Source organism: Siphateles boraxobius, unplaced genomic scaffold (assembly GCF_051911475.1).
Source record: "Siphateles boraxobius isolate OS27281-9 unplaced genomic scaffold, OSU_SipBor_1 65, whole genome shotgun sequence".
NCBI lineage: Eukaryota > Metazoa > Chordata > Actinopteri > Cypriniformes > Leuciscidae > Siphateles > Siphateles boraxobius.
This window is the reverse complement of record NW_027509192.1, coordinates 16358187-16430275: the sequence shown is the minus strand read 5'-3', so window position 1 is coordinate 16430275 and position 72089 is coordinate 16358187. Positions and strand designations below refer to the sequence as shown.

Here is a 72089-nt window from a genome sequence, read left to right as displayed (position 1 = left end):
CGAGCGCGCACTGGGGTACCGAACCCGAGACTACCTGGAGGAGGTGGTCTGAGTCCGGTTGCTCCCGAACCGTGCTGCGGTTCGCGTGTATGTGAAACACGGACTCGGGTGCGCACTTGCTCAGGAAGAAAAGTATCCTGCGCATGCGTTTTAGCCAATTATAATGTATTTAGTGAAATAAAACACATGTAAGGCAGGGGTTCTCAAACTTTTTGGGACTAGGGACCCCTTAGAGCGGTGAAAAATTTCCAAGGACCCCCTCATAACTGTCTGTGATTAATGTGTTTAAACTATTTGTACTCTTAAATGCCATTGGAATTAATTGCATTGTAATCTTTTTCACCCTAAAAACTTAAGACCTGTTTTATAGAACAGAAACACATGTCAGTTTAAATCATGTTAATACCACTTATATACTTGTAAACAGTGGGTCTTTTATTCAAATTGCATTTGGACTCAATAGCATTTACACTAGTAATTAATATAGTAATAAAGTAATTTATCTTAAAAGCTTTCATAAAATAAATCAACAGCAAGACAGCAAGCACAGGCTTGTTCTAATAAAACCTAACATTACAATTCCCTAGATTAAAATTAAAACATTAACATTTTAGTTCACCAAAAATGAAAATCTGTCATCATTTACTCACCCTCAAGTTTTTCCAAACTTGAATGAGTTTCTTTCTCCTGCTGAACACAAAAGAAGATATTTTGAAGAATGTCAATAGCCAAACAGTTGATGGACCCCATTGACTTCCATATGTTTTTTTAAAAAAGTACCAGAAACTGCTTGGTTACCCACATTCTTCAAAATATCTTCTTTTGTGTTCAGCATGAGAAAGAATCTCATTCAAGTTTGGAACAACTTTAGGGTGAGCAAATGATGACATACTTTTCATTTTTTTGGGTGAACCATCCATTTAAAATAACATTTAAATTATGTAATGTTACTTTACGTGCATCAACTTTAAAATAATGAACTCATTGCACCTTATATCAATGGCACAACAATCAACGAATCATAATATAATTAACACTTGTAGTGGAAATTTTAATAGTCATTGATCCCAAACAGGTATCATAAGAGAAAGAACCTGTTCAATGTATAAAAGTATATGTGTGTACGTGCTTGTGCGTGACGTTTCAGGAACATATGGGACAGGACCTCTGACCTTAGGGACGGTCAGTTTGGCCAGTTTATGTCAGTACCAGTTTGTGTCTTTTAGTAGAAACTGAACAGCAGTAAGGACCTTATCTGGGTGGGTGAAAGGTACAGCGGGTGAGGAGGAACCTTGAAAACAGTATAAAGGCTGTCTCATATCTTCCTGTTGTGTGTCACTCTCTTGCACAGCGTAACTTCTGTGTACTAGACTGAACCTATTCTTGCAAGAATAAATACTTATCTTTTTATTAATTTGACTCTGAGTGTCTCTTACGCCGTGATGATGTTCAACAGAATTTTTGCCACAACACACTGTTGCAGAACACATCCTAGTAATTAAGTTAAACCAAACTTTATTTGGCGAGTTGTAGTGAATAAAAGTTTTGTATTGTTATTATTTATGTAGGCTCAGGGGCGAAATGTTTTTAGTAAAGCCCCGAATATTTTGCAACCTTTTCTTTCTCATAGAGCAAAACAATTAATCAGAAAAACAAATGTGAATAAGATTTCAGCTGCCGTGATTACCTAATCATGAAAAGTGCATATTACAGTTCTCTTACGAGAGGTTCTCTCGTATTGCGTAAGTTTAGCTTACGCTACGGGAAAGATTCATCTTCTCGAGATATTAAAGCCAAAAAATTATCCTTAATTTTGTACTAATTGTCAACGCAGTGCAGCAGCTAGCAGACCTAGAGCAGGCCATCTTGCGTGCTCATTGGCTGCCCTGCGGGCAACTGCTGCAGCCTACCAGTGAGCCCGGCGTGACGTCACGCCCAATGAAGGGCGCCCGCGCCTTCATAGCGTCACAGCCCGCTAGAATGGGCGTGGCTTAGCGTATAAAAGTAGGGGCTGTAGGCTGACTTCCCTGATTTTTCGTCTCTTCAGTGAGCTCTTCGCATCGCAATTTTTAGTATTAACTCTTCGGGGTCGCCGATCACGCCGGCGTGATCAAGTTACATGACCAGTTTAAGACGTCGAAGCATAAAAACAAAGTCACGTTGAGCGCTGCCGTCCACTTCTGTCGAAAGTGCTGGCTTGAAATTATATTTTACTTTTTGTTTTGTGTTGATAGACCAAGTAAAAACGGAGATATGATCATTTAAACTTTATATAAAAAAATACTGACGCGTTCGTAAAAGAACGCAAGATGGGATGCGACAGGCGTTGCATTTATTCTAATAACTTCGTCGGTTTTTGTCATAAAACAAAACGGAGAAAAATGTGTGAATCTGCTGACTCTGCTCTTCAGGCTGCACATTTTAGGGAATGGAGGAGGAGCCAACTGAGCTAAGACGCAAAATTGAAAGGCAGAGGATTTACGGAGTTGATAAAGAGAGACATATATACGTTATGCATAGAGAGAGAGATTATTGCTAGTTTTTGGAAGAGTTTGAGTAGATTTTGAGAGTAGTTTAGGAGTAGTGTAGATAGTTTAGGTAGTTTAGGAGTAGTTTAGGTAGTTTAGGAGTAGATTTAGATAAACTGTTTTGAGGAGAGGCACAGATAAAAAATAAAAATAAAAAAAACCTGATATTTGTTGTAAATAGTTGTATGTATAATTTGATTTTGTGTTAATTTTACCTTTTGTATGGTATATTTGCACTATTGAGGAACCCCTCTTACTCAAGGAATGAAATCCCTGTAATGTAGCTATCTGTGTAATTGTACATGAAGTGTTTTGTAGAGTTTCTAAGCAAAAAAGAAAAGAAAAAACGCCTATTGCCACACCTGCTTTTTGCTGCATTTAGTTTAATTTTATCTCAATTTTACATTTTTTTATGTTGTTTTTGCACTATTTGCGAACCCTCATACTCTGGGAATGCAAGGCCTTAAATATAGCTCTCCGAATAATTGTGTGCACAACATTTTTTTAAAAAGTGGCTGAGCTAATAAGAAAGAAAAAAAGCCTATGGCTACACCCGCTTTTTTTTGTAAATCATATTTTTTTTGTATATAGGTTGATTATATCTGAATTGTACCTGTATATGTTGACATTTAAAACTTGTGTTTACATTTTAAACCTTTTAAAATGCTTCATTGAGCATGTTTGTGTTTTTTGTAGTAGAAAAGCTATAATTTTTCTATTCGGATTTTGTGTTTTTTGTGTGATTTTGGGTCCAGTATGTTGATAGAGTACATCAAAGTGAAAAACTAATTGTCTGATCATATAGGTGATGTTGTGCTGAAAAAAATTATACCAAACATTGGTATGGTAAACATTTGTTTATGTTGCAAAATTAAAAAAAAATAAAAGTACTCAAAAACGGCCAAAATAGCCCAAGACTCCGAAGGGTTAAGACTAGTATTAATGGACCTTGACTGCTTGAAATCAAGATATCTGAAGTGTACGTGCTTTCCTGCTGCCAGTTCCACTCCGAGTGATCATCACCGAATCAACACTTGCACCCACTGAATACTCACCTTGCACTCTCGTCACCTTTAATAAAACTGTTTCGATTCACTTTCCTCTGTCTCCTTGCCTATATCCTGACACTAAGGTTTTTGACCATTGGCACACAGAGATCTTGAAAGATTCTCACCTTTTTCAGTCTTGTTTGCCAACTTCAGCTGAATATCAGTCAGCCTGACTTGGATATTGTGGTCCTGGCTTTTCAGGTTTGACTTCTGAGCAACGAGATGAGTTTTTTCATTAGCGAGAGCCTGGTTTTGTGCAGGTTTAGCTTGAAAAATGGATTTAAGAATGTGTCCAACAAATGGTACAATGACAGCCAGGAAACTGAAACCAAACATTCTTCTACAAGCAAATCTTGAATGACACCGGTTTATCTTTGACTCAATTTGTATGATTTCCTCTAAGGTTTTCCTCAGGTTCATTTGAAGATCTCTCACCACCTTCTCTAGAGCCTCTATCTCCTTAGTAGTTTGTGCAACTTTTTTTTCTGTCTCAGTCTTTTCAACAATCACATCACTGGTGCAGGAAGCCACACTGCGGTTGTGTTTCTCATATCTGATGATGACAGATTTCAGATAAACCATCCGTTCAACCATAGTAAACTTTGTTCTGTATGGGTTCATATATCACAATGCTTTTGACATGTAACACTTAAGCCCTATTCGGACAGGATTAGTTTAACATAGAGAGGTGGGGTAAAGTGATTATTACCAGAGTTTCACAGTGATTTTAGTCCCGTCCGAAAGTGGCATCTATACAATCCTTACAGAAAATGTCAGTAAAGATTACGGTGACTTTTACCTTCTGGAAAAATGTCTGGAAGAATTACCTCAGATAATACTAATCCCATTCAAATAGACCAGCTGTAAATATGTACGTAAATAGTCTATTATTTCCTGTTTAAAAGTAGTTTTTCACGTTTTTTCAAGTAATCAAATGTTTTCTGCTGACCATTCAGATAAAAAAGGTCGAAAGCACTTGTCAGAGGCACAAAACTTCTTTTTGGTTTAGGTAAGTGCCTATTATCAACAGAATCCAATCAGAATTTAATTAATTTAATTAATAAAACGTTCGACCAGACCTAACTGTTTTATATAGGTCATATATATTGTTTATATGTGTTTGCGCACATGATATCAGGAAGCACCGTAATACGCACATGACGACAGGAAGATGACAAGAAGTGCGTAAATCGAGTTACCCCTCCCACTTCTGCTAGTTTTACTGAGATTTCTTATCCAGTGCAATAGGCCATTAATATTACATATGTCCTGTGGTAAAATTCCATTACTCAATTTACCCTTGTAAAACTAATCCTGTCCAAATAGGGCTTTAGAAACACTTCCTAAAATGTTACCTGTCTACCATCTCTTCCATTCTGTTGACAATTTCTCCGATCCATTCTTTTGATTTTTCCAAAGACATCGTAGCCTGAATGTTTCATTATTTTCAACAGCGAGTTTTAGTTGAGGGAACACTGAGGAAACCATTTGGTTACTTGTGTCCATACACTAAAAGACAGCAAGAATTTTTACATGTTATGTCTTTGCATGTGCCCCCTTAGATTTTTGAGCGAACTTAAATAATTTTATATTAAATAATTAAGTTCCATGTTTATTGTAGGTACAACATTAATAGTGCCCCAAAGTCATGACCTTTTGGTGAATTCTGCCATTTGAAGCCAAAATATGCGGGTGGATGGGGGAATCCATCCAAATTTTAACCTGTAAGGCTGCAACCCCTCTTCTGAAAAATCCCCAGAAATGGCATACCCAAACTAAAACAGATACAGTTCATGAACCCTTTGCACTAAAAGCACAAGTATGGTCCCATTTGAAAGCTGACACTTGGCAGTTTATTGTAAATTTAGAATTAATTATTGTCATAATTAAAACTTTTTTATAAAAAGCTTCAAAGTTTTGTAAAGTTATTAGAAATGTATTTTTATGAAATATCTTCCTAAACATAATACTGAAGTAGGCATTGTATCAATGTAGAAATACACTGCTGCTAAAGCCACATGTCTGACCATGTTATATTTAAAATCTGAAGATGAGTCTAAAACTCTGAATTTAATTAAATGTTTTTAAAAAATCATGTAATATGACTTTATTTTGATTAGACTCTAAAATTCAAACTGATGTTTATTGTCATCTTCTAAGGATCCATTCAGTCTATTGTCTCTATTGTTTTGTGGTGCAAACGAGCCCCATTCAGTCTCAGTCTCCGAATGGGAGACTGATCTCTGCACACATTCACACCTCTCCGGCCTGTTTATGGCTTCATTATAATTACTAACGACTGGCTATTCACGCTGTTTCAATCCCTAATTTATTTTTTCAAAGTTCTCACTTCACATTTAAAACTGTATCAAATGCCCTTCTTGAAAAAATAAACATTTCATTAAGCATTCCTATTTAAAAATTTTCATAAAAATTACAGCTAGGTGGCAGGTGCATCTGAGGGCTAGGTAGCATGTTAGCGAAGCACATCAATACAAGATAATTGGTGAAATTAAAACCATGTTTTTGCTCCAAACTTACTTTATAACACAAGTCGAGTGTTTTAGATAACCTACTGTGATCTGATTTGGCTTCGGATAAAAAAATCTGACAGAAAATATATTATTTTATAGTATTCTGCACAATGATAAAGTCTACATCGCATTACATTATAAATATATGTTATTATTATGAAAACACCTGACATGACTCGAAGAACACAGATGTAGACCGTGTTGACAGTTGCCATGGTTACGGCTATGACGTGATCACGTCAAGGGGCGGGGGAAAAATGGAAGTTGGACGTTACCAGAGTCAGTGTTGTGTATAAGTTGTGTGTGTGCTAAGCTACAATAAAGGCTAGTGTTCTCAACTCGGAGATTGTTATTTTAACACGTGCACATCTACATGGTGTCAGAATGGCTCAAGGACTCCCCCGGATCGACCCGCTCGTTTTCAATGAGGATATCGCTCACAACTGGGAGAAGTTCAAGCGGGAATGGCGCGTTTACAGCAACGCCGGACTATCAACAGCTACAAAAAATGTGAAGGCCTATACGTTTCTCAACCTTGCCGGCCCGGAGGCGCTGGATAAATTCGACACGTTTGACTTCGACGAGGACGAAGACCGAGAGGACCCTGACGTCCTCGTACAGAAGTTTGAACAGCTATGCCTGCCAGTAAAAAACGTAATTATGGACAGACATGCATTTAACACGACCAACCAGAAACAACATGAGTCAGTCCAGTCTTATGTTTCCACACTGAAAATAATGGTTAGAAATGTGAGTTTGGGGCACTAAATGATGAACTGATCCGAGACCGTCTGGTCTGTGGGATCCACAGTGACCCTGTCCGTGCACAGCTTTTAAAGGAGAAGAAGCTGACATTAAATTCTGCCATTGAACTCTGCATGTTACATGAACAGTCTGAGAAGGGCAACAGAGAGTTAAAGAAGGAAGCAGAGGTGTGCACAGTGCAATTCAACGCATGCTCAAACTGCGGTGGGCAACATGCACCTGACCGCAGCAGATGTCCAGCTTTCAACAAGCGCTGCAACACCTGTGGGAAGCTCAACCACTTCTCAAGATGCTGCAGATCAGGAAGACCATCCACCGCCACCAGGCCAGCACAACTCCCGCCCCCCACTGCATGTAGGGGCAGATACGCACACGTGAGTGAACTGGACATGCAACCAACACAAGAACCGACTAATGTGTTTCACTGTGAAAGCATATAAATTTTCTACTGTGAAAGCATAGACCAACCACAGGATGTGCGTGAGCGAGATGAAAGGTTTGCTCAACTATCTGCATGCAACACTGGCAGACAACTGCTTGTGAAAATTGACACTGGGGCCAAATGCAACGTAATATCTAGGGCGTTGCTACAGAACTCTGATCCTACTGCTCACATTAATCTCAGCAAGAAAGCAAACCTCGTCGCCTATGGGGGTCACATCATCCAGACTCTTGGTGCAGCAGACGTGATCTTTACGTGTGGTTTGCTGCAATTCCAAGTCGTGGATAGGAACGTTAAACCGCTGCTGGGTCTCAGAGACAGTGTCAGACTTGGTTATGTAACTTTCGCTCCAGAAGTGCATGCCGTCATCCAGCATGAAATGCCTGAGCTGGTAGAATACAAGGACCTGTTCGACAACAGCACCATTGGCAGGCTACCTGTGGTCTACCACATGCGCCTGGATGATACTGTGCCCCCCACCATATGCGCTCCAAGACGAGTGCCGCTGGCCATGAGGGATAAGATCATGGCAGAGCTCCACAGAATGACCAAGTTGGGAGTTATCACACCGATCCAGGAGCCTACTGAGTGGATATCAGCCATGGTGGCCGCGAAAAAAAGAGACGGCAGCATCAGACTATGCATCGACCCTGTCAACCTCAACAAAGCCCTCCTCAGGCCCCGTCACCCCCTGAAGACCGTGGAGGAGGTGATCGCCGACATGCCGGATGCCAAAATGTTCAGCATTCTGGATGCCAAGTGTGGCTTCTGGCAAGTGCCGCTCAGCGAAGACTCCTCAAAACTCACCACCTTCATAACTCCCGTGGGCCGCTATGCCTTCCTCCGAATGCCCTATGGCATCACCACAGGGAGTGAGGTTTTTCAGAGGTGCATGGAGCAGCTTTAAGAGGGGCAGCCATGTGCAATTGTGATCGACGACATCTTGGTGTGGGGCCGCTCAAGAGAGGAGCATGATCTGCGCCTTCGCCAAGTCATGGACAGAATACGGGCTGTCAGCCTCAAATTGAACCCTGACAAGTGCCGGTTCAGGGTCACCGAAGTCCCCTATGTCGGTCACCTACTCACCGACCAGGGTGTTAAACCTGATCCTGCCAAGACAGCTGCTGTCCGCCTGATTCCCCCCCCCAAAGGAAAAGCACAGCCTCCAGAGGTTCCTAGGTATGACCAACTACCTGGCCAAGTTCATACCAGGTTACAGTGAGCTCACTGCACCCCTGCGTGAACTCTTGTGTCAGGATGCAGACTGGTGCTGGCTGGAGCCCCACACGGCGGCATTCACCAAACTAAAAGAGGTCATCGCCAGCCCCCCGGTGCTGAAATACTTTGATGTTCACCAACCTGTGGTACTGTCAGCTGACGCCTCGCAGCATGGACTGGGTGCTGTCTGCCTCCAAAACAGCAGGCCAGTGGCTTTTGCTTCAAGGGCCCTCACAGAGACTGAATCGCACTACGCTCAAATTGAAAAAGAGCTCCTGGCCCTTGTCTATGCCTGCACCAAATTCCATCATTACATATGTGACCCGTCACAGAAACCAGGGACACAAGTCGGCAGCACAACTTTCGAGCAAAATGAGAAAGAAGAGGTTTTTTTCAAAATTGGTGATTTTCAATTTTTTGGAGAATCTGTTAATTGAAATCACGAAGAAGCCTCTCCATGTTTGAGATAGCAGTATTGGTATATTTAAAAGCTTACATTTTGAGGTTGAAATCGGCTTGTTTTCGGAGATTCTAGCATGCAGTAGGGGCGTGGCGTGTCATTGTCTGTGTGTATTTCCATACTGAATAACCCGGCGCTTTTGCCCCCGCCCTCCAAGTCAACCACATGGCTACTTATTATGCTGTGCTTTGGCCGGCTCTCTCTGATATCAAAATTCAATGAAGATGGATGCCGCAAAGATTGTCGCAGACGAGATGAACCGTCTGGCAGTTACACCGAAAATGTTTTCGCCGCACTTCGTGGGCTCGGGAAACTGAACCGGAGGTATGGGCGCAGCGCGCGCGCCCTCAGTGCTTCAATACGGCGGCTCGGCTCGCTGACAGCGGTGGCTGGCTGTTTCATATGTGACGGAGAATCGAAATAGAGGATGCAGTTAAGACCTTTGCTGCTGCGATGAAGGCCTGCCGTGCGTGTTTCTGAAATGTAAGTTAAGCTTCATTTGCTCTTTAGTCGTTATTTAAGATGCTGAACCTGGTGATGATATAATGTGCTTGCGGACATTTCATTTGTGTGTGTATACGCACATAAGAAAGTGGTGTAAAGAGATTTGCAACAGTAATTTGAGGAGGTGAAATGTGATTATTTGGAAAATTGCAGAAATGACTGCTTAAAGAAAAATGCCAGCAGGCATTTGCCTCCTACATAAACTTTAATATTGTTGACATTTTGGGCACACGAGCGTTGCGCACTATTTGCGCTATATGTAGGCCTATGGCTTATTGGTCTTTGTTTGTTGTTGTTGGTTTTGCGTTATATGTATATGGCATATTGGTCTTTGTGTGTTGTTGCTGGTTTTGCGTTATACTGTATGTATATGGCATATTGGCCTTTGTGTGTTGTTGCTGGTTTTGCGTTATATGCAGGCTATATGGCATATTGGTCTTTGTGTGTTGTTGCTGGTTTTGCGTTATATGTATATGGCATATTGGTCTTTATGTGTTGTTGCTGGTTTCGCGTTATATGCAGGCTATATGGCATTATTGGTCTTTGTGTGTTGTTGCTGGTACGTTGCAAATAGAGGGGCAGCACAATTGTTTTTCGCCTAGTGCGGCAGAAGTGCACTCATTCGAAGTGTAAAAAAAGCTGTAAAGCACATGGAGGAGCTTTACAGGGGGTATGGCTTATCTAAATGAGATGTAAATGAGCCCTATTGTCACCCCCAGCAGCAGAGACAGGTGAGAACTGCACAATCTTTCGAGGTCGTTTTCTCCTCTTTGAGCTTTTTTAAGTGCCTACTTTAAAATGGCCACAACTTCTCCAAATATTATCAGATTTCCACATGTTACACATCGTTGGAAAGCTTGGAGATTACACTCTCAGAATCTATGAATAACTCAAAATGCCCCAGAACCGACTTGTGTCCCTAGTTTCCGTGACTGGTCACATATACGGACGGGCTGTGACCGTTGAAACTGACCATCAGCCTCTCATCACCATACTGAAAAAGCCACTACACACTGCCTCCGCACACATCCAAAGGATGATGCTGCGCCTACAACGCTACAACCTCAATGTCACCTACAAGAGAGGCAGGGAGCTCTACGTCGCTGACGCTCTTTCCCGTGCATATTTGCCCTCCACTGACCAGGCTGAGGAAATGGAGGACTACGAGGTCATGGTGGTGGACGTCCTCTCCTCGCTCAGGGTCGAGGAACTGAAGCGTGAGACGCTGGCTGATCCTGTTTGCCGGCGTCTTTCAGAAGTTGTTACCGCTGGCTGGCCCACTACATTTAAAGAGGTGGCACGTGACCTGAGGCCATTCTACGCTATGAGAGAGGAGCTCACAACTGTCGATGGCTTGCTCCTTCGTGGTCAGCGATTCATCATTCCACACTCGCTGCAGCGCTACTATGTGCAGCAGCTGCACCAGGGACACCCTGGTCTCGAAGCCACAAGGCGCAGGGCCAGGGAGACCATGTTCTGGCCCACCATCCACAATGACATTGAAAAAGAGGTCTCCAAGTGTGGCCCCTGCAATGCTCTCAAGCCACACCAACCCAAAGAGCCCCTCCAACCACACGTCGTCCCTGACCTACCGTGGTCCCTCACAGCAGCGATGTGTTTGAGTGGGAGGGAAAAGAGCATCTGGTGCTTGTTGACTCCTACTCGGGGTGGTTCGAGATAGACCGGCTCCCTGGAACTACAAGTGCCACACTGATAACCAAGTTTAAACGCCACTTTGCCACTCACGGAGTGCCACAGCAGCTCATGACAGACAATGCCGCCTACTTCACAAGTAGAGAGTTCCAAGAGTTTGCTTGCAAGTGGGATTTCTGCCATGTCACCAGCAGTCCCCAGTACCCTCAGTCAAATGGACTTGCTGAGAGGGCTGTGCGCTCTGCAAAGCACCTGCTGGAGAAATGTGCATGAGACGGAACAGACATAGATGCAGCCCTCCTCAGCCTGCGTAACACACCCAGAGAGGGACTGCCGTCACCAGCTCAGCGCCTGCTTTCCCGGCGCACCAGGGCCTTCATTCCCATGACCAAGGCCATGTATTCACCTAAAGTGGAAGTACATGTTCAGACGGCCTTGACACAGGCGAGACAGAGAAGAAAAGCCTACTATGACAAATCTGCTAGGCCGCTGACTCCACTGCGACCTGGGCAGACTGTGAGAATGCAGACACAGAGAGGCTACGACAGACTGGCGACAGTGATAGGAACGGCACCGCAACCCAACAGTTACCAGGTCAAGGCTGGAGGTGCCACATATGTAAGAAACAGACGCCACCTACTCCAAACGCCTGAAACCTACGCCTCTGCCCCCTTAGCAGAGGACCCGCCTGCTGCCACTGAACTCGCACCTCCGCCAAGTTCACGACATGTTGCTGTGGAACCAGAAATGGCACAGGGTCAACGGCCTCTGACTGTTACTCGCTCAGGGAGAGTATCAAAACCCAGCTCTCTCTACGATGACTTTATCACAGACCAGCTCTGTGACATGCAGGCACATTTACATTTCACCCGTATTACAGCCTCTTCAGGTGGCTATGTGGACTATGGACACTGTTTGTTTTGTTGGTTCTGTTTTCTTTGACAGTTCAGAAAAAAAAAAGAAAAAAAAAGGTGAAGTTTAATATAGTGCTGCATGCCCTGCGCATACGTTTCATATGCGTTTCCCATATGTTTACTTCCACAGTTTATTGGAGTTTCTCTCGGTGCAAGTTTGTGCCTTTGTTCGCCATGTGTCACTACGTATGTCTTTGAGGGAGACACTTAACTTACGAAGGGGGATGTAGACCGTGTTGACAGTTGCCATGGTTACGGCTATGACGTGATCACGTCAAGGGGCGGGGGAAAAATGGAAGTTGGACGTTACCAGAGTCAGTGTTGTGTATAAGCTGTGTGTGTGCTAAGCTACAATAAAGGCTAGTGTTCTCAACTCGGAGATTGTTATTTTAACACGCGCACATCTACAACAGATAAATCATATATCGTAGCAATTATGTTTATTGTCTCCAAAACATCTTTATCATGTTACAGCGATCTCTGGAAGCTTTGGCCCAGTCCCAATACGCATACTATCCATCCTAAATAGTATTTGAAAATAGAATTAGTACGTCCCAAATTGTAGTATGTTGAAATGAGTGTTACAAAGATACCCGGATGGTCTACTATTTCCCGATCAGAATCTGAAGTGCAGATCGATGCACACTCTAACGGCTAATATTGCCCACAACCCATCGCACATTGGACGAGGATTCGGCTAGAACTACAAACAAGAGTGAAAAGTGTTAAAAAACTACAGACATGGAGGACGCGCGAGTCCGACGGTTATGTAGAGAGGTTTAGATAAAGGGGTTTGAGTGATTAATTATCAGTATCTAACCTGACGAAAAGGTATTTATTCAACGATGTCTACATTATGTTGCATCTGCAGCAGCATTGTGAACTTTTGTAAAGATAGGTTTAGCCATTACCTTTTAAATGCATCATTATATTCAAATTGCAAACACATGAGGAGAGTCTCCGCATGAAAGACCAACGACTGGCAGATGAACGTGCTATCCAAAACGGTAGGAAATCAAATTAGATTGAATGGAGGATTTTAACTGTGACAAGATGATTGACAGGGCAGTTTACGGTGACAGGATGTATTCAACTGATCTGTCTGTTAAAGATGACGTGATAGTATGTCCCAAAGCTTGCCTACTCTTTTGCTACACACTCAAAAGTATGTACTTTTTCTTCACAAAAAGAGTATATACTTTTAGGTCGTAGTATAAGTAGGTGAATTGGGACTCGGCCTTTGTTTATGTCAGGGAATTCCTGAACATGATGTGGCTCTTCTTCATGTGTTCCATATATGGACTAAATGTGCAGAGGGCGCCCTCAGGCTGCCAGTATGGATTGAAAACACAGTACACCTGAGTATCCAGCGCTCGTAATGATTACATTGGCACTTTTGGTTATAAATTCAATAAATATTATTCATCTCTATTGAAATCTGATGCAAACCCATGGAATCTATCAATATTTCTCCAAATCTGCATATTTTTGAGCTAAAAACCCTGAGGGACGTTGTTTTGTCAAGCGCTTTCATGACCACCGCACAGGAGTTTTTTTTTTCTTAATGGGAGCGGCTGACGCTCATAATTCATATTAAATCGGCTCATTTTTTATTACATAACTCCTGACACAAATTTAGAAATAACTGTCACTATAAGTTTCTGAGAATAAAATAGTTGTCAAATACTGAAACTCGAATCTTATATTTTTTTAATGATGTATAGTTTGTCAAGGTAATAACATTATTCTAATAGTAACTTTGAACTAAAGAACGATCCAGTGCGACCTCACTCTAGAGAAGTTTAACAGGTTTTAAAATAAACATTAATATTAATTAAAATATTAATTTATCAACACAAACAAAGAGTCTTACGGCCGTTTCACACCTCAAGCATGAGCGGCGCGTGAGCAGCACGTCAGCGCAACTACATCCTCACTGCAGCTGCAGACGCGCGCAAGTATTCACACTGGAAGCGTTTGTACAGCGTCACAACAGCGGCTCCCAGGCTACATATAAGCTAGCATTTCTTTACATAGACTTTTGAAAAATTTGTTTTTAGAAGTTGGTGATAAACACACTCGAAGTCTGTTCAAAGCCCAAACTGAATAATTAAAAACAAGTTTAATGGGTACATTTTCAATAAAATTCTCTTTTCTTTATGTTAGTCTTCATTTCCTTTTCTGACATACTGCAATTCTTGTTAAAACACACTAGACATGCAAATTCTATGCGTTTTGGGCACTTTTTGTTTGAATCATATTCATTGTAGGCTATCCATCAAATGTGTGCTTTCAGTTTAATTGAGCGAAACCCCCGCTTCACTGCTGCTCACGCAACGCTCCTGCTTGACGCTCACGCGCTGCTCCTGCTCTCGGTGTGAACGCACTCATTGATTAACATGCACGCCGAAAAAAATACGCGCTGCTCACGGGCCGCTGACCTTGCGGTGTGAAACGGCCATGGGTGCTTCTCAATATCCCTCCTCGTCTCCTCGCTCCTCTGTCCTCCATCCTATGACCCGGAAACCAATCAAGCACAGCCATCTTGAAGGACATCTCAATTCTCTAACTGCACCGCGAGGAGTCGAGGAACGAGGAGTGAGGAGGCTTTCAGAGGAGTCATGAGCAAGGATACACAGGTGTATCCTATGCGGAACTGTTCCATTGACTAAACGTGACGCACGTATACATTCTCCTCCCCCTTCACATCGGTCACAATCTTTTTAAATTATAGTTTACCTATGCAGTTTATATAAACCACACATCTCACATATTTCAACAAGGTATCTTGCTTTATTATTATTCATTATGAATTTCTTAAATAAACAAACTTCAACAACATAAGGGCAGATGCTTTGAGCGCTGCTGATGACGCTGTGAAGTGACGCTTGAATGTGACGCCCCCCCATCACCCCATCACCCCCCATCACCCCCCCATCAATTAGCCAAGACATCCCCAGGTGTTCCTTGTCTTGTTGATTAGTCTCCCCAGGTGTCTCGGATTAACCATGCCCCCTTGTTATCTTGTTTAGCTTGTCTGCTTGTGTATTTATACCTCTGTGTTTCAGTTGTGGTTTGTCGGTTGTTGAAGTTGTTTGCTGTTCTTGTCTCTGTCCTGAGTTCCATTGGATTACCTGTTTGTTTTATTGAAGTGCTTGCATTTGGATTCTCTCCCCGCTTCTTCCTTGCTGCATCGATACAGAACGACCGGCCAACAATGAATCCAGCAGCCGGATCTCACCTGATCGACCGGATCTTCAAAGCATGAGCCGGGAGTTCGCTGGACAGAATCCCGGCCTTGGCCCTCGATAGCCTCGATCTGCTCCAGTAAACCTGGGAGTGGGCTATGTCACGGTGTGGGTTTTGTCTTGTCTGTCATGTGATTCCCTGTTTGTCATGTGATCCTGCCATGTGTCTTGTCATTTTGTTATTTGTTTGCTTATTGTCCCCAGGTGTTCCTTATCTTGTTGATTAGTATCCCCAGGTGTCTCGATTAACCACGCCCCCTTGTTATCTTGTTTAGCTTGTCTTCTTGTGTATTTATACCTCTGTTTTGGTTTGTCGGTCGTTGAAGTTGTTTGCTGTTCTTGTCTCTGTCCTGAGTTCCATTGGATTACCTGTTTGTTTTATTAAAGTGCTTGCATGGATTCTCTCTCCACTTCTTCCTTGCTGCATTGTTACAATAGTTCACACAAAACAGACATTTTGCAGATTTACTAACAAAGAACATTTGACCTTTCTATCTGTTGGATCTGTCTGTGAGAACTGAGTTGGTGTTGTTTACAAATGTAATAATTTGATTGCTATCTACCAGCGATTCCTGTACAAGCCCGTTGATGACACTTGATTTTAGCTAAAAATTGTCACAATTGCACTGCCTTGCTCTAGGCAAAGTCAAGAGTGCATAACCCTTTCGCACGTACGATCACACAGGTGTAATCAGTCTTGGCTGGTCCCTGGAGCTACCAGAGAATGTCTAATATGGGGAGAACGTTCACTCAATAAACTTCCGGCTTCTGAACTGGTTGTAGTTCCACTCTGGTTCCATATGAGGACGAGTGCAGAATGAATGGAGGCCTATGGAGCTATACCCCTAAAAATCCCCTTTTCTCAGGATATAATTTTTTGTCTAGTAATTTTAATGTTGTATTCGAAAGGAGATGCAAAGAAATTATTCACTGCTGGGTGTTAGATTTTTTTTAGAGTCACTCATTTGCTTTAAAATGTCAACGACGTCATACACATCGTTCCACCAGAGATACTGCTTTACGGCAATCCTTCAGTCACTTTGGTGCTTTCGCGCACTGCACTTTCTTTTCATCCACAACACAGCTGACACAGGTAAATACACGTGCTAGAAGAGTTTTTGTTTTGTTGTTTTAAAAGACCACGCCGAAAATACACACACACACATTCTGGTCCTGCTTCGGATGCCACGATGCCATCAAGCGGTATCTCTGGTCGTAATCAGTCCTTCACTGACCAATCAGCGTTCATTAGCAGAATGCTAGCGTTTAATGGGCAACAACAACTCAACCTGTAAGAAATCAAAAGGACATAAGAAGGCTACTCGTTCATTCAACTTTCGACCTATAACCCATGTTGAACTTGCAAAATCTACAATCAAATCTGAAATTTCTCAATGCCAATCAGGTGAAAGAGGCACATTTAGCTGTCTATCTCCATAGACTCCCATTCATTTTGCACTCAGGGCGATCGCCCCCCAGTGGAACTCTGGTGGAACTACAACCAAAATTCGGTACAATAGGGCTTAATAGGGAGTGAACAGGCTTCCCGTATACACAAATACGCCGCGAACTCTATGGGCGCAGCCATCTTGCCTGCCGTCATTACTGCGTGCCTGCTATGGGTGACGGTGTGACACTTGCCGGTGCCCTCTAATGACATTTCAATGAAAGCGGATCCTGCACATGAAAGAAAATGTCTGGTGAAAGGGGTAGATGATGTCAGGTAGTGGCCAAAACTTACCGATAAAGGTAATTTATTGACAATATAATGTATTAATGTAAAAATGCGTCAGCCAAATGTAATGTAAGACGTGTATTAATTGATGACAACAATAAAATCAAACGCTGTCATTACTTGCTAACGTTATGTTGCTAATATGTTCACAAGCTTCACAAGTTGCAAATAACTTTTCTTTTTTGTTTCCCCTACCATTGTTTTGTAATAATACTATACCCCGCAATAATACTATTTAAATACGAATCCTTCGTGTTCTGTGTGAATGAATGATGCAGTCATCGTGCAGTTTCATTAACACACACACACGCAGGCGCGAGCTGTTTATTTGCCTATATGAGGACAGGACTGCATGAACTTCCTCTAGACGCAATTGATTCCTGCCGGTTCCATAGTGAGAGAGGCGCGGCCAGAGAAATGTTGGGCACCGCGGCATATTACATATTATAAATAGTTTTTCAGCGTGAGAAATACAATGTTTGGTGGGAGAGCGTGACAAAAGACCGAAGTGAGTGACTGTCACGCTCAATGCGTGACTCTTGAGAGCTCTGCAACTACTTTCTATGTTACTTTCTCCCGCCCGCAAATAGACTTTTTTCCTGTACCTCCAAATAATTTCAAGGTAGCCTACGTGTCGCCACCATACACATCAGCATAAATGCTCCTGATAAATTATTTGTTATTAAAGCATTAACACACAAACCACACTGTTATAACATGAAAGCAAGCTGCAGGCTAACTTACTGCGTGCATGGTATGACTGAATGCGCGCAATGTGCGTGCGCTCCCTTAATTCCTAAAAAGTTGCTTTTCTGCAACAGATAAATAAAAATGAATTTGTTTTTATATGTTTTCTTCATAGATATTTCTAGTTTGCGGGAGTCCCGTGAATCGTTTTATTCTCCCGCACACACAGAATGAGTGCATTACCGCCCGCACCAGGAACTCTGTGTAATCCGAATGGCCGTAAACATGGGCAGTCAATGCGCAACAAAGGTTTGTGAATTTCACAAATGGTTTTATTTGTTGTTTAAACAGCCAACCACACAACACGCTCTTTCCGGCATCACTAGACAGCATACGTACTAAAAAAACTAACTAGAAATAACATTTCGTACAGCTAATTTCTGCTACAGCCGCCTATGGGACCAACGCTACTTCCTTAGCAGCAAGGTACGCAGTAATGTCGGCGCTGCTTTACTTCCATGTTTCGCCGGATTTGTGTATATGGGCTTTGGAGCTACGATCACACGGTGTGATTAGAACGGTCATCGCATCACGTGATCGACTGCTAAATTCAAGCGTGCTTTCACCCGTTGGCTGGCGCTGAGCCAGAGACGGACTCACAGTGGTGCCATATATTACAACTATTGAGTGTTTTCAACCACATAATATTTATTTTAGGTTTCAGACATTTAAATACACATAAGTACTAGCAAAACAATGATTTTGCGTTTGTAAAATACACACTGATGTCTATGGAAGCGGCAATAATAATCCTTTCCATTATAATGAGAGGACACGTTTTATTCATATCAGATACACATTGTGTAAGTAGCTTTACATTTTACCCTGTTCTTCTCCCAGTTTACCGGCCACTTACTTTCATGTATTTCGTGAGAAGTGGAGGAATTGACGTGTTGTAAATCCAACAGGTCCGATTCTCTGAACTGTAACGTTAGCACAAACTAAAATGGCACTGCCCATTGCGCATACAGCTCACCTAACGTGACCATTATAAAGATGTTTAAACAACAAAACACATCCACTTGCACATATTTGACAATCCGAATATGAGTGTTTCGTGCTATAGCTAATACATTTGTGAATATTTTGAGTAAAAACGGAAAAATAATATTCGGCGCTGTGTTGTGGTTGCGCTGTGTCACGGGACAAGCAATGACGCGTCACCATGGATACATTAAAGTGACCAGTTCTAAATAAAGGTTGCCTTGAAAAACTCACGCTGGGAGGTCAGTGAGAATATTTTAAAATTACGTGTGAAAGGGTTAAACAGCTTAAGTAAAAGTGGCCAGGACACGTTCAACCCATAACACATATGATTGTTGCAATTGAATGCTGTAATGAGGCCCTCTACTTGTCCAGGCATGAGCCACTGAGGTCTGTCCATCAGCCTCATCTGTCAAATTGTTCTCTTACGAGAGGTTCTCTCGTATTGCATAAGTTGCTTACGCTATGGTTAAAGTCATCTTTTCTCGAGATATTGAAGCCAAAAAATTATCCCTAATTTTTCCATTTATTGTCAACGCAGTGCAGCAGCTAGCAGACCTAGAGCAGGCAGACTCATTGGCTGCCCTGTGGCAACTGCAGCAGCCTACCACTGAGCCTCGTGCGTGACGTAACGCCCAATGAGGGCGCGCTTCACGCGTCACAGCCCGCCAAAAGGGGTGTGGTTTAGCGTATAAAAGGCAGGCTCGGTCGGCAGCTCACTGATTTTCATCTCTTCAGCGAAGCCCTCCGCATCGCTGGACTCTGAGAGAAGCCGCCGCCGTCGAAACAAGCGACCAGTGCGCAGAGAAAAGCGCCTGAGGAAGGCGCCACCTTCGCCACCTTCAGCCTTCCGTGCCTGTTACACCATCCGGCGACGAGTACCCTTTTTTGCAGCTGTGCTTCAGCTGAGCCTACTGCGCATGCGCCCGATACAACACTGGTTGAATGCCCGAGTACCTCGCGAGGCTTGGGTTTTCGGCCACAAACAAATCAGAGTGACTCAGAGCTGTGTTCCAGCTCTGCAGCCCTGGTTAGCGGCCGACTGGTACCAGCAGTGGGTGACAATGGGAGCTGTCTCCCACCGAAAGGTCATCTCGACGGACGCCTCCAGCTTAGGCTGGGGCGCTCTTTTCGAGGGCAGACCGGTCTTTGGCCTGTGGTCAGACTGAGAGAAACAGTTCCACATAAACTGTCTGGAGATGATAGCGGTCGAGAACACGCTCAAGCCTGCCTCCCTCTCTATGCTTTCCCTCTGGTCTCTCTGTTACCACAGGTAATCAAGAGGATCAGGGAAATGCGATGGGAGAATCAGGTCTGGTTCCCGGAGCTGACGCGGCTGTCACACACAGCCCCTTGACCGATTCCGGTGAGGAGAGATCTCCTCTCTCAAGCCTGCGGCTCAATCTGGCATCCCCATCCAGAGCGTTGGTCTCTGCACGTATGGTTAATCAATGGATACCTGTTGTCTTGCCAGAAGGAGTGAAGAACACGATCACGCAATCCGGAGCTCACTCTACGAGACGGCTCTATGCGTCTAAATGGTCTGTGTTCTCCAAATGGTGTGCCGATAGAAGTCTGGACCCACGGTCTTGTGGGGTGTCGTGGTTGCTTAGCTTCCTCCAAGAGCTGTTGGATAAGGGCAGGTCCCCATCCACACTTAAAGTTTATGTGGCGGCCGTTGCAGCATTCACTGAGTCGACGCGTGGTCAGTCAATAGGAAGGAACGAGCTTGTCATCCACTTCCTTAGAGGAGCCAGGAGGATGAATCCCCCTCTGCCGCCGTTGGTTCCCATGTGGGATCTTTCCTTGGTCCTAGAGGCCCTGAAAGCATTTCCCTTTGAACCACTAGACTCCGTGGACCTAAAGTACCTCTCGCACAAAACCATTTTTCTGACAGCTCTGTCATCAGTTAAACGTGTGGGGGATTTACACGCGCTGTCTGTTAGCGCTGCGTGTCTTGAGTTTGGACCAATTGACTTCGAAAGTCATCCTTAAACCAAGGCATGGCTATGTCCTTAAGGTGTTAGGCACTCCCTTCAGAGCGCAGGTCATTTCTCTATCGGCTCTGCCAGAATCCGATAGTGAGAGCGATGTTAATCTCCTCTGCCCTGTCAGGGCGCTGAGGGCTTACATTACGCAGGGCTTACATTATGAGTGGTGATTATGTGACCCCGCCTGTGAACCCCCGGCTAAAGTCGCAGAATCTAATTATGAGTAAAAGAGCGTCAAAGTAGTCATAGCCATAAAAATGACAAAAATAGGTCATGTGTGTTTATTGCTGTAGTGTAAATGATAGATTTTACCAAGGGTTTTGGGATGCAATACTCAAATTTTAATTTATAACATGATAAATACTAAAATTAATGATTTTATTGACACTACATAATACTTTTGGGGAAAAAAAATACCGGACGTGGGCTTCCTAAACATTTAAATCGTCTCTTGGTTTATTTTTCGGCGCAACAATACCTGCTGATTCTTATATCATTCAGTTCAGGAACTTCTTTTCTACTTATTTTCTATTAGAAAGAGTGAACAGACCTTAATATCAATCCGTACGAGCGGCAATCAGGTCAACGTAAGGAGATTGTTTTGTATCAGGAGTCAAGACGAGATGCAGTTGCAGGCTCAAACAAAAGTTTATTGGCTGAAGAAACAGTCCAAAAATAGTAACAGAAAATTCAAAACAAAACAAAAACAGTGGAAAAATCCAGCAGTAGGTGTTGAAGATTTTATTATTTAGAAACTAAGTAATTTAGCTATATATTTGGACACAATTATTTCTTGTATGAGTTTCCTCTCATAGGACTCTGTCTAGGTGACTTTGAAAGCTACAATACCTTCTGTAAAAAGACCCTAAATGTCAATTCTATTCTGAATAGTCACATGGTATGAGATATTTACCCAAAACTATCTATATGGTGTGTTACCTTCTTTGGAAGAAGATGTATGCATATAACTCTGAACCAAAATACTCTCAGGAGCGCCCGCTGGAAGGCCAGAGGGCCCGTGGGCCGGAGGGCCAGAGCGTTAGAGCGTCGTTCTATGGAACGGAACAGCGTTCGAAAAATAAAGTCTAATTATTTCTGGCATCAAAGATCTCTGCGAAAGTTATTTTTCAGAACAATTGAAACCACTTCATTTGGCGACCCCGGCAGGACTTGGGCTTTGAGGCTGAAGGAACCCCGTAAGGCGACACTGGTGACTGACACAAACAACAGTGGCCACTGTACTTTGAGGTGAGCAATTTTTGCTTTTGAAAAAGTGTGTGTTGTCAACCAGTGAGCCAGAGTGGTAAGACCCTTTAAAAAGCTTCTCCAAATTTAAAGAACTAAAAAATTGAAAAGAGGATCTTTGATTCTAGAAATAAGTGCATACATTGTTGTTGACGATATCAAGTAATGTGTTATAGCGCGGCGGAGCTCCCGTTAGTGTTTGCCTGTGTTTATATAACCTGGTGCAGATTGTATTAATATTGGTACTGCTGATGTGCCGCTAAAGGTTTTGTCATAGGTAAGGATTTGAGTTTACTGATATGGCTATCAGGATTTGTTTGCTTGTTAAGTTTAACAAGTGTACTGGTTAAGGTTAATCAGTTTTTTGATGTTTACTGTTATTGTTTTTTCTTGTCAAGAGGGCCTTGAGGATGACAAGTGTAATGATAAGAATATCATTAATGATTAAGGTTAATCATTTTCTGCTCGTTAAGGATAACGATACTGATAAGGTTATCAGGCTTATCCGTGTTTCTTATTAAGGATAATAAGATAGCATGCGCACAGATAAGTTTAGCTTATGGTTACCGCATTGTTATAGGAATGACAATGGACTGCTCAGGTAAGCTAAATTGAATCGCAGAGGTCTGTGATAGTTTTAAAGTTATTTTATCACTGTGTTGGGGAAGTGTATCACTGAATCTTATAATGTATTGATTATAAAGACAGTGAGTAAATCTGTGAGTAGAGTATAGCTTGTGTGTGTGTCTCTGGGATCCTGTGTGTGTGCTTGACTGTGCCTGTGGTTAAAAATAGGGGACAAGGAATGTGTGAATGAGCTTGAGGGACAAGTACTGTATAAAAAATGGGTAGTAAAAATAAAGGAAATAGTAAAAGAAAATAATTGTTTCAAGATATTAGTCTTGCAGATTATTGTAGTATGAAATAAGTTAAAGTATAAAATATATATTTAATTAATAAATTGATATATTAATAGATAAAAAGAAATAAGAATGCACGTGCTTAATATATTATATCTTATATCTGAAGACGTCTAAAATTTGTATCTCATTATCCCTGAAGACAAAGTGAGAAAAAAATGATTCCATTGTAGATAATTAAGTTTGTGCTAAGGAAAAAATAACTTGTGAAGTGTGCTAAAAGTGAACAAGATTGAGTGACAAAGTTTCAACAGTCATAAATAATTATTGAAGAAGCGTCTGACCTGGGCTACAGAGAAGCAGCACTGGACTTCAGGCATTTTGGCATTTCCTTCTCCCCAGTCTTCCTCCAGACTCTGGCACCTTGATTTCCGAATGACATGCAAAATTTGCTTTCATTCGAAAAAAGTACTTTGGACCACTGAGCAACAGTCCAGTGCTGCTTCTCTGTAGCCCAGGTCAGGCGCTTCTGCCGCTGTTTCTGGTTCAAAAGTGGCTTGACCTGGGGAATGCGGCACCTGTAGCCCATTTCCTGCACACGCCTGTGCACGGTGGCTCTGGATGTTTCTACTCCAGACTCAGTCCAGTGCTTCCGCTGGTCCCCCAAGGTCTGGAATCGGTCCTTCTCCACAATCTTCCTCAGGGTCCGGTCACCTCTTTTGCCACACTTTTTCCTTCCCACAGACTTCCCACTGAGGTGCCTTGATACAGCACTCTGGGAACAGCCTATTTGTTCAGAAATTTCATTCTGTGTCTTACCCTCTTGCTTGAGGGTGTCAATGATGGCCTTCTGGACAGCAGTCAGGTTGGCAGTCTTACCCATGATTGCGGTTTTGAGTAATGAAACAGGCTGGGAGTCTTTAAAAGCCTCAGGAATCTTTAGCAGGTATTTAGAGTTAATTAGTTGATTCAGATGATTAGGTTAATAGCTCGTTTAGAGAACCTTTTCATGATATGCTCATTTTTGGATAGGAATTTTGGGTTCGCTTTCGAGGGAACTCGCGATGCGTCGATGACGCTTTGGGAACGCCTTTGCGTGACTGAGTCTGAAGCACTACTGTCAACTAGTCCAATGGAATGAACGAAGCGTCACGGGCGGGTGACGTCATGACCAGGAAGATATAAAAGCACATCCGGTGCAATGCTCGCGTTAGCATAGGGGGTGGTGATGGCGCAGTGGATAAGACACATGCCTCTGGTGTGAGAGACCCAGCTTCGAATCCACTGTGAGACACCAATGTGTCCCTGAGCAAGACACTTAACCCCTAGTTGGTCCAGAGGCGTGCGACCTCAGATATATATTGCAATTGTAAGTCGCTTTGGATAAAAGCGTCAGATAAATATAAATGTAGCTTTTGTGCCTCAGCAAAGCGCTCTGTGTCAAAACTGTCTGTTATATTTATTGTTGTCTGTCTCTCATTATATTGTATTATGGCGAAACAACTATTCAAAGCCTGTGCTTCTCCTTGCCCTCGTTATATCACGGGTGGAGATACACATGAGCTTTGTGCAGTTTGTTTGGGAGTGGAGCATGCTATGTCAGCCTTCGAGGGGGCTGACTGTCAGCATTGTGAGCGTCTCCCGCTCCGCATGCTCCGCTCCCGTCTGTCCACATTTGAGGATGTTGAGGATGGACCCGCGGCTGCCGAGGCAGCTCGGAGAAAGCTCACTTGGGGTTCGCAAATGGATCTTTCGGCGGGGTTGGGGATGTGCTCTGCCTTATCTCCTCCTTTACCCGAAGGATCCATTGCTCTCTTGCCGGTGTTGGAAGCCCGCGCTGCGGCTTCTTCCACCCGGGAAGAGAGCCCGTTGCTTCAGTGCTCTAGCTCTGAGGAGGTAGAGTTACTGAGCATCGGTGAGAGTGACACAAACACAAATAAAGAAAGTTCAATAAGGGGAGAGGATTCGCCATCCCTCTCCCCAGCACATGAGGAGCTTATTGAGGTGATAACTCGTGCTGTAGATAAGTTGAGTATTGAGTGGGCAGCAGAAAAGAGAGATTCTCGTCCTAAAAGCAAATTAGACGAGCGTTTTCTCACTTCTAATGTTTCATCTCAATCACGGGCCCTTCCATTCTTTCCTGATCTACATAGTGAGCTATGTAGATCATGGATTAAACCATATTCGTCACATCTTTTTAGTACCCATGTTCAAACGTATTCAAATATAAAGGGGCTGAAAGATTTTGGTTATGGGTCGATGACCCCAGCGGAACAGACGCTCGCGAGCTATCTGTCTCCTTGGTCAGCATCGTCCCTGAAGGATCCTGTGTTGCCGAATAAACCACTAAAGACCACATTTAATTTAGTGGGTAAGGCTTATACGGCAGCAAGTCAAGCTGGAGCCTGTCTGCACACAATGACAGTGCTCCAAGCCTATCAGGCAGATCTGCTGGGGGATATAGATGGGAGTGAGGGAGTTAGTCCTTCGTCGGGCTACAGATCTTTCTCTCAGAGCTACGAAGGAGACTGCCCGTGCGATTGGGCGGTCTATGGCAGCCCTCGTAGCTACTGAGAGACATCTTGGTTAAATCTGACAGATATGAAAGATAAAGATCTGGCTTTTCTTTTAGATGCCCCTATTTCTCACTCTGGCCTTTTTGGTGACTCGGTGAATTCGGTTGTTGAAAGATTTCAAGAAAATAAAAAACAATCGGAGGCTTTTAAAAAATTCCTTCCTCACCGAGTCCATCCCCCTGGGGATGCTGGGCATGAGCACCCCCAGCCAAGCTCCTCGCACCGTGTGCAACAAAAAATAAGTGTTGCGTCTCGTGCTCCCCCGTATAAATCTTGGGGACCGAGCCAACATTCTCAGCCGAAGTCGGCTAAGTCTAAGCTGGATCTGAGGACCGTACTTATGGCTAGGAAGGCTTCGGCTCAGAAAAGGTCCTGACGCTATGTACGTCAGACCAGCGAGGACAGCCCCAACCGGGTCGGAGCGGTGTACACCTCAGAATACGGTGCCCGCTCCACTTCGGGGTCCTCATGGGACCGGTCTGCCAACCCCGCCACCCTTGGTGCTTCGGGGCGCAGTGGTATCCAGCGAAAGTTCGGCGCAGTGTCGACTCCACATTGCGTCGGACGTGAGCCCTCTGAGGGGGGTTCAAAAACAGTCAGTTCGGTTGTTTCCTGCCAATATGCTTCAGGTCGCCGAAGTGGCTGTTCCTTTAACACCAAAGGCCAGTCTCGAGAGACTGGTACCCTTAGTAGATTTTCTAACAGAGTGGAAGAATCTGTCGAATATATCTCCTTGCGCCCTGCAGATAATAGAGAAAGGTTACAGAACCCAATTTGGTTCTCCTCCGCCTCGTTACAACGGGGTGTTACTCACGGTAGTACATCCCGAGCAGGCTGTGGTAATGGAGCAGGAAGTTCATTCTCTCTTAGCAAAGGGAGCTATAGAACAGTCGTACTCCCCCGGCAGAGAATCGGGGTTTTACAGCCGATACAAAAAGGATGGGGGGTTGCGTCCAATTTTAGATCTTCGTTTGCTGAATCGTGCGGTCACGAAATTGAAATTCAAGATGCTCACACTCAAACAGATAGTGACTCAAATCAGATCCAAGGACTGGTTTGTCACGGTAGATCTGAAGGACGCTTACTTCCATATCTCCATCCTCCCTCAACACAGGAAGTTCCTGAGGTTTCCTTTCAGGGGCAAAGAATACCAATATCGGGTGCTTCCATTCGGTCTAGCTGTGTCACCCCGCACGTTCACGAAGTGTGTAGATGCAGCTCGGGCCCCGCTCAGGCTGCAGGGCATACGCATTCTGAACTACATCGACGACTGGCTGATTCTGGCGGAATCAGAACAGTCAGCGGTTTGGCATCGAGATGTCGTTCTCGCTCATATGAAGAAATTGGGGTTGAGACTCAATGCCAAGAAGAGTGTGCTTTCTCCACTACAGAGAACCACTTTCCTTGGTGTGGTATGGGATTCAGTCACGATGCGGGCCACACTATCGCCCGTTCGTGTAGCTGCTATCATCACAGCCACAAAAGAGTTGAAGCTAGGCCAGTCACGCACTGCAAAACAGTTCGAGAGACTGTTAGGCCTCATAGCAGCGGCGTCCAATGTGATCCCCTTTGGCCTGCTGTACATGAGGCCTTTGCAGTGGTGGCTCAGGACCAGAGGGTTCTCCCCGAGGGGAAACCCACTTCGTATGATCAAGATCACGCGGCGGTGCATCCGCGCCTTGATTATATGGAGGAAACATTGGTTCCTGTCCCAGGGTCTGGTGTTGGGAGCTCTTTGCCATCGAGTTGCTATCTCGACAGACGCTTCTCTCACTGGCTGGGGAGCGGTAATGGAAGGCCGCTCAGCTCAGGGTCTGTGGGGGAACCATCATCTCTCTTGGCACATAAATTGCCTGGAGGTGATGGCCGTCTTCAATGCGTTGAGACATTTCCTCCCAGACCTGAGGGGCCATCATGTGCTCGTCCGTACAGACAACACTTCGGTGGTCTCTTATTTAAATCGACAGGGGGGTCTGCGTTCGCGTCCACTCTGCAAACTGGCGCACCAGATCCTCTTGTGGTCCCTAGGGAAGATACTCTCCTTGAGGGCAGTGTTTATCCCAGTGTACCAGAATATAGGAGCAGACACCCTGTCGAAGGCAGGGGCTGAGGCCAGGGGAATGGAGACTCCACCCCGAGGCGGTGGAGCTCATTTGGGAATTTTACAGCCAAGCAGAAGTGGATCTGTTTGCGTCTCAGCATACGACGCACTGTCCACTTTGGTTCTCCCTCACGCAACCAGCCCCCTTGGGGTTGGACGCTATGGTACAGACGTGGCCGGGGCTACGTCTGTACGCATTTCACCCTGTTGCTCTGCTCCCAGGAGTTCTGGAGTGAGTCCGCCAGGACGGAGTAAGTCTATTATTAGTAGCTCCACGCTGGCCGAGTCGTTTTTGGTTTGCGGACCTAATTCATCTCCTAGACGGCCCTCCTTGCGAGATTCCTGTCAGGAGAGACCTTCTGTCTCAGGCAGGGGGCACAATATTTCACCCCCGACCGGAGATTTGGAACCTATGGGTTTGGCCTGTGATGGGGCCCAACTTTTAGAGAGTGGTCTCTCGACTGAGGTCGTTGAGACTATTCTTAGCTCCAGAGCTCCAGCCACTAGGAAATTATATATACTTAAGTGGAAAGTTTTCCCGTCTTGGTGTCACCAACAGCAGCGAGATCCAGTTAACTGTTCAGTCAACACAGTACTTGAGTTTCTCCAGTCTCGTTTCACCTCAGGTTTATGTCATTCTACCTTAAAAATTACGTGGCGGCCATTGCGGCTTTCCACGCCCCTGTGGGTATTACATCTTTGGGTCGAGACACCCTAATTATTTGTTTCCTTCGTGGCACCTTGAGGTTGAGGCCTGCAGTTCGAACTAGGGTGCCGGCATGGGATCTGGCCATAGTTTTGGAAGGCCTGTCTGGGTCTCCCTTCGAGCCCCTAGATTTAGTTTCAGAAAAATTTCTGACTTTCAAGACTATCTTTCTGTTAGCCATTTCATCCCTAAAAAGTGCGAGCACTGGACACTTATGTCCATAGGGCTGCCCCGTGGAGGAGATCTGATCAGTTGTTTGTCTGTTTTGGTTCACCTAAGAAAGGTCTTCCTGTTTCTAAACAGACAATCAGTAAGTGGATAGTCGAGGCTATTTCTCTTGCATATGAGTCCTCTTGCCAGCCATGTCCTTTGGTGGTCAGAGCTCACTCTACCCGAAGTATGGCGGCCTCTAAAGCCCTCTTATCAGGAGTTTCCCTTCAGGAGGTTTGTGATGCGGCGGGTTGGTCCTCGCCGCTAACATTTGTGAGGTTTTATAGCCTGGACCTGGAAGCTGCCCCAGGATCCCAGGTGCTTTTTACTTAATTTGCCGACAGTTTTATCATCTGACATTTTGTAATTATGGCGTATTGGGTGTTATCGTTCCCAAAGAGTCATCGACGCATCGCAAGTTCCCTCGAAAGGGAACGTCTCAGGTTACGACTGTAACCCTAGTTCCCTGAGAAGGGAACGAGACGATGCGTCTCCCTTCCATATTTCCTGCATCCCTGCGATCGACTTTGCTTCGGCTCTATAAGCTAACGCGAGCATTGCACCGGATGTGCTTTTATATCTTCCTGGTCATGACGTCACCCGCCCGTGACGCTTCATTCATTCCATTGGACTATTTGACAGTAGTGCTTCAGACTCAGTCACGCAAAGGCGTTCCCTTTCGAAGGGAACTCAACAATACGTCAACGACGTTATGGGGAACGCCTCAGGCGTGACAGGTGTCTGAAATCACTATCAAATCACGTCAATCATATTGACCGGCGACAGCCCGTGTATCATTAGCGTGAATGATTAACGTGCGACCTGGAAGTATAAAAGGGCGCCTTGCAAACATGACAAATCATCTCATCGTCTTCAGGGACTGTCTGTTTGAAAACGCTACTCAATGAAACGGTAAGAAAATTAAATGTACAGCACACGAGTGTGCTTTTCCTGCCTGGGAGAAGAGCGCGCACGGGAGGCTCTCGAGGGAATCCTCTGTGTGAACTGTGAGCGTTTTTCTCTTAAAACGCTCCGCTCTCGTCTGGCCCTCTTCTCGAGTGAAGGGGGTTCAACGTCTGGTCCTCGTGGTCCCGCTCGTGCCGAGGCAGAGCGGCGACTTGCATCATGGGTTACCAGATAGAGCTCGTCGATCATCTTGAGAGTGCTGTAAACCTCTCAGATGATTCGACGGCTGACGAGGGCGAACTGCAGGTCGATGATGAGGATTTTTCACCGACGGCTTCCTGCAGTTGCTGCTCTTCAGGACGAGCAGGAGGTGGCTGAGGAGGTTTATAATCAGGTAGATCATGAACCCTCTCAGCCACCCTGCCCCGTGTATGCAGGTCTGGTGGATGTTGTGGAGCGCGCCGCCAACAGGCTGTAGCTGCCATGGCGACGCGCTAGAGGAGAGACCGCTCGCGGTAGGCTCGGCGATCGGTTTCTCCCCGGCCATACACCACCAGCTCAGGTGAGCCTTCCATTCCTTCCTGATCTTCACACGGAGATCGAGGGGGCATGGAAGAGCCCATGCTCTACCCGTATTCACTGACATCAGCGGGTTAATATCGCTGATGTCGAGGGGATCGCAGAGCATGGGTATGTGTCGATGCCGCCCATTTGACGAGTCGTTCGCGAACTATCTCGTGTCTGGGCAGGCGTCGACACTGAGAGCTCCAACTCTGCCATCCAAACCGCTGAACTCTTTGGCCCCTCCGTGGAGGCGGTGCTTGGGAAGTTCAGGGAGGCGAAGGCGCGCATTGCTGCTTTCAGGACCTGCATACCGCTGAGATCCGGTTCCACGCCCAGGCAGGCGGGAGGGCCTGGCCCTTCACGGTCTGAGTACCGTAGACAGGGCCAGAGAGCCAGTGTCGCCTCTCATGCGCCCCCTCCATGGAGGAACAGGGCGCAGAAAAGGCGTGACTCCCGCTAGAAGAGGGATCTGAGGGAGGTTATCCAGCACAAGCGCATACATCTTCGCTGATGGATAATCTCCCCGGAGGGCTTCATTAAAAAGAAATCCAGCCCTCTCCTCTCTTCTGACTCCCCAGACGTTCATTACATCAGGCGTGGGGCTGGGCCTATGATTAGAACGATGTTCCAATGGCCCGCCTAGGCTTGGTTAATAGAAACGCCTCTTTCAGGCATGTAAAGTGGTGGACCCCAGGTTCGTAAAGAACTATCTGGCGAGTCTTCACTCCGCAGGTGAGCTGACTGGTCTTTTCAAGAGTAAATTTTTTTGTGAATTAAAATTCCGAAATGTATCTCTCTACAGACCTCGTTCCCTGTATAGAGCTATGGGGTCATGTCATTTGCCATGTCATCAGGTAATAAGGTAAGAGAAGTTTCCTGGATTATTAGGGCCCTGAAGTTCCCCATTAGGTGGCCAGAACGATAACTATGTTAGCCTTCGGGCTGCTAGCCACCTCAGGGTAGAGTAGTTGGTCTCTCTCTTAGAATTTTTTACTTAGTGTTGACTGACGCTAGAGCTTCAGATAGATCTTATGTCCGGCCCACGGGTCCGTTTGACTTCTTCCTGAGTATTTCGCCTTGAGCTCTGTTTGGGTTTTCATTAGGCTGAGCTATCATGCAGCCCTTTGTTTGGAATATAGAATACAGACTATATTCTTTAGTAAGGCTGTGGCTCCTCCGAGCCCTCAGATAGATCTATGCCTGCAGGCTGGCCCTCACCAGGGCCGCCTCTGTAGCTGGCCTAGGCTGTGCCAGGGATAATAAAGGCACTCTGCTAAAAAATTAGCATTGCTTCCTCTGAACCTTCACTTTGTGAATGTAGGTTTCTAGCATCCCTGTATAAACAGCCTCCTCCCATGGGAGTCGTTAGGCCAAGGCCCGCCCCCTTCTCTGCATTCTGGGGTGACTAGAGTAATGCAGCGTGGTGCAGAGGATGGTTTGTAAGGACATGGTAGGCCTCAAACAGGCCTCCGTGGTATATATGTCTTTATTGAGCGGGGTTTCCTGCCCGACCCTGCCATGCAGAACTGGCCTACGGATTTAGGCTGCCAGTTTAGGCTTCACTCACCTCGCTGAGCTACTGCTCGAGCGCTAGGTTGTAGGTGGTTGGCTTTCATTCAAGCCCCACTCCCCTAGGTTGGGCACAGATAAATTTCTGTCACCCCTAGAGCCGCTGGCAGGCCCGCACCCTGGTAACCTCAGGGTGAGGTGTGAGTATCCCCTTGTGATACAGGGTAGGTCTGAGCACTTCACTCCCAGTTCTGTTTTATCCTACCTCGCACCACTATGGCTCGGGTCGAGTATGAAGTAAGCTTCACTTCTTCTTTGGTCGAAGTACGCTCCCCTGAAGCCAGAGCATTGCCCTGAGCTGACGCCCATGCATAGATGGTAGGCCCCTGACTAACTGGGGCCTCCGTTGAGGCAGAGTGGCGTATGTTGTACTCCCCTTGTTTTAAGGGTGCTAGCTTTTTTTGCGGAGTACACTGCCATGGGCAATGTGATTAGGCACCAGGATGCTGTAGGCGCTGTGTAAACAGCTTTTCTGCCAACGAAGGCTGCGCCATTAGGTAGTAGGCCTCAGCAGGCCTCCTTGATTGGACAGCCCCCTAGAGGGCACTGTAGGCCAGCTCACTTTATGTGGTTGGCCTTGGTGGTTCGGGCAGTTGACTCACTGATGGGTAGTAGGCCTTTAAACAGGCCTCCTCGGAGGTGAGTCCCAACATTGTGGGACATACCTTATAGCGCTACTGGAAGCCCATTAGTAAATTATGCTTGTGTAGTATGGTTCCCAACAGTGTACTTTATGGCAGAATATGACTTGCTATTAGCTAGTAGGCCCGACCAGGCCTCCCTGATAGGCGAGTCCCCAGCTGGCTGGCCTTAGCAGGCCACCTAATACTATCACCCGGACTCAGGGCTCAAAGCTACCAGTTGTTATCAGGTAGTAGGCCGCTCAGGCCTCCCTGAAGGTGAATTCCCACTTAAGATGGTTATCAGGTAGTAGGCCTCACCCGGCCGCCCTGAAGGCGAATTCCCACTTACGTTGGCTATCAGGTAGTAGGCCTCTCTGGGCCTCCCTGAATGTGAGCTCCCAAATATTGTGGCTGTCAGGTAGTAGGCCGCTCTGGGCCTCCCTGAATGTGAGCTGCCAAATTTTTTGGCTGTCAGGTAGTAGGCCTCACCATGCCTCCCTGAAGGTGAGTTCCCACATGCTGTGATTATCAGGTAGTAGGCTCCTCCAGGCCTCCTTGAATGAGAACGGTCAGGTAGTAGGCCTCACCAGGCCTCCCTGAAGGTGAGTTCCCACATGCTGTGATTATCAGGTAGTAGGCTCCTCCAGGCCTCCTTGAATGAGTACGGTCAGGTAGTAGGCCTCACCAGGCCTCCCTGAAGGTGAGCTCCCCACATACTGTGGTTGTAAGGTAGCAGGCCTCACCGGGCCTCCCTGAAGGTGAGTTCCCACGTACTGTGGTTATCAGGTAGTAGGCCTCTCTTGGCCTCTCTGAAGGTGATCACCCCACATACTGTGGTTTTCAGGTAGTAGGCCTCTCTGGGCCTCCCTGAAGGTGAGCACCCCACTCACTGTGGTTATCAGGTAGTAGGCCTCAAGGGCCTCTCTGAAGGTGAATTCCCACTTACGTTGGCTATCAGGTAGTAGGCCTCTCCGGGCCTCCCTGTATTGTTCCCTAGTGGTGCTGGGTTTATGATGCTAGTGGTCTCTTGCTATCAGTTTCAGCTAGCCTTAATAGGCAGCTGCTGAAGGCGAGCTTGCGCCCTGGCTCGCTAAAGTGTTCAATCTCTGCTATTGGTTCCCTCCCGGAACTTTTTCTGCCTACAGCCTGGTTTGCCTACCAGGCAGACCTGTGCTCCCCTCACCGAGGGTCTCTATGAGCATGCGGCTTCCTGAGTCTGGTCAGACGGTCGTAGGCCTCTCGTGAGGCCTCCCAGTTAGATCAGCCCTTAGGCCTTCACAGGCCTCCTCAGTGTTTTGAAACACAGACACTGGGTTGATCCTTGGATCGAGTAGAGAAACTCCCCTCGCTAGCAAGGGTTGGAAAGCACTATGCTGAGTCATACTCTCCGGGATATCCCGTCTCTGAGATCCGGGCGGAGTGGTTCACTGCCAGCTTTGCAGTCCCTCGGGTCGGATGCCTTACATTAAGGCTTTGTTGTCCAGAGGCTCTGTCTTCAGACAGACAGGATTTGGCCAGACTAGTGTCTATGTCTGACGCCAGGTCAGGCTGTCCTGGTGGCATTTCGGGGTATGTCCCCTGAATAGTGACTGGCTGGGGTTCCTTCGGGTTCCCTAGCCACATTCCCTAGAAGGGACCCCTTCTAATTGGAAGTTGTGGTTCCAGGCCCGGAGCCGGCCCAGGTAGACCTTTCATTTAACCATGTTTATGAAGGTTGTTCTGTGAGGCTGTAGCTTGGGCTATGACCGTAGGGAATGCTGTCACTGACAGCCCAGTGTGACCTGAGGGTGAGTGGTTCTAGCGTTTCATTTGAAGTTGCTGGTTCTGACAGTTGTCACTGCCACTTGGCATGCACTCCCCTTAGCATGGCGGAGTTGGTATATCGTTCCCCATAACGTCGTTGACGTATTGTTGAGTTCCCTTCGAAAGGGAACGTCTCAGGTTACGACTGTAACCTATGTTCCCTGAGAACAGGGAACGAGACAATACGTCTCCCTGCCATGCCTCGGGGCTTGCCTACCGTACAGTCCCTTCAGACGATAAGGTGATTTGTCATGTTTGCGAGGCGCCCTTTTATACTTCCAGGTCGCACGTTAATCATTCACGCTAATGATACACGGGCTCTCGCCGGTCAATATGATTGACGTGATTTGATAGTGATTTCAGACACCTGTCACGCCTGAGGCGTTCCCCATAACGTCGTTGACGTATTGTCTCGTTCCCTGTTCTCAGGGAACATAGGTTACAGTCGTAACCTGAGACGTTCCCAAAGCGTCATCGACGCATCGTCTCGTTCCCTTCTCAGGGAACTAGGGTTACAGTCGTAACCTGAGACGTTTTCATGAGCTGTATGCCAAAATCATCATTATTAAAACAATAAAAGACCTAAAATATTTCAGTTGGTGTGCAATGAATCTCAAATATATGAAAGTTTAATTTTTATCATTACATTATGGAAAATAATGAACTTTATCACAATATACTAATTTTTTGAGAAGGACCTGTATATTCCAGTTTACACCAAGCCTTTGAGTGACAGCTAGGCTGACGACACATGCAGAGCGACAGCCATGAAGCTTTAACAGAGAAAAACCGACCGACATCCTTCCCTTATGGGCACCACAGGTGTGGCAACTCTAATGATCACTCTGTAGAGACTGCTTCAAATTTAGTTAATTACTGTATTATATTAACTTTATTCATTCTGATTATTCACTGGTTTCATAAGCAATTCTTTATATTCTGTGCTAAACTAACCCTCTCTGCTATAGTCCAGCCATATAAAAAAGAAAGAAAATACACTGAAAGAGACAAGTGGGTGCTCAACTCACTAAATAGTTCAATCTGAGGCTGGATTTGGTATAGTGAGGGCTATTAGAAACAACTATAGGTCAAAAAGCATGAGAAAAATTATTCCGTAGCAAAGAAAAAGATAGACACAAAATGTCAAAAGAATAATTATTATTGTTTGCAAAACAATGATACTGGTAAACTCCATTTTGTTTTGATAATTTTGTTAAGAGATAGATTTTAGGAAAAATTACTCCAAAAGTCGAAGATTATGAAATCGCAAATGCTGTCAAAACTGGGATAATGAGATGGAAATGTTGTTGGCCATGGATCCAAGATTATGCAGAGATCTCCAATTTTTTTTTAAAGCAGCTCATGAGCAAAAACAAAAAAGAATAGGAAAAATCAGAACAACAAATGGAAAAATATATTTGAAAAATTACAATGGCAGGCCAATTATTCTAAACTACTGAGTCTATTAGAATTTGTGAAAAGAAAAAAAGGGATTATAACAACGGTGTTAGACTAAACCTTATGATCATTTACACTTCTCAGTAGTGTTTGACATTGTGTTGACCTGATCAGACCTTGCGGCTAAAATTATAAGATGCCACATTTAGAGCACAACCTGCAAGAAATCTAAACAAATTAGATTAAAAGGCATTTTTATAAGGTTTTGTGAAATTTGTGGCAAAAACAAAGTTAAGGAAAGAACTGCGACAAAAATAGGCCATATATCAGTATACCAGAAGAACTATTAAAACACTTGGTAATGGATTATGTGGACATGATATAAATGGGTGTATGTTCAGGGAACAAGGAGGCGGGAACCAGCGTACATTCAAATAAACTTTATTAAAATAAAACAAACCAAACTAAAATACCACCAGCAGCCCCTAGTGGACGACTGCAGGCTTACCTAAAATTAACATAACGGCCAGCAGCCACTCGCGGACGACTGCTGGCTAAAATAAAACACAAATACAAAAAACAAAACTCAACTAAAATACAGGCCTGTTCCTCTCTCGATCATCAACGTCGTCGCTCCTCCTTTATGCTTCCGCTCCTCCGTGAGAGATGCGAGACGGAAGCATGAGGAGCGACAGATCGAGAGAGGGGAGAGAGAAAAAAATAAAATAATTGGTCCGGTTCCCACAACGCGCCGCCATCTGGTCCTCCATCAGCTGGGCGATCTCCTCCGCGGTGCCTGGCGGTGACGCTGGGTAGCCCTTGGTGGATGGCTCAACGCTCTTCCGCCGCCCGGTGGACGGTGACGGCTCCTCGGGTTCCGTAGAGGAGCGAGGAGATTAAATCCGCCTCGCCCTCCTCTCGTTCCCTCTTGGGACCTCTCAGTGGTTCTAACTGCCCTGAAGAGTGCTCCATTTGAGCCCCTGCAATCAGTCGAGCTTAAATTCCTGTCTATGAAGACAGCGCTCCTGGTTGCTCTGGCCTCCATCTAGAGGGTAGGGGACCTGCACGCATTCTCCGTTGACGAAGCGTGCCTGGAATTCGGGCTGGCTTACTCTCACGTGATCCTGAGACCCCGGGCCCTGGATATGTGCCCAAGGTTCCTAACACTCCCTTCCGGGACCAGGTGGTGAACCTGCAAGCTCTGCCCCCGGAGGAGGCAGACCCAGCCTTGGCACTGCTCTGTCCAGTACGCGCTCTCCGCGCCTATGTCGACAGGACGCAGTGTTTCAGGACCTCAGACCAGCTCTTTGTCTGTTATGGTGGGAAGCTGAAGGGAAAGGCTCTCTACAAGGTTGTCTCACTGGATAGTGGACGCCATTGCTTTGGCTTACCAGCAGCAAGGTCGACCGTGCCCCCTTGGTGTGACTGCCCCCTCCACCCGGAGTGTGGCGTCCTCTTGGGCTCTAGCACATGGCGCCTCGCTAACAGACATCTGCAGAGCTGCAGGCTGGGCGACACCTAACACATTCGCCAGATTCTACAATCTCCGAGTGGAGCCAGTGTCCTCTCATGTACTCGCTTCAACCAGCTAGTACTGGACCCGCTCAGGTGTCTTCGCTTGCTCGCCATTCCACTCCACGGACTGGATACGTGCGATATTCTCCTCAGGTGAGCTTCCCCGAAAGCCCTGAGTTCCTCCAGCACTCCTGACGTTGGCGCCAGTGTCTATTGCCTGCGCGTCGGCTAGGTGCCTCCCGTGTGCATGGTCCGTCCCCTGAGCGACCCCCACATGTGTATTTCCACTGTAAGCCTCTCTGAGCATGTGTCTTTCCCTTGGCAAGCCACCTTGCCACCCCTGGGGTTGAAATATTCCACCTGCGGCTGGATACCCCAGTGTTCTCTAAGTCCCCCCCCCCCTCCGGGTTGGCATTAATTGCATACTTCCCCTAGCTTGGGATATGCTTCCCAGTGTACCTTGGTATTCCTGTGTTAAATGGAGTCCTTCGTCTGAGAAGGTGGCGTGATTAGACTGGTAACCCCATTCGTCGTCATCCGACGTAACTCGGAGTGACAACGAAAGGGAAGTCTACGGTTACGTGTGTAACCCTCGTTCCCTGAGTAGGGAACGGAGACGTTACGTCTGCCTGCCACTTTCCGCTGTACCGCGGGGATCGCCTGAGCTCAGTCTTGGCTCCTCAGCGAAGAAACATATCTGCTTGCTGCCGGCTTCCTCCTTTTATACCCACGAGGTGGGGCGGAGTTACGCCATGCAAATTCCGCAGACCCATGGCATTTCTTTGCCATTGGCTCGTTTTGTAACACTCGAAGTTGATAGGCTTTCTAAGCGAAACCCCATTCGTCGTCATCTGACGTAACGTCTCCGTTCCCTACTCAGGGAACGAGGGTTACATACATAACCGTAGACGTTTCTTCCTCCCTTTAAATAACAAATAGGCAGAAACTTAAGCACAACATTTTACATTCTCAACTATAGTTTTAAATCCTTGTGATTATTGTTCACTTTTATTAAATGAAACTAAATGAAAGGAAACTTAAAATAGTTAATGATTATAAATGTCAGCAAGAAAATGTTTCTATAAAATACATTCACGGGTATATTACATTTACATTAACCAGGCAGTGATATAATGATACCATAGATGCAATTATGGTGGATATTTACTATAGTAACCACTGTAATAAAAGGTTTACTGAAGCTAAATGCAAGACATTAAGTCCATCTAAATGTAAAGGTAACAAACTCACAGAATAATGTCCAATTGTCAAGTGTCTCATTTCTGTAATACTCTTTCAGCAGTGTTTTCCTGAACACTCTCACTATCTTCAATTGTTCGGACAAACACCTGCTATATACACTTGCAGATATATACATTTGACTATTGCATCATGAAGCCGCTGCATGACTAGAACTAATGGATGTCAATTAATATGTCCTTTACCAAAACCCCTGATGAGCACTGACGCTTATTTGATAAAGGCATTAGGCAGACCTCAAGTACACATCCTATGCATGCCCAAACAACACCGCACAAAGACAGTAATGAAGTGGACACCACCAGGAGGATGCAGGAGACAGCGAAGACCAAGGAAGACATGGAGACAGATGTTTCACGAACACCTGAAGAATGTCAGTGTCCCATGGGAAGATGTGGAGAACTAGTCCACGGATCGAATACGTTGGATGACACTTGTTGCCCAATGTGCCCCTCACAGGACTTGATGATGATGTTGTGAGTTTATCCATAACTGTGGGATATTTTTCTGTAAAGAGATTGGATAATTAAATGTTAAATGCATTTATGTAATAAGTTTACTGATATGTGGGCATGATTAAAAGTATGTCATTAATAGCAAGCAAAAATAACACGATTTACATGCAAATGGGACAGTTATCAGCAGTGTAACTGATCTGATCATGACAAAATAATCGAGTATCTGATGTCGTGTGACAAGTCATATTAGCTTTTCCACTCTTGCAAACAGACAGAGGTAGGTCATGAGGTGTGGAGAGACATCATGTATCATTGGAACATCAACAGACAGGGTCCAATTTGTAATAATTTTAAATAATACAATGCAATTAATATAAACTTTCTGACAGTGTGTGGGGCATCTAAAACTGATTTGCAAATATCGCGATAAATATGTACAGGAATTGAGGCAGTAGCCAATGACAGCACTAGGAGTAAAAGCTGCAGGATTATGTACGAGTATACAAATATCTATGTGCATCGTATGAATTTGAGAACTTGTTAAATCTTGTGAATTATTAAGACTTAGAGACTATGTTTGTACTGATTGGGCTATGGGTTTTGTAAGAAAAGGTTTAAGAAACAACAAATGAATGATAAAATGTTTGATTACAGGTTAAAACCAACACATACATACCATTGTGAATATTTGCCTTTGTAGCTTTTCGTCTCCCGTTTACTTCTCCTCAAACAATAATGAGCTGACTGAGTCCGAAAGGCCCTTTTGGTCTTTTCAGCTGAAAAAAGAGAAAATAAAATATCATTATGTATAATATACAGGATTATTTAAAGGAAAAATTACAGATTTACCTTACAATTTTTGGATTTTAAATTAGTAGGCATTAAAAGCATGGTAAGTGTTGTGGTTACTATGCATTTACAACAAATATTACTATAAAACTACCAATACTGAGGTAAAAGCATGGTAAGTTTTGTGGTTACTGTGCATTTACAACAAATGGCACATTAAAACGGCAAATAATGTGGTAAAAGCATGGTATCTGTTGTGGTTACTATTCATTTACAACAAATATACTTTAAAACTACCAATACTGAGGTAAAAGCATGGTAAGTTTTGTGGTTACTGTGCATTTACAACAAATTACACATTAAAACTGCAAATACTGTGGTAAAAGCATGGTAAGTGTTGTGGTTACTATGCATTTACAACAAATATTACTTTAAAACTACCAATACTGTGGCAAAAGCATGGTAAGTGTTGTGGTTACTATGCATTTACAACAAATATTACTTTAAAACTACCAATACTGTGGCAAAAGCATGGTAAGTGTTGTGGTTACTGTGCATTTACAACAAATGACACATTAAAACTCCAAATACTGTGGTAAAAGCATGGTAAGTGTTGTGCTTACTGCGCTTCTACTACAAATACCACTTTGGAACTAATTACTACTTTGAACCTGATATGAATAGCCTATATATTTCATATATGATTAACTGATTGAAGGTCTAGGCCTAAGTTATAGCACGTCACGTGACATACAGCGTTTGCAACTAGCAATCACGTTAGTTTAGTAATGTGTTTCGAATTAGAAACCAAAGCAAAGAGCAAAGACTCCGTGGAGATGACAGATATAATGCAGTGACTGAACATGAGAGAGCTAATCTTATTAATATCGACAAACAGAAAAGACATTATAGCAAACATTATTTGGACAGCGTATTTACGACTACTTACCAACATCTGGCACACGTGACCTGATGCCAAACATCTCTATGTGTTCGGGATGAGACTTCTTCAACGCTATTTCCTACTGATACAATTGGCGTCTGTTATTGCCGCCACAGGTTTCCCATTGAAAGCAATGGAGTTCCTAATGCGCCACAGAGTGACGCCAAGGGGCGCCTTTGGCGTCTGCTATGTGACGCCTCGAGCGCTTGACCATGCTTCAGTTGTTGACGCCTTGGGAGTGAGAATGGGTTGCAGGTAGCATAACTGAGGCAGCTGGATTTTGAAACTACACTCTGGGAAAGGATAGTGAATGTGAGGCTTAATAAGCCTCAGAGGAGGGAATGTTGAAGATTTTATTATTTAGAAACTAAGTAATTTAGCTATATATTTGGACACAATTATTTCTTGTAGGAGTTTCCTCTAATAGGACTCTGTCTAGGTGACTTTGAAAGCTACAATACCTTCTGTAAAAAGACCCTGAATGTCAATTCTATTCTGAGAAGTCACATGGTATGAGATATTTACCCAAAACTATCTATAGGGTGTGTTACCTTCTTTGGAAGAAGATGTATGTATATAACTCTGAACCAAAATACACTCAGGAGCGCGCGCTGGAAGGCCAGAGGGACAGTGGGCCGGAGGGCCAGAGCGTTAGAGTGTCGTTCTATGGAACGGAACGGCGTTCGAAAATAAAGTCTAATCTGGAAGTCCGACTCCTTATATGGCAAACAGAGCGCAAAGCTCACGCAGCGGAGAAACAGCGGGCGCCAGGCAGAGGAGAGGAGGCAACAAAGGAGTCACACGCTGAGGAGGGCAAATGGGCTGGAGCGGGGAGACGGGATCAGGAAGCAGAAACCCAACCGACGGTGGAGATTGACAGATGGACTAAATGGAAAACAAACAGGGAAAATAAACAGCACTGGAGCCTCAAACAGGACAAAACAAGACACGATGGACAGCTATCAATAATAGGCTGTTCCAAGCGTAGCGTGAAGCGAACACAACGATCTGGCACAAGACAGACAACACGGGGAGAATAAATACAGAGAAGGACAAAGATAATCAATAACAGGTGCGGGACTGATGAGTGAGAATGAGAGGGTGGCGATTAATAACAGGTGCGGAACAGAGTAGTGATGACGAGAGGGTGGGGAAACAATTCAAACACAATAACAGCGGAACACACGGCGAGCTGTCAAAACAAGGTCATGTGCTCCGAGACAACCACACAGACAACACAAGAAAACAGGCGAATCAGACCGGAGACATGACAGTACGCACTGACGGCCTGCCATCTCTACTCGCCGCTCGATGCCCCAGGACACGGACCCCACCACCACTCCACGAGGGAGGATAGTCTCTGTAGGTGTCTCACCCCCCGGGGCCCCGAACAGCCGAGAGAGAGCATCAGGTTTGATATTTTTAGATCCTGGCCGGTACGAAAGTGTGAAGCTGAACCGGCCAAAAAAGAGTGCCCAGCGGGCCTGGCGAGAATTTAACCTCTTAGCAGAGCGAATATATTCAAGGTTTTTATGGTCCGTCCATTCCAAAAAGGGTTGGGCCGACCCCTCCAACCAGTGGCACCACTCCTCCAAAGCCAACCTGACTGCCAACAGCTCCCTGTTACCTATGTCATAGTTACGCTCAGCTGGGCTCAGTCGATGGGAGAAGTAGGCACAAGGTATATCCACAATTAAGTGTAACTGGGGCATGAATTTACATTCGATTTATATATATAAACTGTCTCATTATTCCAGAAAAACTGTGCACGCAATTAATCTCCTTTTAAGGAAATAAGAATGCTTGATTTCATCATTTTAGACACTTGATATTAATAACAGTTGTGGTAAGTGGAATGTTCAAGTCTCATTTTGCCCGACCAGATCCCCCAAGGCTACAATCATAGGGGCCGATTTATGTTTACCTCCGTGGGTGCTCATGGGCGCACGCCCTTTATAAAAAAAAAATGAAAAAAAAAAGTAACGTTATGCCTAGTCAAAAAATGTTTGCATTTCAGAACCGAACGAGAAGCGCAGCGCCGCATCTATGACAACTCGAGGTAGCCTATCGCACACCGGACGCGGACTTTGTCAGTTTATGGCCAGCATGAAATGTTGAAATGTTCTTCATGGAACCATTGATGCTAATAAAGAACCGTTATCTTTAAGAGTTTACAACTGTCAGTCCAAGAGATGAGTGCATTGTTATACATATTGCACAAGATCTGTTTACCTTAATTCTTAACATTTCTAATGTGTCCACCATTCTCTTCACCAAAGAGATGGCAATCATAAAATAATTTTAAATACTGGCAAAAAATCTGCTATGTTAAGATGAATATTAAAATATGTGCTACACTTTATCTCGCCATTACACAACAACACCACAATAAAAATGATAATATTGAGAAAAGAGCGGTTAAGAAAGCTTCTGAACACAGAATGTGGATATGTTTCCACCAGATCTGCAATTCGGCACTCTACTCAAGTTTATTTGTATATAGCGTTTTATACCACTTTATACCACTATACTTTTCACACACTACCGAAATGAACCTTCTGAGAATTGTCCATCTTGACTGCACTTATTTCACTCTTGATTGGCATTTGAACTGGTCACTAGACACACAATAGGCAATGATGACAAAACTGTCATAAAGGTTTTATATTTTCTAGATTAATTGATTGATTAATCAAAGAAAAAGTGATTGATTAATGATTGATTGATTAATCTAGAAAAAGTGATTATGGGGGTTTCTTCTCTGCCCTTGTACCATTTGTTGGAGCCATTGTTAAATTATTTGAAAAGGCTGACAATGCCCCTGAAGCAGCTGCGAAAACCCAGGTTCTGTCCAGCGAATTGACTCAACTCTCCATTGAGAAGTCAAGTCTGATAGGAAAAGAGTGGAGCATCCAAGTTAGGATGACGGATATGCAGCTGAAGTTGGCATGCATGAAAATAGAAAATGGTAAGATTCTTTCACTTAAGGAGTTTCCAATTGTGCTCGGAACAGTCCCTGATTTACACCAGAAGCCTCAGAGTGATCTCTCATAATTAACAACTGCTTCCAAAGGTTCAATACCCGACACTGTCCATCTGAATGACGTCCAAAAATGCCTTTCCCGAATCCAAAACATTCTGATTCAGCTTCAGAAGTTCTGGGAATCAGTGAGTGTAATGCTGGAGGCTCTCAAAGACGAGACTTTTGCTAATGAACACTTCATCGAGGAGAGTGAAATGAAGGAGATCTTTCTGGACTCTATTAACTCAGCAAAAGGGGTAACTTAGACGTTGAGAAAATATTCAGTTGCAGAAGTTATTCACCTTGATTGCATTATTTTTCCTGTGATTGATTTTGTACCTCAAATCTTTCAGCATTGGAAGGCCTTCGGTGAAACCTGTCTCCATGCAAAAAGCATCTTTAGCTTGCAGACTAAAGATGCATATAAGTTCCTGGAGACCAGCCCATCTGCACTGACACCAGAGCAATGGAAAAAAGAGAATGAAACTGTAATAGAGGATCTGAACAAAATAAATCCTGATCCCTTCAATCCTGAAGCGCCAGCTTCCATTACTCAGTAATGAACAAACTTAATAAGTCTTTACAGTATAAACAGATTAAAAGCCTATAATGATTCAGGCTTAATGTTTAACACATTTGTTATGTATGATGCTGTTTTAATAAACCTTTTTTAAGTAAACTAATTTGTCATGTATTTTCATTTCTACCAGAAAGACTCGGGAGGCAAAATGACGTAACAAAGCATAAATGTATTAATGGCCCAGAAAGCAAGTATTGTTATATAAAGTTCTTTGGCGAAGGCCCCGTACGTAACTCGCAATCTGAGGGTAACTGATTCTGCATTTCCTGTCTGAAGATGAAGGCAGGGGCGCAGCCGACCCCCTGGGAGGTATGGGAAGGGACCATCCTGGTTGTGGGGAGGATGGAGTTGAATGTTGGCGTCAGCATCTGCAAACTCAGATATGTTTAAGTACCGATCTTTGATACTATGAGTATTATAACACGATTGGTTAGATCAGAAAGTAATAAGCAACGTAACAATTGAGTCGTCCTGGGAGAACTTACGCTAAAGCTTCCATTTCTCTCATGCCTTTTCTCTGTTTCCTCTGTAATGAAATTGCTTTAGACTTAAAAAATATAAACGTTATTTTATTTTCAACTGGATACTGTCATCCAGGGGTTGTTCATCCAAATGCACATTATAAAAATATAAGAAGAAATCAATCAACTTCAGCATGAGAAGCTAAGACAGCATTACAAGGACAACACTAGAGCATGAACAAGAGACCATGAGTGTATAAATACATGTGAAATTTATATCATGTCTTATTGGCAGATCATTTATGATACTGCCCAATGACATGGTTCTCAAGTTATCCAAATTTGCCCTCCATCTTAAAATGCACTTATGTAGATCAGGGAAAGCTATTTTTTTCAGACACACTAGCAAGCTCAGTTTTTGGACCTCAGATCTCCTAAAACCTTGCGAATGCCCATGGACACACCTAGACAAAGTAATAAGAGGAAACAAGAACAAGGGAAACCAGAAACAAATAACAAGTGTCCCCATTGTATATCCACATTATTTGCAACGTAAGCTATTTTCTGTGAATGTGCAAGACTTACAAAACATTCACCACAATATGTACATAACTAGAAGAACAACAAAGTAAATTTATTTGCGCTACAAACTAGTGGATTTATTATTATGACCATAAATTCAAATAAATGTGTAATAACAAGCAGTGTATAAAGCTAATAATAACTGGAAGCGGATTTAATATTAATTTTCCAATACAATATATTGAAATACACCATAATACAGGTGGTAAATGTAAAAAGATTTGTAAATGTAAAAAAATGTAAAAAATGTTTTAAAAAAAGACGCGAAGATTTGTTTGGTTGTCAGCATTCTCAACGGGCGTGTCGTAAGCGCTTTGTTCAGGTGTCTGAGGTCTAGGATGGGCCTGAGGCCGCTATCCTTTTTTGGAACGAGGAAGTAGCAACTGTAAAAGTCTGACTCGCTTTGTGATAGAGGGACTTTTTCGAACAGTTTCAACACTTCGGTGCGAAGGATGTGCGCCACGTCGCTTCTCACTGTCGTCTCGACCACGGCTATAAAGAGCGGAGGTCTGCGAGCAAACTGTAGTGAGTAGCCTCGTTTTATTATGTTCAACACCCATTCGGATATACCGGGATGTCCTTCCAGGCCTTGGCCCGCATGGCTAGGGGTTGAATGATGTCTGTGGACGGGCCGCTTTGTGATAGGGACCCGGCCGCCCAGCTGCTTTGCTTGTAATACTGTGGAACAGCACTTATGTGCAGGGGTACTTACTATATAGTGGGCAAACAACCTACATTCATCACATCTCCAGCGCGAGCTGGAGGGAGAACTGATACTGTGGTGACAGTGTTTATGTGTAGGGGTGCGTACTTCATAGTGGGCACACAAACTACATTTATTAAACTCCCAGCGTGAGCTGGAGGAAAGCTTGATACTGTGGGAACAGTGCTACATTCATCACATCTCCAGCGCGAGCTGAAGGGAGAACTGATACTGTGGTGACAGTGTTTATGTGTAGGGGTGCGTACTTCATAGTGGGCACACAAACCGCATTTATTAAACTCCCAGCGTGAGCTGGAGGGAAGCTTGATACTGTGGGAACAGTGCTAATGGGAACAAGGGTGCATACTTTATAGTGGGCACACAACCTACATTTATTACGCTCCCAGCGTGAGCTGGAGGGAAACTCGATACTGTGGGAACAGTGCTTGTGTGTAAGGGTGCATACTTTATAGTGGGCACGTGACCTACATGTTACATTTCCAGCACAAGCTGGAGGGAGAACAGACAGAAAAGAGCTCTTTTCGTGCTTTATTTGTGTTGCCGTAAAAACAGTGTTTGTTTGCAGTTGTGCATGTTTTTTAACATTTACTGCAACATTGGTATTTCCAGCCGCCTGAAAAGAGGGGACTGGGAAATGTGTGAGAAGCTTTTAATCTGGGGCCCGGCCGCCTTGTGATAGGGACCCGGCCGCCCAGCTGTTTTCATGCTCGTGTTGCTATTGAAACAGGGCTTGTGTGCAGGGGTGCTTACTTTATAGTGGGCACACAGCCTAGATTTAGAACACCTCCAGCGTGAGCCAGAGGGGGAAACTGGTAGAAAGTGCTCTTTTCATGCTTCATTAGAGTCGCTGTTGGAACAGCTTATGTTTGCAGGGGAGCGTACATTACAGTGGGCTCAACCTGCATTTTGAATACTTGCGCTAGAGAGGATTATGTTCACTACACTTTTTTTAGGAAGCCAGAGATGGCACTTTATCATGACTAAGCTGGCAATGCTTCGTCCGATTGCACTTATGCTGGGCATACTCTCAAGCGAGAGCCGCCGCCCGTGGAGAGTACAGCTTCTGCATGGCAGGTCCCAGGCACACTGGAGGCTGTTGCTGGGGCTGTGCGGGAGGGGTGGGAGCCACGGAAGGGCGCCCTCGGCGGTGGGCAGACTGAGGGATCTGAGCCGACGGCGGGGCAGCAGCAGGCCGTCGGGGCAGAATATAATGGATAGCCTCAGTCTGCTCCTGGGCGGTTGAAAACTGTTGGGCAAAGTTCTCAACCGCACCGCTGAAGGGGCCGACCTGGGATATGGGGGTGTAGAGCAGAAGAGTCCGCTCGGCATCCTGCACATCGGCCAGGTTCAGCCACAGGTGTCGCTCCTTGACCACATTGGTGGACATCACCTGAACCAGGGAGCGTGCCGTCACTTTCGTCGCTTGGAGAGCAAGGTCAGTAGCGGCGCGCAGCTCATCAAAGAGCCCTGGGTCAGTCCTGCCCTCTAAATTTCCCTGAGCATCTGGGCCTGGTAGACCTGCAGACCTGGACATCAGATCCGATTCGGGAACGTCAAAGGAAATCCGCGGGGAGTCCGAAGACGGGCCCGCGGGCGTCCCGTTATCGTTCACGAGATGCGTCGCTGAAGAGGGGGGTGTCGGCCGAGGACGAATCAGAATCAGTGTTTTATTCCACACCATCACCCTTAGGTCACCCTGTCCACCAGCCGAAGTACCACCTCTCGAGGAGGATGTAGATCGAGGTGTGGATGAGGGGACTCTCGCTCCAACAAGATCAATGAGTCTCGACCGTAATGACGCGATGGTCATGTTCCCGCAGAGAGAACATGAGTCATCCACAAACGCCGCTCTAGCGTGATCAAGCCCAAAAACGCAGAGCAGAGAATGTGCCCATCAGAGTCGGAATTGAGTCGACTGCAACAAGAAGTGCACGGGCGAGCCGTCTTTAAAAAGACGTTTAGTTTTTGGGCAGACTGTTTTATGGGTAGACATTCACTCTTCTGTAAGTTCAGTTTATACCCAGAACATTCCCCAAAATCATCTAATAGATATATTATCTCAGGAATAGATGTAATTGGATTGGTAATGTAGAGTAACAAGTCGTCAGCATATAAAGCTAATTTATATTCTGTTTCCTTGTGGATTATACCCTGAAATCCCGGAAGTGTTAAAAAGCATTATTGAGAGGGGCTCAATAGATATGGTAAAAAGTAATGGAGATAGGGGGCATCCCTGGCGTGCACCCTGATAAAGTAAAATACTCAGATTTAACATTATTAGTATAAATTGAAGCTTGAGGGTCAGCATTTAATAAACGTATCCATGAAATCAATCAAACCGAACTCCTCTAATGTCCTAAACAGATAAGCCCATTCTATCCTATCAAATTCCCTTTTCAGTGTCTAGCGAGATGATCACCTCAGAGGAGCTATTGTTTTGTCCTGAGTATAAAATATTAAAAAGAGTGGATATTAGAAAACTCTCTCATACATTTCTGCTTGTACGCGATCTTCTGGAAACTTTCAAACAGGGGGCGGAGCTAACCTTTCATCTCCTCAATCAGGAATCAGTTCAGAAACTTTTTCTTTCTTTTGGGATTATTTATAATAAAATAAATACATTTTACTTCATGTTCTTTTCTTACTATTAGTTTTGTTGCGTTATAAATAAAATAATACTAATTGTTAGTATTGGTGACCCGAGTTAATGACCTTGGTTTAATAATGAATGAATTAGATTTTGTATTACCTAAACGATTGATCACACTATTTTATGTCATCGTAATGAATTAGCTGCAAGATAAGTGTAATGTAATGCTATTCAGGTTAATGATATGTGACTATTTGTCAAATTATTTGGTGGGTTAATGTTGCACAGTTTTACGTGTTTTAAACAATCATACTAAAAGTGAATTTGAACGAACCAACAGTATTTGCAAGTTATGGCTAAATATTTTTTGTGCAACACACACTGTATTTAATTTCCCTGTCATAGACTTGGTCACCAGACTTGATAAAAAGTGTTACTGAAGTACAAACAAAGTGCAATATAACTGTGTACAACAATAAATAATATATATTTGCTTACCTGTCTATTAAAGAGGCAGTGTGCGATATATTTAGGAGGATCTATTGACAGATATGTAATATAATACAGCTACATAACTATGTTTTCAGTGGTGTATAAAGACCATACATAATGAACCGTTATGTTTTTATTAGAAGGAGCCATTTCAACTACCTACACCACGGGTCCCCTTACATTTGAAGTTGCCATTTTGCACCACCATGTTTCTACAGACCGTGTTTCATCACTATGTTGTTGTTCTTGTTCGTTGGTGTTTTTAGAGGCACCTTGCTTCGTCACTACGTTGAAGACGCACGAAGAAGAAGCAGGTAAGTTAGGGTAACGTTAGCAATGTAAGTGAAAACTGTTGCTTGATAGCTTTAGCTTCAAGATGGGCATAATCACAGAGAGAAGTAAAGTTATTTTCCCTTGTCAATGTTGAAAAATATATATTGGATTGTAATTTCATGTAACGTTATTCTCCAACACTGTATTTTGGCTTTGCTAAGTGGACCGAAAAGTGCTGGTTACTTTCGTGAGATAAACACCTGATGAATATTATTGGCAATAAAAGTGTACAGCATGGAAACTAAGATTACCTAGCTAAACTTGACATTTTACTCTCCTGGTGGAAAATACTTACTTATTTTACTGCTTACAGCGTTATTATAACAGGACCGTACATGCGCCTATCAAGTGACCAATAATGCTTACTTTCGGAATTTGCATAAATTAAGTATAATTTATTTGTTGGAATTGCTTCGCTACTGTGTACACAAAGGTGTAATTCGATCATTCACAGGGTAAATGTCTATTGCAAACATTGCATCATTTTACCACAAGCTCAAATGTTGGCTATTAACCAACTAAAAAGCAAATTTATTAAGATTTGAACAGATTGCTTATCTAATTGAACAAAGTGGAGAGGACTCTTGATCGTCACCTGACCTGATTGTCACTTGATTGTCACCTATGCCACCATATTTATACAGTATATGGTTTCTACGAGTGGAAACCGAGGATAGCGCAGATATATCATTGATAGGCGACAATGACATGTGACGAGCCATTATTTAAAATTCTCTTGATTTACAAATCCTTTGTAGCTTTTGGGATAATGTAAGTACATAACTGCATGAAATATGTCACACTTTGCAAGTGGTTTTTGGAAATTCTATTACAAAAATCTTACATATAGTTTACATTTAATTTTACTACAGTCAAACCTGAACACAGAGAAAGACATTTTGTTACATCAAACTCAATTCAATAAATATGTGACAAACTGAAAAGGAATTCTTTATCAGAGTTTAATCTGGTTTGGCTTATAAAGCAAATACTCACAAGCCAATTAGATAAAAAATGTGTGTACTAAAAAATGTGTGTGTGTCTGTAATATTAGAGATAGAGAAATGATAATGTACTACAAATCCCACTGCGTTCTATAGCACTGGAGCTTTAATGGGGGGGCTAAAACAAAACGTCTCGGTTACGTATGTAACCCTCGTTCCCATTCGTCAGATGACGACGAATGGGGTTTCGCTTAGAACACATATCGACTTTGAGTATTACAAAACGATCCAATGGCAAAGAAATGCCATGGGTCTGCGGAATTTGCATAGCGTATCTCCGCCTTACCTCGTGGGTATAAAAGGAGGACGTCAGCAACATGCAGATATGTTTCTTCGCTGAGGAGCCGAGACTGAACTCAGGCGTTCCCCGCGGCACAGCGGAAAGTGGCAGGAAGACGTAACGTTTCTGTTCCCTACTCAGGAAACGAGGGTTACATACGTAACCGAGACGTTCCCTTTCGTTGTCACTGTGAGTTACGTCGGATGACGACGAATGGGGTTACCAGTCTAATCACGCCACCTTCACAGCTGTCTTCCAGTGCCCTGCGTAAATCTGAGATCCCTGTCGTAAGACTAGCAAGGACTCCTATTTAACACAGGAATACAAAGGTACACTGGGGAGCATATCCCATAGTATAGAGGAAATATGCAAATATTGCCGGCCCAAACGGGGGGGGGACTTAGAGAATACACATATGACCCGAAGGATGCATATGGAGAACACTGGGGTGTCCAGCCGCAGGTGGAATATTTCAACCTCAGGGGTGGCAAGGTGGCTTGCCAAGGGAAAGACACATGCTCAGAGAGACTTACAGTGGAAATACACATGTGGGGGTCGCTCAGAGGAGGGACCATGCACACGGGAGGCACCTAGCCGGCGCGCAGGCAATAGATACTGGCGCCGACGTCAGGAGTGCTGGAGGAACTCAGGGCTTTCGGAGAAGCTCACCTGAGGAGAATATCACACGTATCCAGTCCGTGGAGTGGAATGGCGTGCAAGCGAAGACACCTGAGCGGGTCCAGTACTAGCTGGTTGAAGCGAGTACATGAGAGGACACTGGCTCCACTCGGAGATTGTAGAATCTGGCGAATGTGTTAGGTGTCGCCTTCCCTGCAGCTCTGCAGATGTCTGTTAGCGAGGCGCCATGCGCTAGAGCCCAAGAGGAAGCCACACTCCGGGTGGAGTGGGCAGTCACACCAAAGGGGGCACGGTCGACCTTGCTGCTGGTATGCCAAAGCAATGGTGTCCACAATCCAGTGAGACAACCTCTACTTGGAGAGAGCCTTTTCCTTCAGCTTCCCACCATAACAGACAAGAGCTGGTCTGAGGTCCTGAAACACTGCGTTCTGTCTACGTATGTGCGGAGAGCACATACTGGACAGAGCAGTGCCAAGGCTGGGTCTGCCTCCTCCGAGGGCAGCGCTTGCAGGTTCACCACCTGGTCCCGGAAGGGAATGGTAGGAACCTTGGGCACATATCCAGGCCGGGGTCTCAGGATCACGTGAGAGTAAGCCGGCCCGAACTCCAGGCACGCTTCGTCAACGGAGAATGCGTGCAGGTCCCCTACCCTCTTGAAAGAGGCCAGTGCAACCAGGAGCGCTGTCTTCATCGACAGGAGCTTAAGCTCCACTGATTGCAAAGGCTCAAAGGGAGCACTCTGCAGGGCAGTTAGAACCAACGCGAGGTCCCAAGATGGAACGAGACGAGGGCGAGGAGGATTCAATCTCCTCGCTCCTCTCAGGAACCTGATGATCAGGTCGTGCTTCCCAAGGACTTACCTTCTACCAAGTCATGGAGTGCGGCAATAGCGGCAACATAGACTTTGAGGGTGGAGGGAGACAGCCTTCGCTCCAACCCTTCTTGAAGGAAGGAAAGCACGACACCGACCGAGCATCTCCGGGGGTCTTCTCAGCGAGAAGAGCACCAGCTGACGAAGAGGTTCCACTTCAACGCGTAGACGTGTCTCGAGGACGACGCTCTAGTGGAAGTGATGGTAGCCACCACCGCAGGTGGTAGGGTACTCAAACCTGCCTGGTCCAACCCAGGAGCCACACGTGGAGGCTCCAAAGATCGGGACGAGGGGGCCACAGGGTGCCCCGTCCCTGAGAAAGAAGGTCCTTCCTCAGAGGAATGGGCCAAGGAGGTGCTGTCGCGAGGAGTATGAGTTCGGAGAACCAGGTTCGGGTGGGCCAGTAGGGCGCAACCAGAAGGACCTGCTCCTCGAACACCTTGACTTTGCGCAAAACCTGCGCAAGAAGGCTCACTGGGGGAAAGCCTATTTGCGGCCCCGCGGCCATCTGTGTGCCAGTGCATTCGTGCCGAGCGTGCCCTCGGTCAGGGAATAATACAGGTCGCAATGAGAGTCCGATACCAGTAGGCTGCAACCAGAAATGCACGGGCGAGCCATCTTTAAAAAGACGTGCCACGTGCGAGCTCTTTTATGAGAGGAGAAAAAACTCCGTGATGTTGAAGCGCACAGGGAGACATACACACACTGGCAGATCACTGCACAGATCAGCAGGCACTGTGAGCTCGCTGCAGATCGCCGTCACACCAACACCGGAGAGAGAAGCTCGTCTCGTAGAGCGAATTCAGAGATGGCTGTGGAGTGAAGAAATACTCTTGGCTCCGAAGCGAAAACATATCTGCATGTTGCTGGCGTCCTCCTTTAATACCCACGAGGTAAGGCGGAGATACGCTATGCAAATTCCGCAGACCCATGGCATTTCTTTGCCATTGGCTCGTTTTGTAATACTCGAAGTCGATAGGTGTTCTAAGCGAAACCCCATTCGTCCTCATCCGACGTATTTCGGAGTGACAACGAAAGGGAACTGAAAGCTATTTTTTTTTCCGGATATCGACCTTAAATTTGGAAACTTATTTAGATTTGCGGCTTTGATTTTCAAGCAATTTATTGAGTTCAACATGTTTTATAAAATACATATTTTATATAAAATAATGTTCATAAATCATTTTCATAAACTTTTATAACTTTATTTTATGTTTCACTTAAAACAACCTTAGGGTCTTTTTTTCAATTAGACCAAACTAATATCTGTGTATAAAACACATTTTTATACTTTTTTTTTGGTCCTGTAATGACCTCAGAGTAACTTTTTTATATATATTGTCACACTTTGTGTCACACATTACATATAACCAGCTTATAGCTAGTTAATACAGTGAGGGTACATTTTATGTATTTCTCTCATTTGACCACCATCAATCTCTCGTCTCTCTATAATTTTTGCTCTTTTGGAAAATGATGTAAATGCAGTTGTGGATTTTTTTTTCTTTTGATAACGTATGTAACCCTAGTTCCCCGAAGGGACGGACGCTGCGTGTAATCGCAGTGGGACCGCCCTCCAGCGTAACGCGTCTGAAGCATGAATGAAATCAGTCAATGGAGAGATGGAGCGTCATAGCGAGTGACGTCATCGACCAGGAAACTATAAATATCCCCTGAGCACACAATACGCCAGCTTAAAGTTACTGAAGCAAGCGACCCAAGGGGATGCCGGGAGTATGGCAGGACACACAGCGTCCGTCCCTTCGGGGAACTAGGGTTACATACATAACCCGGGACGTTCACCTTCAGGGACTACCGCTGCGTGTAATCGCAGTGGGAACGCAATACCCACATCCCCATACGACCAAATCCCCGTCGTGTGTCATTAGGAGACACAAACCGACGAGAGAACCTGAGCCCCGGGAGTGGAGCTAAGATCAAGGGAATAAAATCTAACGAAAGTGTGCGGTGAGGACCAGCCTGCCGCCTCACAAACGTCCTGAAGAGAAGCTCCTGAAAGAAGAGCTTTAGAGGCAGCCATACTCCTGGTGGAATGAGCCCTTACAGCCAAAGGTGAAGGCTGATGGGCCGAACCGTAAGCAAGCGAGATGGCCTCGACCACCCACTTGCTCATCCTTTGCTTAGATGCCGGACACCCTTTCTTAGGTGACCCAAAACAGACAAACAGTTGTTCCGATCTCCTCCACAGGGCAGCTCTGTGGACATAAGCATCTAAAGCCCTAACGGGGCACAGCAAATTAAGTCACTTCTGGTCTGACGTCAGAAAAGGCGGAGGACAGAAAGCCTACAGAACTATAGGTCTAACAAAAGTAGTTGGCACCTTAGGAACATAACCTGGTCTCGGACAGAGAAAGGCCTTAACCATACCAGGAGCAAATTCCAGGCACGAGGGAGCCACCGAAAGTGCTTGAATATCTCCAATTCTTTTTAGAGATGAGATAGCGAGAAGAAGGATAGTCTTTAGCGTAAGAAACTTATCCGAAACTTCCTCGATGGGCTCGAAAGGAGCTAGGGAGAGACCTTCTAAGACGATGGCCAGATCCCAAGCTGGTACCCTCGTGCGAACTGCAGGCCTCAGCCTCAAGGCGCCACGAAGGAAGCGAGATATAAGTGGGTGTCTCCCGAGAGAACCTCCGCTCGAAGGGGCGTGGTAAGCAGCTAAGGCCGCCACGTACACCTTCAGTGTGGAGTGGGATAACCCTGTGGAGAGACGGTCCTGCAGGAAATCCAGCACTTTACCAACCGGGCAGTTAACTGGATCCTGCTGGCACTCTCCACACCAAGAGGTGAAAAGTTTCCACCTCGCGGCATATAACTTCCTCGTGTCGGGAGCTCTGGATTGGAGGATGGTCTCAACGACCTCAGTCGAGAGACCAGAATCTATGAGCTGGGCCCCCTCAGAGGCCAAGCCCACAGCCTCCATAGTTCTGGGCGGGGGTGAAGGATCGACCCACTCGCCTGAGAGAGTAGATCTCTCCTGATCGGTATCTCCAGGGGAGAGCCGTCGAGGAGAGACACTAGGTCCGCAAACCATACTCGGGCCGGCCAGAACGGGGCTATTAGCAGAAGACTGAGCCCGTCCCGGCGAACCCTCTCCAGAACTCCCGGGAGCAGAGCGATCGGGGGAAAAGTGTACAAACGTGACCTCGGCCACAGATGTACCATCACGTCCAACCCCAGTGGGGCTGGCAGGCTGAGAGAGAACCACAGTGGACAGTGTGATGTCTCTCGGGAAGCAAATAGGTCTACCTCGGCCCGACCAAAATGTTCCCATAGGAGCTCCACCACCTCGGGGTGAAGACTCCATTCCCCGGGCCTCGGCCCCTGCCTCGACAGGATGTCTGCCCCCTGATTTAAATACCCCGGGAGATAAATAGCTCTCAGAGAAAGAATTTTCCCCTGGGACCATAGAAGGATCTGATGTGCCAGTTTGTAAAGTGGGCGAGAACGCAGACCCCCCTGATGGTTGATATAAGAGACCACCGATGTGTTGTCTGACCGGACAAGAACATGGTGGCCCCTTAGGTCTGGGAGGAAATGTTTCAGAGCCTGAAACACTGCCAACATCTCTAGACAATTTATGTGCCATAGACGGTGACGGTCCTCCCACAGACCCTGAGCTGGGCGACCAATCATGATCGCCCCCCACCCCGTGAGAGAGGCATCTGTCGTTAGCATGACGCGACGACAAGGAGCTCCCAACACAGGGCCTTGGGACAGAAACCGAGGATATTTCCACATAACCAGGGCGCGATGACACCGTCGCGAACTCATGATCATGCGAAGCGGATTTCCCCTCGGGGAGAATCCCCTGGTTCTGAGCCACCACTGTAACGGTCTCATGTGCAGGAGTTCAAAAGGTATCACGTTCGACGCAGCTGCCATGAGACCTAACAGTCTCTGGAACTGTTTTACAGTGGATGACTGGCCTAGCTTGACCTGATCTACTGCGGCGAGAATCGAAGCAACACGAGCAGGTGACAACTGTGCCTGCATCGTCGTCGAATCCCACACTACACCGAAAAAAGTGGTTCTCTGTAATGGAGAAAGAACACTCTTCTTGGCGTTGCGCCTCAACCCCAACCTCTTGATGTGAGCAAGAACGACATCTCGATGCAGAACCGCCTGTTGTTCTGATTGAGCTAGAATTAACCAATCGTCTATATAGTTCAGAATACGGATGCCCTGCAGCCTCAGCGGGGCTATAGCCGCATCCATACACTTCGTGAACGTGCGGGGTGACAGTGCTAGGCCGAACGGAAGAACCTATTATTGGTAAGCTTCGCCCCCGAAAGCGAACCTCAGGAACTTCCTGTGTTGAGGTAGGATAGATACATGGAAGTAAGCGTCCTTTAGATCTATCGTGACGAACCAGTCCTCGGATCTGATTTGACACGATCTGCTTGAGACTGAGCATCTTGAATTTGAGCTTCCCTACAGCGCGATTTAAGAGACGCAGATCTAGAAAGGGACGCAGCCCTCCATCTTTTTTCGGAAAGATGAAGAACTGGCTGTAGTATCCTAACTCCCTGCTGGGTGGAGGAACCCGCTCTATAGCTCCTTTCGCTAAGGGAACCAGCCTCCCGAGGCTGGCCTCTGGATGAACATCCCGAGTGACAGACACAGCGCCCTGTAACGTACTGGCAGGGAACAGCTGGTCTGGGCACTCCACAACCCTCCTCGAGGGGGCGAGCGTCCCTCGGGAAATCGCTCGCCGAGTCTCTCTACGCCCTGTATAGGCAGGGTTAGTAGAGCAGACCCCTGAGGGCATCGGGAAAGACCGGGCACCGTGTTTTTGCGCAGTGAACTCAAGTCTTCCACGATGGGGACCACCCTCAGAGTCCTGACGTTCAGCACGTCAGGATTTTTTCGACGCGGCCTTCTTGGCGATAATGACTGTCCTCAGATCAGCCCTACCCCGAGAAGGTCGCGCCGGAGAGCGCCTCGCCTCGTCCCTCCAGTTTCTCTGCGGGGGGGCACGAGACGCGACACTCCGTTTCTGCTGCGCTCTTTTTGAAGTACTCGGCGGCTGGGACTGCCCTCGCTCAGCAGCCCCAGCGACACGCACTTTAAGGGGCATAAATTTCTGAAAAGCAGCCGCCTGTTTCTTCTCTTCCTGGATCCTCTCCTTGACAGAGTGAAGAGCGTCACCGAAGAGGCCCGCAGGCGAAACTGGAGCATTAAAAGGAGAGTCTTATCTTTCTCCATCATAGAGGTTCAACCACTAGTGTCTCTCTGTGGCCACCATGCCATAGACCGGCCGATAGATTTAGCGGTCTCCTTGGTGGCCCGGAGATTGAGATCAGCAGTCTGCCTGAGCTCCTTAATCATATCCACAGAAATTTCACCCCCCTCACAAGCATCTTTAAGCAGGTCAGCCTGATAAGCCTGCATAATGGCCATAGTGCGCCGAGTAAGCCTTCCCCACTAACACAGAAGTATTTTTTTTTTTTTTTAGTGGCTTAGAGGGCAGAGCCGGTGCTTTAAGTGAAGATGACGAAGCAGGAGAGAGATAGCTGGAGAGCGTCTCCTCTGCCTTCGGCATGGTCACGTACCCTGAAGCTTTTGCACCAAAAATGTTTCCATAAGCATAGACTGGTTAGTATAAATTCTATTTGAAACAGGTCTAACCCAGGTCTTTGAAACCTCAGAGTGAAGATCTGGGAAGAATGGTAAGCACCGGCGAGAAGGCTGAGGACGTGCAGACAGAAGTCTATCATCTAATTTGCTTTCATTTCTAGACTCCTGCCTATCAGTTGGCAACTCTTTTTTTTGATTTTTTTTTTTTTTTACAGCCCGAGATAACACATCTATCAGCCCCTCTTCATCAGTATGCTGGAGTGACGAGTCAGTTTCTTCTGATGCAAATCTTTCGACATCGAGCTCCTCAGAACTGGATAATCTAAGTTCGACATCATGTGCCTCGACCCGGGCAGAAGTAACCGCCTCAGCGCGTGCTTCCAGAGCCGGGTGAGAGGCAGTAGATCTCGCTGGAGATAGCTGAGATAGGGCGGAGCCCGTCTCAACGTCGCCAGTGAGATCCATCTGCGAGCGCCAAGACAAGCGCCGCCGCTCTGCCTCAACAGAAGCGGGACCCGAGCCTCGGGGAGCTCGCAGCAAACCACTCTCCTCGAAGAGCGATCGCCGCGAGCGCAGAGTTCTCAAGGGAAAACGCTCGCAATGCTCACAATCGACCCCCTCGAGAGCCGACTGGGCATGCAGCAATCCCAAACAAGCAACACACAGCTGATGTGCATCCCCACCCGTGATGTATCGTGTACAGGGGGAAACACACTTTCTATATTGCTCGCTCGTCACTTTGACACTCATATTGGTTTATATATATATATATATATATATATATATATATATATATATATATATATATATAGTGAGAAACTCCTGTCTAAACAGACAAACACAATCGCTAGATTTCAGACACACACAGAGCTTGCTGAAGTAACAAAAAGCTGGCGTATTGTGTGCTCAGGGGATATTTATAGCTTCCTGGTCGATGACGTCACTCGCTATGACGCTCCATCTCTCCATTGACTGATTTCATTCATGCTTCAGACGCGTTACGCTGGAGGGCGTTACGCTGGAGGGCGTTCCCACTCCGATTACACGCAGCGGTAGTCCCTGAAGGGGAACTGCCTTTACGAGTCGTTTGGGTTTCAAATCCTATTCAACGTGGGATTTGCAAACGCTCCTCAGAATCGGCAGTTTATTTGGACCAACTTGCTCCTCAGAATCACAACCTGTAAGTATGACTAATGATGTATATACTTTCTACCAGGTGTTCAAAATGCTTGGTTTTGTGTTTTATATCAAGGTCTCTGGCTAACTGACGTTATTACTGTCTTGCTGAAATACTTCAGCTAATCAGCTGTGGGCCACTATTACCTAAAGCTGTCTGTCGTTCTTACTACTTTGAGTAAAGATAAAGGATGGAATAAGATTTGTTTTACCAACGTTTATGCAGTGTTGGGCAGTAGCGTCGCTACAAGTAGTGACGCTACTAGTTTAAATTAAAAGCGCTGCTCACAGAGGCTTCCTGAACCTGAGCTCAGTGACGTCACGCCGAGCCAGTCTCCGCGTGCTTCACCGCCGCTCTTGCCTTCCCCACCGCCGGTTCAGTTCACCCAGCCGGACCTACACCCCTCTAGCAGAGCGGTGGGCCTTGTGACTTTCGGCGCGTCTGAGGACGATGGGGGAATAGATGACAGCTTGTCCATCGACGCTGCATCGGACGACTGGCCGGGCTCCACTCTCGACCCCGCCCCATCGACGCTAGCTAGCACGAGCGGGGGCTCCACCATGGATACCGAGATTATCCGTGTCCTCTCTAAGGCCGTGGAAGACCTCGGGCTCGATTGGTCTTCTCCCGAAGAACCAACCCGGAGCCGATTGGATAAGTGGTTTCTGCAGGGGCGCCAGCAGGCCCCTCGGGCAAAGGCCTTCTCCCTTCTTCCCGGAAGTTCACGATGAACTCACCAAGTCGTGGAAAGCCCCCCACTCTGCGCGCTTAAAGCCTTCTTTTTCTTCTTCGCTCTCCTCTGTGGACGGTGCGAAGGAAAGAGGCTACGAGGGAACACCGCCCCTCGAGGAGGCCGTGGCCAATCATCTCTGCCCGCCCTCCACCACCGGATGGAAAGCCAATGCTTCCCACCCCTCGAAGCCCTGCCGCACTACTTCTGCTCTCGCCGGTCGCGCCTACACCGCCGCCGGCCAAGCTGCATCAGCGCTTCACTCAATGGCGGTACTTCAAGTGTTCCAAGCCAAACTTCTCCTCTCTATGGACGAGTCTCGCCCCGAACCCGAAGCCTTCAGGGACCAACGCAGCGCAACTGATATAGCTCTGCGAGCCACGAAGGCCACCGCCCAGTCTATTGGCCGTGCCATGGCTAATTTGACTGTTCTCGAGCGCAATCTGTGGCTAACTCTGACGGAGATGAAGGACGCGGATAGGGCGCCATTTCTCGACGCGCCTATCTCCACCAGCGGGTTGTTTGAACCGGCAGTTAAGGGTTTCGCCGAACGCTTCACTGAGGCCCAGAACGCTTCACAAGCTATGCGCCATTTCCTGCCCAAGCGCTCCAGCTCATCTCAGAGCAGACAGAGACCGCTACAGCCGCAGCGGGCTAGAACAGCTCCCACCGCCTCTCAGCCCGCGCCTCAGGCTGACACTCGATGCCGCTCGCGCTCTCACAACCACAAGCCGCCGTCTGAGCGACGGGGTCCTCGGCCCAAGATTGTGCTGAACCCTGAGCCTCGAAAGCTGTCCTAGCCACAGGAATGAGAAGAGAGAGTGAGTGTCTCGCAAAAACCGGACCACTCTCTCTGCAAAAGCTCAAACATTACCCAGTCCCCTTACAGGCGGCTGGATATGTCCATACAGCAGTCAATGGGCCAGTCAAAGAGCTCGCTCACCTGAAAACAAACGCCGTTTTTACGGCGACGCACAAAAGACACAAAAAGAGTCTTTTTCTGCCTGTGTCACTAAGGGTTCACATGTCCACAAAGTGTGCATTCCCAGATACTGTCAAAACAGTGCCAAATTCATTCCCAGCTCAGGCTGCGCGCCCCATGAATGTAGATCACGTGCCTACGGTCATGTACGCACCACTACACACAAGCACTGTTCACACAGTTATAAATTCACCCCCAGTAAAAGCGGGAAACATTATAAAAGTGACGAGTGTGCCTACCACTGTTTATGCACCCCCACTTATAAACACTGTCCTTACAGTGTCAAACACAACCCCAGCTCAGGCTGCGAGTTTTACAGACACGGCGCGCGCTGTTGTAATCACACACGCGCCCATTCACTCAGCTGCTCAGCGCGCGCCCGCGCCTCTGAGAGCTACGAGCTCAGGCGATTCGCTGGCCGGGTCCCTACGTCACAGCGGCCCGCCCCTAGCCTGTATTCAGCCCATATCTGTACACGCAGCGGCATGGGAAAACATTCCGAACATGCCGAAATGGGTATTGGATGTAGTAAAGCCCGGATACTCGCTCCAGTTCGCTCGCAGACCACCACATATTACGACTGTGGTCGAGACGAAAGTGAGAAAGGAGTGTTCACATGTTCTACGCACCGAGGTGCACAAACTAATAGAAAAGGGCGCTGTGGAAACTGTTCCCCCCTCTATGAGCGAGGAAGGTTTTTACAGCCGCTATTTTCCCGTCCCGAAAAAGGATGGCGTTCTCCGCCCCATCCTAGATCTCAGACACCTGAACAAAGCACTAATGATTCGCTCTTTCAGAATGTTAACAACCAAGCATATCCTCGCGCAAGTACGCCCAGGAGATTGGTTTCTCTCAGTGGATCTGAAAGATGCTTACTTTCACATTCCAATAGCGCCTCATCACAGGCCGTTTCTGAGATTCGCTTTCGAGGGACAGTCTTACCAGTACACAGTACTTCCGTTCGGCCTGTCCCTGGCTCCCCGTACATTCACGAAACGTATGGATGCAGCACTTTCCCCCTTGAGACGAAGGGGAGTGCGAATACTGAATTATCTCGACGATTGGCTGGTCCTAGCACAATCAGAGAGTCAGTTAATAACACACAGATCTTGGATTATCAGCTATTTAGAATGCCTGGGTCTAAGAATCAATTTTGCAAAAAGCATACTATCTCCCAGCCAGAGGATTTCTTTCCTGGGAATAGTTCTAGACTCGATGCAAATGACAGCGCGTCTCTCATCAGAGCGCGCGCTCACCATCCGGCGCCTTGCAACATCATTTAGGGCGGGCGCGCGCGCCCCCGTCAAGCGGTTTCAGAGGATGCTCGGTCTCATGGCCTCAGCATCGGCCGTACTCCAGCTAGGATTGTTGCATATGCGCCCTCTCCAACGCTGGCTCAAGAGCCGCGTCCCTACTCACGCGTGGCGTTCGGGCCAACTTTTAATCAGAGCGAACCACAGCTGTATAAAAGCCCTGACGCACTGGAAAGCCGCCGACTGGTACCAGTCAGGCGTGAGTCTGGGTGTGAACACAAGGAGAAAGATGATAACGACAGATGCCTCCAAAATAGGTTGGGGGGCCCTTTACGAGGGCAGGCCTGTCTCCGGCTTTTGGTCAAACCCGGAAAAGCGCCTACACATAAACTGTCTGGAGATGAAAGCGGTCGCTTTGGCTCTCAGAGCCCTGGTTCCACATCTAAAAAACGAACACGTCCTGGTTCGAACGGACAACATGACGGTAGTGTCGTACATAAATCGCCAGGGTGGACTCAGGTCGAGCTCCATGCATTCAATGGCCAGGAGACTCATTTTATGGTCCCAGCACAACTTGCGCTCGCTGAGAGCAGCGCATGTGCCAGGCGCCCTGAACCAGGGGGCAGACATGCTATCCAGAGAAAAGATTCTCCCAGGAGAATGGGCTCTCAACCCGCTGACGATTCAGTGGTTATGGAAAACCTTTGGCGAAGCGGAGATCGACCTCTTCGCCTCCAAGGAGAACGCGCACTGCACTCTTTTCTTCACGAAAAGCACGGACGCACTCGCCCAGAGCTGGCCGAGCCGCCCCTTATATGCCTTTCCCCCGATCGCGATGCTGCACAGGTCATCAGTCGGGTCAGAGAGGAGCAAAACGCAGTGCTTCTGATAGCCCCAGTCTGGAAGAACCAAACATGGTTTCCAGATCTGATGCAAATGCAATCTGCACCACGGCCGATTCCACTGAGGCCAGACCTCCTCAGTCAGGCCAGCGGGATGATATTTCATCCCCGCCCCGATCTGTGGGCCCTTCATGCATGGCCCCTCAACGGGTTCCCAGGAACCTCACGAGCGGAGCACTAAAAACCATCGCTGAGGCGCGGGCGCCCTCCACGAGACGCTTATATGCTCAGAAATGGAAAGTGTTCAGTGACTGGTGTAATGCCAAGGGCCTGAACCCTGAAACATGCGAGATTACGAACGTACTCGCTTTTCTACAAGGGCTTCTGGAGGCGGGCCGCACCCCCTCCACGCTCAAAGTATATGTGGCGGCCATCACAGCGTCACACGACCCTAATGGATAAGCTACTTACGCAATAGGAGAGACCTCTCGAAAGGGGACGACTCGGTTACTAACGTAACCTCGGTTCCCTGAGAGGAGGGAACGAGTATTGCGTAAGCTGCCGTGCTTGTGCTTGGTTAGTTCGCTTCAGTCGTTTTAACCTAAAGAACTCTCATGACGGGGCGCCCAATAAATAGCTCTTGGCCACGCCCATCTTGACGGGCTCTGACGCGCGCGGGCGCGAAGCGCGCTCATTGGTCGCCCATTCAGAGTCGCCCCGTCATTGGTTCGAGCAAGTTGCCGCAGCACAGCCAATGAACGAGCTTCCTTCGTTCATTGCTGTCAGCTGTGCAGCTGCAATGCGTTTTACATAAAGACTTCAGTATTCTCGAGAAAAGGAGTTTTCCCATTGCGTAAGCTACTTACGCAATACTCGTTCCCTCCTCTCAGGGAACCGAGGTTACGTTAGTAACCGAGTCGTTTTCTGAATCAAATAGCTTTTCAGTAGCGAAGCTCTTTTTTGATCAAGTAATGCGGTAGCGTCCACACAAGCTAACATTACATTTTCGCAAGCATTGCAAAAGCTCAAGCTCAAATCGGAAATACAACTGCTAAGTATCACTGATTCTGGATCAGTTAGTGACGGTGACTCCTTCTTCTTGTTTTACGGTGGTTGGCAACCATAGGGCCATATGATTTCATGAAGTTCCAGCAATACGGAAAACATGGACTGAATTGCGATATCCATGCATAAAAACAAAATCTACTGTATAATGCGGAATTTCACGGAATTCGTCAGATCTTGGATGAAAAGAAGGTAAGTAAACTTAAATAAAATCGCGATATAGACTAGTGCCTGTGAATATTAAACCGCTTAAAGACTATTTTATCAAGGACGTAAACAAATGCCAACGCTGGCTTTAGTAGCCACTTAGTTATGCTATTTCGTGTGTCTATGACAAACGCGTACAAACATTTTGGACTGAATTTGTAATTATGCACTAATTTTGTAAATGTATTTTCCATGTATACTTTATGACGCAATTTTTCGATTTGATCAAGAACGTAAACCAATGCTAACGCTGTTTGTTTGTAGTAGCCAGTTAGTTCGACGCTATTTTGTGTGTGTAAGACAAACGTGTTCCTAAAGAAAACGATACACTGAGTAAACTAAGTTTTTTGAATAGATAAACAGTTGTTCATTATATCGATAAAACAACTTTAAAAAACGGTATTACTCTGTCATTTATTCAGTTATATTAAATGTTTAATCAGGAGAAAACCGTATCTCAAAAGCTATAAGCAGCAATAGCATTTTCAAGTAACAGCGTATCGAAATTCTTATATAATAATACAGAATATAATAATAATAATAATAATAATAATAATAAAATGTACCATTCAGAGACGTTTTGCAAGAGCCGTGGGAAGGTTCTGCTTGACTCTCTTCATTGCCTCTTTCTGGGTCTGATTCTGGCTCAAACTGATACGGCAGTATGCTATTGACACTATTTACATTTGGGCGGAGCACGTTCAGGTTTCGCCCGTAAAGGTAATGGGCGTGAAGTTTCCGGACTACGTGTGCTACATAGTTTAGCCAATTACAACACACCGGCCCAACTAACCAATCTGAGCCCATTGCTTGTTTCTGAGGGAGTGGTTTCATAGAGTCAGGAAGTCAACCGGTCGTTCAAATGACAGAGGAGAAAGCGGCTTACAATAAAGATGACATTTATGAAAAATAAGGCTTTTTAAAAAAAAAAAACACTTAGACATGTTATTGCACCCCATAAACACAATCATGCAAAGGAAAAAAAGCAGTAAACCACCCCTTTAAAAGGAATCATGCATGTTCTGCGTGTCTCTGTGAATGAATGGCTCAGACGCGCAGATTCATTTACCACACACAGGGTGCTTCTCATTTCATATTTGTGCATCCTCGTTCCCTTTCGTTGTCACTCCGAGTTACGTCGGATGACGACGAATGGGGTTTCGCTTAGAAAGCCTATCAACTTCGAGTATTACAAAACGAGCCAATGGCAAAGAAATGCCATGGGTCTGCGGAATTTGCATGGCGTAACTCCGCCCCACCTCGTGGGTATAAAAGGAGGAAGCCGGCAGCAAGCAGATATGTTTTCGCTTCGGAGCCAAGTGTATTCTTCTCTCCACAAGCCATCTCTGAATTGTCAGCTTTACAAACGAGTACCTCGAGTGTTGGTGTGACGGCGATCTACGGCGAGAGCGTGCTTCCTGCTGATCTGTTGCAGTGGTCTGCCAGTCGGTGCGTTTCTCCCCGGGTGCTTCAACACTTGAGTTTTCTCTCACTAAAAGAGCTTACACGTGGCACGTCTTTTTAAAGACGGCTCGCCCGTGCATTTCTGGTTGCAGCGGACTGGTATCGGACTCTGATGGGCACGAGCGCTGTCTAGTGTGTTTGGGCTTTGATCATGCTTGAACAGCGCTCGTGGGTGACTCATGTTCTCGCTGGGAACGTGATCATCGCGTCATATATAGGTCGAGACTCGGTGAACTCGCAAGAGTGAGAGTCCCCTCATCCACCCCCCGATCTTCGGCTGGTGGCCAGGGTGACCTGAGGGTTACGGTCTGGATCTAGGCGCCGACTATGTGTCCGTGACCCCAGCCCCCCTCTTCAATGACGGTGCCCGCTAGTGAACTGCTGATTCCCGCGAGTCTACCCTCTGGTGGCCCGCGTGTTTCAGTTGAAGCTACAGAGGAAGATGCCATGTCTGTTGCAGCATCACTAGGTGGGTTTGAGTCTTCTGGAAGTGAGGGCTCGTCACAGCTGCCACCTTCCGGTGTGCATACGGCTGTGCCTGAGTCTGATCCGGAGATGACGACCATGCTTTCCTGGGACGATGGGTTTTGGGTAAGGCCGCCGACCCTCGTCCACGGCAAACCCCAATACCTCTCTTCCCGGACGTGCATGATGAGATCTCGAAGTCCAAGAAGACCCCCTTGTCTTCTCGGGACCGCTCGCTGATCTCATCCGCCTTTCCTCCCCTCGATGGGGCCGCTGCCCATGGGTACACTGGGGTTCCCCCGGCTGAACGCTCTGTTGCGATGCTATGTGTCCTCAGAGTGCTTCTTCTCGGCGCAATCCTAAGCACCCGCCCGTGGCCTGTAGTTTTTCGTCTACGCTTGTGGCGAGATCCTATAGCGCCACGGGACTGGCAGCCGCCTCACTGCATGCCATGGTCATTCTGCTGGTCCACCTGACCCAGATGCTCATGGACCTGCACGAGGGCGGGACTGACCCAGGGCTCTTCACTGAGCTGCGCGCCGCCACTGACCTTGCTCTCTGAGCGACGAAAGTGGCCGTACGCTCCCTGGGTCAGGTGATGCTCACCAGTCTGTGGCTGAACCTGTCTGATGTGCTGGATGTCGCGCGGACCCGTCTGTCCGACATTCCCATATCCCAGGTCGGCCTCTTCGGCGGTGCGGTTGAGGGCTTGCCCAACAGCTCTCAGCCGCCCATGAGCAGAGTGAGGTTGATTCTGTCCCGACGGCCCCGCCGTCCGCTCAGATCCCTCGTCTGCCCACCGCCGAAGGCGCCCTCCCGCGGCTCCCACCCCGCCCGTTCACCCGGGTCGGCTCTGGAGGCCGCGGTCGGACGCCACAGTCCTCTCCAGCCCCGCACCCCGCTACACGCCGGGTTAAGCGGCGCTCTTGAGTTGGGCTCCTTAGAGATGGGACTCAGTTCTTTCCAGGAGTTGGTAGCAGGACCACTCCTTTCCCCGGGGAGGGCCGGGGAAGAATCCTTATTCTCCAAAGAGCTGATTCTCCCGTCTCTGAGCACAGAGTTCTCGGACGTCACAGAGCGCCGCCCACAAGCCGTGCTCTCCTCGTCCCCCTCTGTCCCGGAGGTGGTTGACATGGCGTGCCGTCCACGGACCGCTTCGCCGCTGTCCCCCTCTGTCGCCAGACCCCTGGCAGAGCAGGCCCCCGCGGGACGACCAGCCTGGTCCTCCCCTGGCCCCCTCTGCCAGGGCGCGGTTGCTAACTGTGCCCCCTCTCCGGGCCGCTATGCCGTCCACATCTGGGCCAGTTACTCCGCTTCGCTGCCCCTCCGGGGGGACGCCTGTGGCTCGCATGATCCCGTTGGTTCAGTTCCTGGGAGCCTGGCTAGAGCTTCCCCGTCTGTCCCACTGGATCGTGCGTACCGTCAGGCTCGGCTATGCGATTCAGTTCGCACGGTCTCCTCCCCGCTTCAGGGGAGTCCGCTCCACTTTGGTCGGTGGCAATGCCCCTATCATGAGAGCAGAGATTGCCACCCTGCTGGCGAAGGGTGCAATCGAGACTGTCCCTCCAGCCGAGATGAGGTCCGGCTTCTACAGCCCCTACTTCATTGTCCCCAAGAAAACCGGTGGGTTACGGCCAATCCTGGACTTGCGCGTGCTGAACCGCTCCCTTCACAGGATGCCGTTCAAGATGCTCACCGCCAAATGCGTTTTCGAATGCATACGGCCCCAGGATTGGTTTGCAGCGATCGACCTGAAGGACGCCTACTTTCATGTCTCCATTCTTCCTCGACACAGACCGTTCCTCCGGTTTGCTTTCGAGGGGCAGGCATACCAGTACGCGGTTCTCCCTTTCGGGCTAGCCCTGTCTCCTCGCATCTTCACGAAGGTCGTCGAGGCGGCCCTTGTTCCCCTTCGAGAACAAGGGGTTCGGATCCTGAGTTATATCCACGACTGGCTGATCCTAGCTCACTCTCGAGATCAGGTTTGCGAACACAGGGACCTAGTGCTTCGGCACCTAGCCCGTCTGGGCCTTCGGGTCAACTGGGAGAAGAGCAAACTTTGCCCCGTGCAGAGGATCTCTTTTCTCGGTATGGACATCGACTCGGTCGCCATGTCTGCGCAGCTTACGAGCGAGCGCGCGCAGTCACTGCTGACTTGCCTAAGACAATTCGAGGGCAAGAGTGCGGTTCCACTGAAACTTTTTCAGAGGCTCCTGGGGCATATGGCATCTGCAGCCGCGGTCACGCCGCTCGGATTGCTTCATATGAGACCGCTTCAGCTTTGGCTTCGCGACCGAGTCCCGAGGTGGGCATGGCAACACGGCACGTTCCGAGTACCAGTTACTCCGACCTGCCGTCAGTTCTTCACCCCGTGGGCGAACCTCGGTTTTCTCAGGGCCGGTGTCCCCCTGGCACGAGCTTCCCGGCATGTTGTTGTCTCAACAGATGCCTCCACCACGGGCTGGGGCGCCATGTGCAATGGACATGCTGCTGCGGGCTCCTGGACAGGACCCCAGCGGCTGTGGCATGTCAATTGCCTCGAGTTGTTGGCAGTACGCCTTGCCCTGCACCGCTTCCGGGCGTTGCTCAGGGGTCAACACGTACTAGTCCGTTCAGACAATACCGCCACTGTGGCGTACATCAACCATCAAGGTGGTCTACGCTCCCGCCGTATGTCACAACTCGCTCGCCACCTCCTCCTATGGAGTCAGAAGCATCTGAGGTCGCTTCGAGCCATCTTCATTCCCGGAGCGCTGAACTGTGCAGCCGACGAGCTCTCACGGCTTCAGCCCCTCCCTGGAGAATGGCGACTCCATCCCCAGTCGGTTCAGCTGATTTGGGACCAGTTCGGGGACGCGCAGATAGATCTGTTTGCCTCTCACGACTCGACCCATTGCGCCCAGTTCTATTCCCTGACCGAGGGCACGCTCGGCACGGATGCTCTGGCGCACAGCTGGCCGCAGGGCCGCAAGTATGCGTTTCCCCCAGTGAGCCTTCTTGCGCACACTTTGCGCAAGGTCAGGGAGGACGAGGAGCAGGTCATTCTGGTTGCCCCTTACTGGCCCAACCGGACCTGGTTCCCCGAACTAGTACTCCTCGCGACAGCACCTCCCTGGCCGATCCCTCTGAGGAAGAACCTTCTTTCTCAGGGACGGGGCACCCTATGGCACCCTCGTCCCGATCTTTGGAACCTCCACGTGTGGCTCCTGGATGGGACGAGGCAGGTTTGAGTACCCTACCGCCAGCGGTGGTGGCTACCATCACTTCCGCTAGAGCGCCGTCCACGAGACACGTCTATGCGTTGAAGTGGAACCTCTTCGTCAACTGGTGCTCTTCTCACCGAGAAGACCCCCGGAGATGCTCGATCAGTGTTTTGCTTTCCTTCCTTCAACAGGGGCTGGAGCGAAGGCTGTCTCCCTCCACCCTGAAGGTCTATGTTGCCGCCATTGCCGCACATCATGACCTCATCGAAGGTAAGTCGGTGGGGAAGCACGACCTGATCATCAGGTTCCTGAGAGGAGCGAGGAGACTGAATCCTCCTCGTCCTCCTCTCGTTCCCTCTTGGGACCTCTCAGTGGTTCTAACTGCCCTGAAGAGTGCTCCCTTTGAGCCCCTGCAATCAGTCGAGCTTAAGTTCCTGTCTATGAAGACAGCGCTCCTGGTTGCACTGGCCTCCATCAAGAGGGTTGGGGACCTGCACGCATTCTCCGTTGACGAAGCGTGCCTGGAATTTGGGCCGGCTTACTCTCACGTGATCCTGAGACCCCGGCCTGGATATGTGCCCAAGGTTCCTACCACTCCCTTTCGGGACCAGGTGGTGAACCTGCAAGCGCTGCCCTCGGAGGAGGCAGACCCAGCCTTGACACTGCTCTGTCCAGTACGCGCTCTCCGCGCCTATGTAGACAGAACGCAGTGTTTCAGGACCTCAGACCAGCTCTTTGTCTGTTATGGTGGGAAGCTGAAGGGAAAGGCTCTCTCCAAGCAAAGGTTGTCTCACTGGATAGTGGACACCATTGCTTTGGCTTACCAGCAGCAAGGTCGACCGTGCCCCCTTGGTGTGACTGCCCACTCCACCCGGAGTGTGGCGTCCTCTTGGGCTCTAGCGCATGGCGCCTCGCTAACAGACATCTGCAGAGCTGCAGGCTGGGCGACACCTAACACATTCGCCAGATTCTATAATCTCCGAGTGGAGCCTGTGTCCTCTCGTGTACTCGCTTCAACCAGCTAGTACCGGACCCGCTCAGGTGTCTTCGCTTGCTCGCCATTCCACTCCACGGACTGGATACGTGCGATATTTTCCTCAGGTGAGCTTCTCCGAAAGCCCTGAGCTCCTCCAGCACTCCTGACGTCGGCGCCAGTGTCTATTGCCTGTGCGTCGGCTAGGTGCCTCCCGTGTGCATGGTCCCTCCTCTGAGCGACCCCCACATGTGTATTTCCACTGTAAGCCTCTCTGAGCGTGTGTCTTTCCCTTGGCAAGCCACCTTGCCACCCCTGGGGTTGAAATATTCCACCTGCGGCTGGACACCCCAGTGTTTTCCATATGCTTCCTTCGGGTCATATGTGTATTCTCTAAGTCCCCCCCCTCCGGGCTGGCATTAATTGCATACTTCCCCTAAGCTTGGGATATGCTTCCCAGTGTACCTTGGTATTCCTGTGTTATATGGAGTCCTTTGTCCAGGCTGACAGGGATCTCGATTTACGCAGGGCACTGGAAGACAGCTGAGAAGGTGGCGTGATTAGACTGGTAACCCCATTCGTCGTCATCCGACGTAACTCGGAGTGACAACGAAAGGGAACGTCTACGGTTACGTATGTAACCCTCGTTCCCTGAGTAGGGAACGGAGACGTTACGTCTGCCTGCCACTTTCCGCTGTACCGCGGGGATCGCCTGAGCTCAGTCTTGGCTCCTCAGCGAAGAAACATATCTGCTTGCTGCCGGCTTCCTCCTTTTATACCCACGAGGTGGGGCGGAGTTACGCCATGCAAATTCCGCAGACCCATGGCATTTCTTTGCCATTGGCTCGTTTTGTAATACTCGAAGTTGATAGGCTTTCTAAGCGAAACCCCATTCGTCGTCATCCGACGTAACGTCTCCGTTCCCTACTCAGGGAACGAGGGTTACATACGTAACCGTAGACGTTTCCTTTCCTCGCTTCCTTTCCTAGCGCCTCAGCTCCTCCCCCTCTAGGATGTGAGGGAAGGATGCAAGGAAAGAAAATGAGGACGGAGGAATCGAATGAAAGCTTTTTTTATACATTGGAATACTTGACCAGTCGAGTGTCACTTCACAGCGTCATGAGCAGTGCTCAAAGGATCTGCCCTTATGTTGTTGAAGTTGGTTTATTTTAGAAATTCATAATGAATAATAATAAAGCAAGATACCCTGTTGAAATATGTTAGATGTGTGGTTTACATAAACTGCAAAGGTAAACTATAAATTAAAAAGATTGTGACCGATGTGAAGGGGGAGGAGAATGTATACGTGCGTCACGTTTAGTCAATAAAACACTTCCGCATAGGATACACCTGTGTATCCTCGCTCATTACATCTTCTGAAAGCCTCCTCACTCCTCGATCCTCGACTCCTCGCGGTGCAATTAGAGAATTGGGATGTCCTTCAAGATGGCTGTGCTTGATTGGTTTCCGGGTCATAGGATGGAGGACAGAGGAGCGAGGAGACGAGGAGGGATATTGAGAAGCACCCACAGTGGCGCAAAAAGTGGGTATGCGCTATGTGCGGCGCATAGGGGCGCCGCATCATGGGGGCGCCAAAGCGATGGTTAAAAAAAATCTATTTTTTTATAAGTTATATACATTTATATAAAAGTTATACAAGTTAAATATAAAAAAAGTTATATAAATTTTAGAGGACTAACAGGCTAGAGTAGGCGCCGGCGCCCTCATAATATTCCATCATAGAATTAATTTTGAAATAGAAGGGTAATATTGCGAGCTGGCGGGGGCGCGCGCGTGAGCGCTGAGTGAGCAGCACAGGAGTGCGTTCTCTTACGAGAGTATCTCTCGTACTGCGTAATATCTTACGCTATGGGGAAAACCTCTTTTCCACGAGATATTGAAGTCAAAAATGATCCTTTAATTTTGATTAATGCAAAACGCTGTGCGGCAGCGTGCAGACATAGGCAAGACGGCTCGCGCGCCTATTGGCTGCCCTGCGGCAACAGCAGCAAGCCTATCGAGAGAGGCCCTGCGTGACCTGACATCCAATGGGGGTGCTTCGCGCCCATTTCGGCACGTCCCGCCAGAATAGGCGTGGCCTTGGCCTATAAATACGCTCGACAGGCTGATACAAACTGATTTTCATCTCTTCAGCGAAGCACTACTGCATCGCTGGATCCGGAGTGAGAAGCCGCGCCGTCTGATAGTAAGCCTTCTGCGGGACGAGCCTTCGAGCCTGAAGCCGCTGGCC

At 46.9% G+C, this 72089-nt stretch overlaps 1 protein-coding gene and 1 long non-coding RNA gene across 2 annotated transcripts; one reads left to right on the top strand and one right to left on the bottom strand.

Moving 5' to 3' along the window:
* Positions 1-38546: 38546 nt before the first annotated feature.
* LOC143720460 (uncharacterized) lies at positions 38547-40347 on the bottom strand. Its single transcript, XR_013196567.1, has 3 exons — positions 40305-40347; positions 39243-39342; positions 38547-38615 (listed from the first exon to the last, which is right to left on the bottom strand). It is a non-coding gene; the product is annotated as an uncharacterized LOC143720460 (long non-coding RNA).
* A 2687-nt stretch (positions 40348-43034) lies between these two features.
* Positions 43035-43944, top strand: LOC143720459 (uncharacterized). Its single transcript, XM_077209934.1, has 3 exons — positions 43035-43266; positions 43372-43577; positions 43674-43944. Exons 1-3 carry the CDS (start codon positions 43221-43223, stop codon positions 43878-43880), a joined length of 459 nt encoding a protein of 152 aa, XP_077066049.1. The 5' UTR covers positions 43035-43220; the 3' UTR covers positions 43881-43944.
* The last annotated feature ends 28145 nt before the right edge of the window (positions 43945-72089 follow it).

What these genes read in the sequence shown, in the direction of transcription:
- LOC143720459 (XM_077209934.1), top strand. Translation starts at nt 43,221, where the DNA reads ATGACGGATATGCAGCTGAAGTTGGCATGCATGAAAATAGAAAATG. An exon ending in ATGCATGAAAATAGAAAATG is followed by an intron (nt 43,267 to 43,371) that starts GTAAGATTCTTT and finishes CTGCTTCCAAAG; the next exon opens with GTTCAATACCCGACACTGTC. An exon ending in CTATTAACTCAGCAAAAGGG is followed by an intron (nt 43,578 to 43,673) that starts GTAACTTAGACG and finishes CAAATCTTTCAG; the next exon opens with CATTGGAAGGCCTTCGGTGA.